The sequence below is a fragment of the Lytechinus variegatus genome, chromosome 8, assembly GCF_018143015.1.
Source record: "Lytechinus variegatus isolate NC3 chromosome 8, Lvar_3.0, whole genome shotgun sequence".
NCBI lineage: Eukaryota > Metazoa > Echinodermata > Echinoidea > Temnopleuroida > Toxopneustidae > Lytechinus > Lytechinus variegatus.
The window spans coordinates 39,714,329-39,781,393 of record NC_054747.1 but is presented as its reverse complement, the minus strand read 5'-3'; the positions used below and the strand labels follow the sequence as shown (position 1 = coordinate 39,781,393).

Sequence of the window (67,065 nt, the reverse complement as noted above, 5' to 3'; positions counted from 1 at the left end):
AGAACAAAACTGTTTGGAGAAAACTTTGTTCCACCGAATCTACATTTTCTTAGATTCAGAAACCTGGGAGATTTCGTAGACAGAGCGGCACATGGTAATGGTATGAGAAATAACTTTATCCTAATACACGAGAATAATGCCTCGCATGGCTCATCAGAATGACGGCCACTAAACGAAGGTCATATTAAGAATCGACAAAGAGGGCACTAAGATCCAAGAACTTGTAATCCGATCATAAATTATTTTTTTTTACCTAGTCAAATTTCCTGAAACGATCGATCATCATTCTGTTTCTTCAGAATATACACACGACGATATCCCAGATCTTGATATTTCGACATAATAATGACAATAGCTCGATCGTTTAATCTTCTGTAGCTTAGACATAAGAGACATGAGAGAAGTATTGAAATAGTAGATCTGAGGTCTCGTCACGTCTATATTAATGACAAGATTAAAACTACGACATCCAAGAACTTGATCAGGCGACATCGTCCATTAGGAAGGATGAATAGATGACAAGATGACGATGAGATCTGAGATTCTGTAATCTGGGACTTGTTTCATAAAGAACTTTCAACTGTTATAACTTTGCCATTATGGCAACTACCATGGAAACCTTGATTCTGATTGGCTGCTGAGCTCTGTTACCATGGTAGTTGCCATAATGGCAAAGTTTCAACAGTTGCAAATCCTTTATGACACGGGCCCCTGATCATCTTTTCTTAAGAATGTAGACAAAAGATCGGATCTTCTTATTTGGACATCTTGGTGGTAGTGCAATCATCTATACAACAGATCGAAGAGATGATAACATGACTAAGGCAGCATTTCATTGATATTTTTTTTTCTGGTCAGATCTGACAATTTTCCTTGATTCTGATTGGCGCACTGTTACTATGTTAACTGTCGGATAAACCATCTGACAAGTCCTTTCATGAAACACTCCCCTGACCTCGGCTCTCGTCAAGATGACGGGGGGGGGGGGGTGTTTCGTGAAAGGACTAGTCAGACGTTGTATCCGACAATATGGACAAGTTCCATTTTATCAGACGGTTACCATTGATACCAACAGTTCTTCTTAGCCAATGGAAATCAAGGAACAATGTACGTCAGGGGCCCGTTGCAGAAAGAGTTGCAATCAATCGCAACTCTAAAAATCCTGCGCAACTTGATTTTCAACCAATGAACAGCGCGCATTTTGGACTTACGATTGATTTTTTTGACTTGCGTTTAATCGGACAACTTGTCTGACAAAATTCTTGGATCTCGTAATGTTTACATTTTGCCATTGGATCATCTATTTGTGATTAAAGTTTAATTGGATGTTGTTTGAAGGTTTGCATGGTGGCATGTACAGTCGCTGATGTGGTTTACGGTACATCGTGTGGAGTGCTATCTTGACGAGAGCTCATCTCTACTCGCCGATTCAAGCCAGCATCTCCTCATCAGCTCTACTATACTCAGGCTGTTCTCACTCATCAATCTCTTCTGGTTTACAGTTCTTTTCAGGACTTCTTTCAAGAAAGAATACTCTACTTTCAAATCTCCATTTTCTCGCCTATCCATTTCTTCTATCCACTCTTTCTATAACACTTCACATGGTGTACCGTAAACCTTAATTGTTATTATCATGTTGATTCATCAATGCTTTACATTATAATATCAAACTTTTATTTTTTTACTGATATATCTTAAATGAAGAAATAACTGATTTCAAATTAATATATTTTCAATTCCAAAACGAATTCGCTGATTGGACGAAATCAATTGAATTGAACATTCTAAGAAAAAAATAAGGGTTCTTAAAGGGTTTCACGTAAATTGACCTTTAAATGTTCCATAATAGTTCTAATTAAGTTAGTTAAACAGCCACTTTGAATTCTTTTTGAAGTTTTTGAAAACGATAACTTTCTGCGAACCATCTGTCGAGGGTTTCATATACCAGACAAAATGGTTCCAGTTCACAGTTATCTTTTTCTAAGAGTAAATTAACACGACTAGATCCAAGATCGCAGCGTAAAGACATGAGAAGCAGTAAATAAACTCCAGGGACAAGCTAGATACGCTCCCAGAGAGAACAAATGCACTAACACAGTTTACTTTCAGCCAATCACACTGGGAGGATTTCAGTAGCTTTCAACAGTCATTGCGAATTTTTATGAAATTGGTCCAACATGAACTGAAATTCGACACTGTATTTTTTTTTTTTTACATCGGCCTAGCTATATATGTATGTATGTATGTATGCGTGTGAGGGCGTTAGTGGGTGTGTGTGTGTGTGTATCAATTCGTCTGTAGTTTAAGTTATTGTAACCTGTATCAATAAATTTTACGTTTTCTGTATATTGACCATTGGCGGCGGAAGCCAAAAAAATTTAGGGGGGGGGGAGGCCCACCTGAAGTTTTTGGATGAACACAGGGAAAAAAATTGACAAGCAAAAAAAAAAGAAAAGGTAAGCAACAAAAAAAATTATGGGGGGGGGGGGGAACCGTCCCCCCAACCTCAAATTTATGGGGGGGGACAGGTCTCCCCGATTCCGCCGCCTATGATATTGTCTCAAGAGTCCCAATGTTTGTAAACCAGTTAACTTGCTCCCATCAGAGCACCATGTTAAAAAAAATGAATTAAATATGAAAACAAATCCAAGTTCAATGTTTCACGTTTGCTCATTAGTGGCTTCAAGGGGGTACTCCAGGCTGAAGATATGATTTGAACAGATTATTATTGAAAAAAAAACCGGACAAATAAAGTACTGAAAATGTGATAAAAATCGGACAAGGAATAACAAAAGCATTTAAAAGATTTGCATTATTCCGGTGAAACAGTTCTAGGCATGTCTTCATGAATATTCAGTGAGCAAACTGATGTCATATCCCTACTTGTTCTTTTGTATTTTAATATATGAAATTAGGTTTATTTACTTTTCCTCCAATAACCATCACGAATGATTAATGCTTAGATATTCATTGCTGCAATTTATTTCATTACAAGGGAAATATATCATTCACATATGTATGGAAAATGAAACAATTACTATTTCATGTACTAACATAAGAAAATGCTAATGGGGCTGTGACATCTTCAGCTCACTAAACGAATAATCATGACGACATGGCTATAACTTTGTACACAATATATTGCTTAAAGTGATTGGTTAACATTGGTTTGACTTTAGAAAATCTGAGCTAGAAGGTCACACTTGTCACCTGTGTCTGTGATATGTTACAAAAATGAAGCCCAGAAAAAATTGCATTCGAAAATGATTATTTAGTGCTTCAAAAATTGAAATATAAAGTGACCGGAAACACCATCTTAATTTCATCCTATACACTTATGTGTACTATTTAGGTGTCTATAAGACGCCTATTTACAAAATCGGGGTTTGCCTTGTAGTTTTAGCTTTTCATTCTCAATAATGGTTGTTTTCAGGGTTTATTAGTTCTAATACATGCACTTGTACACATGTTTCATCTTGATTTGAGAATTTTTTAAATCGGCTGCTCACAAAGTTAAACAATACCTTTAAAGGAGAATGATATTTAAAACAAGATAGCATGTGTAAAGACAGAAAAATCAAAGAAACAGACCAACGAAAGTTTGAGAAAAATCGGACAAATAATGAGGTTATGAGCATTTGAATATTGCGATCACTAATGCTATGGAGATCCTCACATTGGCAATGCGACAAAGATGTGTGATGTCACTTGTGAACTTCACTCCCCATTACTTTTGTATCTATTTCACTTAAATTGCCTATTTTATCACATCTATCAGTAAATCATGTGTTCTTTCTATGGAAAGGGTGTAATACAGATTTTTAAAGAATACATCATGGATAGAGGGTTTGAATCACCATCAGAAAAAAGAGACATATTGGGGGTATTTTATTGTCCATCAAAGGGAAAGTTGTTCACATGTGACATCACACATCCTTGTCGTATTGCCAATGGGAGGATCTCCATAGCATTAGTGATTGCAATATTCAAATGCTCATAACTTTCTCATTGTTTGTCCGATTTTTCTCAAACTTTTATTGATCTGTTTCCTTGATTTTTCTGTTTCGACACAAGCGTACTTATTCCAAAGATTTCATTCCACTTTAAGTTTGAAATTCAATAACTTCGCATTTCTTATCAGATTTTGATGAATTTTGCAGCACTTTATTCTGTGAATTTTACTAATTTTATTTAAAATATAAAACAAAAATATCCGGAAGGTCCCTTTAAAGTATTTTATATTCATAGATCGACGGTTGCAATTACAGTTAATACTGTCATGAACACAAACCTCTATCATGTAACTGTTATTAAAGGTCAAGTCCACCACAGGAAAATGTTGATTTGAATAGAGAAAATCAAACTAGCATAACGCTGAAAACTTCATCAAAATCGGATGTAAAATAAGGTTATGACATTTTAAAGTTTCGCTTATTTTTCAAATCAGTGATGTGCACAACTCAGTGACATGCAAATGAGTCGATGATGTCTCTCACTCACTATTTCTTTTGATTTTTGTTGCTCACTGATGCAATCTAACAACCACTGACCGATGCAATCAATATACAATTCAACAACCACCATGACCACTGACTGATGTAATAAATCTACAATTGATCAACAACTCAATGATGCAATCAATCTACAATTCAACAACCACTCAATGATGCAATCAATCTAACAATTCAACAATCACTCACTGATGCAATTAATCTACAATTCATCAACCACTCAATCATGTAATAAATCTAACAATTCAACAACCACTCAATGATGCAAGCAACTAAATGATGATTCAATAATGATAATTTTATTAATATTTTAAATTGAATTCACAAATAATTTATATGAAAGACACTAAAGAAACATTTCTGGACGGATAATAATTTACAATCCTCTTCTCATAAAGACATCAAAAATATAGAGACGATGACTTGTATTCAGATCTCTGGTTAAGTTCTATTCAACTTCAAAATCAATTTACACATTCTATTTTAGACACTAGAAATTATTCTGGACGGATAACAATATCAACTCGTTTTCACAAATTATGAGGACATCAAATGTAGAAAATAAATAATCTGTAGAGAATACATGGCTTGGAGTGGACATAATGGCAACTTTGCCATCAAATGGTAATACTGATCACCAAGTAATCAAAATCAAGGATGCCATACAAATTGCCATAATGGTAACGTTATTTTATGCACCAGGACCCTGGATGGAAACAATTTACAATTCTCTTCATAAAAAATGAGTATCACATGCAAAGGCTAGATGTTTATTGCCTGTCTTCACATCTCTGGTTGAAGTTCATGCATGTCTTAATGCTCTCTTAATTCTGTAGTTTGAAAGACAATAGATTGTCATCTAGGACTAGATGTTTTATCAGAAGTTGGATCAAAGTTTCAACTAAATAAAATTGAATTCTAAATTTACATTCAAGAAATTAAATCCAACTTAGGATTGGTCCATCATCACAATCTCTTTCAATCTAAGGAATTTAGAGTGGTCCTGACTTTGAAAAGGGGTTTGATCAATGATAGCTAATGCGGTGCAAAACAGAATGCAACTACGTTCAATCCATCAGCACATTCGACACTTAAAAAAAATGATCATAAACCTTCTTCATATCATCTTTTTCACAAACATCAAATATTAAAGGAAACATTCAAGTAAAAGGAACACAACATGTAAGCAAATCTTCATTATTTACTTAGGCTATCATTATTTGTCTAAAGCTCAAACTTGAAACATGATCAAATTCAAACCAGAGTTCAGATTCCTCTATCTTGGAATGAAAAACAAAAATGATAAACGCAGGATTATAATGCTACTCTAGGCCCAGTAATAATAATATTACAACATAGACTTAAAACAAATGTTTGCCTACTATTAACCCTTTTTCACAAACATCAAATGTTGAAGGAAACATTCAAGTAAAAGGAACACAACATGTAAGAAAATCTTTGTTATTTACTTTGGCTATCATTATTTGTCTAAAGCTTAAACCTGAAACATGATCAAATTCAAACCAGAGTTCAGATTCCTCTTTCGTGGAATGAAAAACAAAAAATGAAAAACGCAGGATTATAATGCTACTCTAGGCCCAGTAATAATAATAATATTGAAACATTTACATATGACTTAAAACAAATGTTTGCCTACTATTACCCCAGCTTAAAGCACTGCTACCCTGATTGGGTGCTCGAGCATTCAAGGAATACCTTCTTACTGGGTAACCATTTACTACACCTGGGTAGAGAGTGGCAAATATAAATGCCGTGGCAAATATAAATGCCTGGCCAAAGGATGCAAGTACACTGTAAAAACTGTGGTGTTAAAACTGACACCAATTGGTGTTAATAGAGGACCACACCCTGTGGTATTAAAATAACACCCTAGAGATTGAACATAACACCAAAGAGTGTAAATAACACCTATAGGTGAAAAACTAACGCCACTAATTTAAAACCAGTGTACAATAACTGGTTTTGGTCCTCTATGTACACCGGTTAACACCACAGTTTTTGCTGTGTACTGTGGTGGGATTTGAACCCCGGACATGGGGTTCAAAGTCCGGAGAATTATCCACTGGGCCACAATACCTCTCCATGACAAAGTCAACCAATTGGGTAAATCTATTGATTGACCATAAACAAACAATATGCAGTCACACTGGTGATCAATGGTTTCGATGTCACATGGCCTAGGTTACTGGGCAACATGAAATCTTGGGCATCAGTGCATGCAGATATCATCCTTTGCTCATGGGGGTGGGGGACCAGCTATTGTTGCCGCCCACCCCCCAACCCCCCAAAAAATAATCCTCTGCACTGACAACCATGCATGAAATCAAGCTTTCATTATGAATATGAATACAGATATTTTTTTTTACATTTAAAGAAAACGGAGGGTAAGGGGGGGGGGCACATCATGTGTCCCCCCTTTAAACACCTGCTTTTGAAAAATGTAACAACCATTGAAATTGCATTGTAATAAGGAGTCACAAAAATATAACATTGGAATGATTTTCAGAACCCAACCAAACTTTTGGCACAACAAATATCTTTATTACTAAGTTTATCTCCTGTAAAGGAAAGCTACTAGATGATAAAAGCCTGCTGGAATTCAATATCAGTGACCTGAAGTGTTCATGCAGTTTCATGAAGCTTACTTGTTGAATTGCCTAATTATTGTATGAAAGAAAACCGTGTAGATTGCAACCTACTTAATCAACTTTGGGTATAATAGAGTCTCATTTTTGGTAGATTCCATGCTTTGGAATATTTATGCCTTTTGCATCTTTTTGACATGAAAATAATAGTTTTCTTGATTGATAGTGATTCACATCATAACAATATATAAACCAGTGGTAAACTACATGTATGAACGAACATCTTTTATTTTTTGATGAGTGTAATACAAAGCTTCAATGTTTCTTTATGTGCAATACTCATTTTTTTATGATGATAATGTGAATAATAAAATGATAATTGAATATGATATCAATCTTGGATTAATTATGATAATGAATCAAATAGTAAATGGTTATAAAATGATTGTATTATGATGATGATGGCAAAAACGATGATGGCCTTTGGGCTGGAATGTTTTTTTTTGTTTAAATCAACCATTTCTATTCTATTCGATTCCTCAAGGAGTACCAAACGGGGAACATGAACAAACATTTAACCCGACACATCCTTTACAATTGAAATAAAAAAATTGAAAAGCAAAAAACCTTGTAATTTTCCTTTTGTTCATGCATCTTCTAAGTCAAGTTCAATAGAGTACTGAAGTGTGACTTCAGTTGCCATGGTGACAGTCATGTAGGCTGGTGCTAAACAGAGTCGCACCTGATGATCGTCTGCACACATTTTGACTAGTCTGAAAAATAGGTTTCAAGCAGTCGTTCGGTCATCGCTTAGGTACTCTATTGTGTCAAGGACATCTGCAGATATGTTTCACGTTTGAAAAAAAATATATATATCAATTTAAAAAAAAAATAATATATTTTTGATGAAGAATCATTTCACTTGTTACATTTTAATTTTGAGAGCAAACAAATCCTTTCACTTTTGTTAGATAACACATGCGGCTGCCGTATTAGACCGTGACTAAGTAAATTTCATTCCTCAAGGAAATATCCATTCCTCTTGCTACGAAAAACATTTCACTTCTGTTGCAAATTCATTTCACTCAATTGCAAAAGTGCGTTCCTCTTTTTGTTCGGCCGAACAGGGCGCTGTCGAACAAGCTGGCAAGTTTTTCCCATGTGGTTTCGCCTCTATACTAAAACTAATATAGCAAAAGTTTAAAACCACTACCACGCGACTAGTACTTGTCCGGAGACCTCGACATTTCTTCAGTAGTCCGTGTTCGGGCTGCCGTAGTAACTGCACGACCAGAGTTGTCAACATTATGGCCGGCCAAGTGAACGATACAAGATCCCAGCTCTTTCAGGGGCTGATGGAGGGCATTACGAACCTACATTGTAAGTGATGCCCTGTTGCAGCAACCAGTACAGCTCCCTGGAATTCAACCAGTTATTTGGATTGAGAGGTTCAACTTCAAGCGGCAAAGCCAGGCCCAGAAGCCTCAATTGCAAAAATATGTGTTCGGGCTGCCATAGTAACTGCGCGACCAGAGTCGTCAACATTATGGCCGGGCAAGATATCAGCTCTTTCAGAGGCTGATAGAGGGCATAACGAACCTAAGTAATGCCTTTGCCAACTGGCAACCAGCACATTCAGCCTCTGCGACTGCGAGGGCGGCCCCGGCAGGAGGCTCAGGTTCTGATTCACGCAACAGGTCCAACTTAGACCTTCACCGCAGGTGCAGCAACCAGTAGAGCTCCCTGGAGAAGCCAGCCTGCGCCGGGAATTTAACCATAATCATCTCATTATTCAATAAAAATGTCAATGTCTACATTCAATCTTTGGCTCAAATGAAGATTCAAGTGTGGTTACATTTTAAAAGGGAATACTACTGGATACCTAATTGTTCTTTACTATCAAGCTTATCTTTGTAGGGAGTATTACATGGGAGCTGCAATTCCATGAACTGTGACCAGGCATGGCAAACACCACAAAAATCTGCACTATGATTTTCAGTAGAAAGACTTGTTTTGGCCAGAGTGGTGAAATTTCAGTTTTTAGCATAAACCCAATTTATGAGATTAATTTTTAGTAACATACCTGCACCTCCCGGCATCTATTCCTTAGAATTTGGAATTCTTCTGATATTAAAATGCATTTATGTCAACTCGGGTCTATTGGCTTGTCAGTGTCATAGATTGTTAGGCCCAACAAGATCAGAACCAAAAGACAAGATCTTCACTTGCAATTACTGTAGGCCTACATGTACATTTTGATCATGAGTTTTAAGAGATCAAGTGAATCGTATTTCACCAGAGACGCTATAAAAAAAGTTTTAAAGTACTTGAAATCTCTAGAAGATGAAGAAGGAGACAATTTCAAATTGGCCTGACTCTAACAAACATAAGTTCTAATCACTCGCCTTCATGCTCTGTACCAGAAATTGAATGTCTGCTCCCCCACAGACCATCCCAAGGTATCAATCAGAGTCAAAGGCAATGTGATTCTCAGTCTTGCAGTGCTGTTGGGGAGGCCAATGTCAATTTTAATGAACTTGACCCTGAGCTCCATCAACAGCCAGGTTGCTCCAATATTTCAACTTTGAGTAATGACAATGAGCATAGGGTTGATGATCATGTATAGAAGAGAACCAGTAGTGGGGGTGAAATTGTTGAGCATGATTCAGACCAGCCGGAAACAACACTCCCAGCATATTGACATTTCATCTTCAAGTAAAAATTATGATCATAAGGTTGATGATTATTTATCCGTGAGGAGTGTTGGTGAACATGATTTAGACCAGCCGGATGGCTTTCAACACTCCCAGCGTATTGACATTTCATCTTAAAGTAAAGATTATGATCATAAGGTTGATGATTATTTTTCAGAGAGTAGTGTTGGTGAACATGATTCAGACCAGCCGGATGGCTCTCAAGTTTCAACACTCCCAGCGTATTGACATTTCATCTTCAAGTAAAGATTATGATCATAAGGTTGATGATTATTTATCAGAGAGTAGTGTTGGTGAACATGATTTAAACCAGTATTATTTTACTGATCATGTGGAAGGAACAAATGACTCAATAGATTTGTCAGGATACAATATAAGCCAGGAGCATACCTTGGGTACATTCCATTCGTGCATTCCAGAATCGGTCTCATAAGCTACTTGCATAACTTTTTGAATATCCTGTAGGTCTTAAAATGGTTGTATTTGTTCCTGTGCAAGAGAGTGTGCCAAATCGTACAAACTAGCAAGAACACTATTTGATGATTTTCAGTAATGAACACTGATAAAGGAAGTTTGCTTTTGATGTAATACCTAAAAACTTAATTGCTTGAACGGTTTTTATGTGTCCATTTCAAACTAAACAAAAGAAGCACACATGAGTACATTTATTTTGATAACTACATGTATTTTGAAGTTGTTGATTGACTGAACTGATTACTAAGGGTGGTCATTCACTTGTATGATTTTTTCAAAATTGTCAGATTCAAATTTATTAGCACAAGTTAGGCAATTCATCAAACTCATTTTATTCTTTTATGTCTAACTTGATACATGTACACTGTAATAGTTCATAGTCAAGTCATGGACAGTGACTCCAGCATATCAGAGAAGTATTCTATCGCCGAATTCGATAATAATGGGGTGGTAGAGGTGGCCGTAGTGCCACATGAATGGATTCAATATCAAGATGGGGCTCCATTTTGCGCTTGGCCACCAGAGCAAGAACCGCACATATTGCACAATCTTGTAATGCACTGGCAAATTCCAGAAAATACATGGGCTCTATTGGAAATCAAAGATTTCTTGTATCAGACAGGCAAGTTCAAATTCAATAATTTTTTTTTAAACGATCACAATGCTTCAGTATACTCTAGATTCTTGGGCCCATATTCTGAAGTCGGGTTTAACTTAAACTCTGGTTTAAAGTTGTGGTTTAAGTATGGATAAGTATGGATAGCCAATTGTTACATAAATCTATTACAGTAGAGATATTATATTTTGGCTTATTTGGCTCTCAAATCATTCATAATTGTCTAGGAAGTATAAAAAGATCATTGTCTACACCATCGTTGAATCGGGAAAGAGCACAGCAAACATAAGAAACAAACAACTTAATAAAACATTTTGACACTTTTGGCTTTCCATAATTCATCACAAAGTTTGACCATGTTTAAAGTTAAACCTGACTTCAGAATACTGGTCTATGTGTCTAAACTTGATTTATGGGCCATAACAATTCTTGGGAGTTGAACATATCAAAAGAATGCCTAGTTGGACAGCTGTGAATATGCTGATTAAAGGAAAATCATCACTTATTTGATAAAGGTAATTCGTTTATATGGAAGTGATACCTAAAAAATTAAACTACCGGGTATTGCTTAACTATTTTTCATCTGTATTCGTTTAAGCTATCGGTATCGTTTAAGATCATTCGACACTCGTGCGTGTTTCCCATAGGGGTATGTAGTATAGAGTTGTGAGTCTTGATAGTGCGTCTTGGCGAGAGCATAAATAGCGGTGCAACGCAGAGCGAGATATCATTTTGGTTCTAGCTCTGTAACCGGGTGGAACGTTTTGCTCTATGCCTCACCAGCTTGTGCTCGAGTTTGTTAATTATCCCTTTGGCTTTGTATTGTGGCGGATGTTTCCACATAGTGTTGTACTGTACCGTGTGATACGTCAGCGTGTAATAAATTATTGGAGTAGAGGTGTAAATGCTCGGATTGGATTTAGCTTTGGATATTATTGGTTTTTTCTGTATATGCTAATTGGTAAGTCAAAAATTTAAAAATTATTTTTTGAGCGAGTGTCTGTTGAATTATGGGATTAAAAGAAGTTGCTAATTTTGATAGTGAAATTCATTTTGTAGACAATCTCATGTGGAAAAGCGAGACGCTTGTAGAATATGAATTATGTGAAGATGAATCTTATTGCATTCGTAGGGTTATACTTCGATTAATAGAAGATTGGAGTGATGATTATTATCACATCTATTATGATCGTGAAAAAGCTTTTGGTTATTTTTGGGAACCTTATGGCATATGCAGTTATGTTCAAAAAGGAGAAGATGATAAGGTGATTGTTTGTGAGCAATTAATGTTTACTGTTGGTCCTTGCGTTGAAGAATAAATCTATGTTATTTATTATTTTGTGTTTTAGCTTTGAGCAATCAACACCGTCTTTAATCTAAATCCAACAATTAAATTTTTGGCTTTATATTTTGGCATTATATTTGCGAGATCTTTGTGCCGCGATGGACCGTGCTCGTTTGGATTTGTTACCCCCTTCCGTAAATCGGATAGTTGCACGCCCTTGTGCAAGTTGTGTAGAGGCTAGAGAGATGTACAACCGGTGGGAGTGCGTGGACCACGCTAACGGTCTTGTGAGCAATGAAGAGTGTACCCCAGGACCGTCTGGGGCCCCTGGGCGAAAACTTTGTGTGAGAAACCCTAGTGGTCAAATTGTGAGTCTGGCCGAGGCTTTAAAGAACCCCGGTTTAAATGATGATGATGCGAGTTCTCCTGAGAGCCCTACCCCCAGCACCAGTAGCGGTGCCAGCAGTTTTTTGTTTGAGAGGGAGTCACCCTTCAAGCATGGTGATGATAGTGTAAAGAAACTCGTAGAGGAGATGTTTCTTGATAATGTTCCTAAAGAGGATGATGTCATGATTGATAATAGTGGGGTTGACCATGAGAGAAGCAGTGGTGATGAGGTACGGTCGAACGACCCGTATGGAGAAGATGATTATGTGACATTGCAGCAAGCTCAAGATATGAACGAAGAGTGTTTATGGAGTAAGCTACCTTGGGTTGTTTGAAAAGCTTTCTGAAAAACCAGGTTTCATGTCATGGGACAAGTATGTAGCAGGTCAGATGGCGCATTTAAAGGCCCATCCCGAGAAGATGAACGAGTGTAAGGAGATTGAAGATGAAGTGGTGGAAAAGATTGAAAGTATGTTTCAAGGGATGAAAGACTGGAGCTGGTGGGAGGCCACGTACGGCACTGTGTATGACGTAGATGACCATCTCAGCAAACGTGCTGAATTTGTAAAAGAGGCGCAAGAAGTGATGGGACATATTGTAAGACGTGGGGGCAATCTCCAATTGTTGCATGGGTACTTAAAATACAATCCAAGGGCAGAGTCCATGGCGAAAAAGATCAACGCATTGAATGTAAAAAATCCTGCAGAAAGAGATCTGTTGGTGGCAAACATTGCCAAGGAAAGAGAGGTTTCGTACTTAAAAGGTGTGGTGGAAGAGCTCAGCGGGAAATACCGCACAATGAGCACCCTACTTATTCCCACCCTCTTGAATGCCTTAAACATGTTGGATGATAAAGATCGGAAGCTCCAACTGAGCCGCCAAGATGACGTATGGCTAATGCTAGCAGTAATGTTGGAGGCAACGAGGCGTCACCACATGATCGCCATGAGGGAAAGAGATGAGTACCAAGCCAAGCTTACTGCTCAAGAGAAGGTAATAGACGATCTTGAACGCATCGTGTACCGCAGAGATCATGACAACAACCCTCCAGAATCAAGACCCTTGGTGGAAAGGTGCGATGACTGCAACCTGTTGAAACTCATCGAGAACCCAGACATTGTTAACTTCTGGATACCCCTTGCTGAACGTGGTGGGTAAAAGTTAATTTTTAATTATTTTTTGTTTAATTATTTTGTTTTAAAAAAACAGACACAGAGGTGATTTTTGTTTGTTTATTTATGTGTTTTATTACAGAAGCCTCGAGGACCGAAGCCCCTCAGCCACCCCAGCCTCGTCCGAGGGCAACCACTCCAGAAGCGTCAGCTCCTCAGCCACCCCAGCCTTGCCCGAGGGCATCTACTCCAGAAGCACCAGCCTCTCAGCCACCCCAACCTTGCCCAAGACCAGCCACTTTTGAAGACGGAAACAACACCCCGGAGCTTCATTATGTTGAGCCTGATGTTCCCGCCGCACCCATCATGCTAGAGTGCCCTGAAACTTACGAAGAGTGGAACTTCGAAGAGCCTGCCTTTGAAGGAATTTCAGCTCTGAACCCTGAAGAAGTTGGCATGAGTTTGGACGTCGACAGCGAAAACATCGTGAGTTCATCCACATCTCCCCCCCGCTCATCTACCAACTGCCCTCTTGTTGTACCTTGGTCTCCTTGCTACAATCGACAGGACATCCCCGAAACTCCGACCCGAGGAGAAGGTTATCTGCTTCCCACACCCATGCTTGAAAGTGACGACGACGTCATCTGCCTTGAAGGGTCTACTCCTCCATTTCAACGTAAGTAAACTTTGTATTAAATTGTGTGTTTGATCGAATGTTAAAAATGATGATTATTTTGAGAGTTAAAAAATGTATTTAAAACAAGCGTGATGATTTAAAATTTTTTATTTTGATCTTTTTCATCTGCAGAACCAACGTATACCCTTTCTCGAGAAGAGGTAAATCACTCTCCTGCACGAGCAAGACGAGATTTGCTGGCTGATTTTCGTCCAGACACTCCCTATCGGAGACGATCGACCCGCCTGTTGAGGAGGAGGAAGTCCCCCATTTATCCCCGCTAAGGTAACTATCGATTTTTTGTGTTTTCTTTTTTTAAAAAAATACTTTGTTATTTTTTATCATGTATGTGTTGTTATTTTAGAAATAAATAATTAATGATTGTTTTTTACTTTATTTATTTGCAGAAATTCATCTTGAAAGATGTCCAGATCATCACCACCACCACCCGTTTCTCCTACCCAACGGAGATTACAAGCTCTCCAGTTTATTGAAGATGTAAACGGCCTCATCACACAGTTAAATGAATTTGCTTTACAGTCCGCCGGCACAACGCAAGATAAGGAGACGGTCAAGGCTGTGAAAATTATGTTTTAATTTAGATTGAGTTAAACTATTAAATATTAAAAAAAAATTGAAAGTCTCTAATCAATCAAATAACTTGTGGGAGGTAGCATTCTGGCATCAGCAAAGCAACGAAAGTGTGCAGCGTCACTGGTGTCAAAGGCAACAGGTAAGAAGAGAGACACAAGGATCTGCATACATGGAGCATGTTTTCATTGCTGGGAAGGTACCATGGACGGATTATCGCCGACACTTTGACGCCTGCAGAAGACTGAATCATTGGGATGATGTCGAGGCTGCAAGGCGCTGCACTGAAGGTCTTGAATAATATTCCATATGGACAAGAACTCAACTTCTCAAATCTCACTTCCCATTTGGAGAAACGATTTGGCCCAAGAGAAATTGCGGAAAATTTTCTCCTCGAGTTGAGGACTAGGCGTCGATAGCCGAAGGAGAGTCTACAAGAACTAGCTCAGGCAATTAGGAATTTGACTTGCCTGGCGTACCCAGAGCTGAAGAATGATGCAAGAGAGAGGCTGGCTCGTGGACACTTTTCTGAAGCAATTGACGATGGCGAAATCAGGGCCGCTATTTTTCGAGCTCATCCAAGGACGCTTGAAGAGGCGATTACAGCTGCGTTGATAATAGAGTCTTTTCTTCAGACGGAGAACGCAGTATGAGGAAAATCATAGGGAACATCTCAAAGGAGTTGACACCCTATAAAGAACTTAGCGTTCCAGGTCCAAGGATATGGAAAAGAGTAGGAGAGAAGTTGATGAGGTAAGGGAGAAGGAAAAACGGGGACGGAAGGAGCAAAGACAGAAGAGAGAAAAGGAACGGAGGCGGTTGGAAGAAGACAGGAGGAAGAGGGAGGACAGCCAGGATGGGAGAGGGATAGGAGAGACAGAGCTAGATGAGGAGATCCTGGAGGAGCGAAGGAAACTAGAAGAGAGTATGTTTGTGTTGGAAGGAGGGAATTTCAAACTATGAAGAAGTGCATAGTACTTCCCGGTGAACTGCTTAGCAGTTCGCAGCGTAATGGTCTTGAATAATATTCCATATGGACAAGAACTCACCTACTCAAATCTCACTTCCCATTTGGAGAAACGATTTGGCCCAAGAGAAAATGCGGAAAATTTTCTCCTCAAGTTGAGGACTAGGCGTCGACAACCGAAGGAGAGTCTGCAGGAACTAGGACAAGCAATTTACGGATTTGACTTGCCTGGCGTACCCAGAGCTGAACAATGATGTACGAGAGAGGCTCCCTCGTGGGCACTTTTCTGAAGCAATTGACGAGGGATAGGACAGACAGGATGGAAACAGAGCTGGATAAGGAGATCCTGGAGGAGCAAAGAAAACTAGAGGAGAGTAGGAAGAGAGAAGAGGAGAAATGCTTAGATGAAGAGGGAAAGAAGCTGTTAGAAAAAAAGAAAATAGAAGAGGAGGAGAGACGATTAGAGGATAACCAGTAAGATAATCTATTATGGGACCGGTATGGTCTTTCATAAATTCTATGAGCGTTTTAGTAGCTCTAAGTCGAAATTAGAATCTTACCTTTTGTGTCAATTCTCTGGAAGTTGAATACAACGTTAATTTATTGCTGGAATTTTGTTCATTCATGTTTGGATGTTATTTTCATTAATTCCGAGCCGATGACCGGCAGAATTTTGGATGTCAAGTGCTGAACGTGCATAGAACGTGCGCTTGCACAGGAAATTTTAAAGCACAAGACTTGCAATAGCACCTCACGGCGAACTGCTTATGTTGGAAAGAGGGAATTTCAAACCATTAAGAAGTGCACAGCACTTTTAGGCGTAATGCTAATGAGCTAAAAATTGCCAAAATCGAAGGGGGCTCCAAAGTCTATAAATAGGGGAGGGTTTTGAGTTTGTCAAATCGTCTGCAAGCTCTTTAGAGTAGGATAGTTGAAACTGATCATTAACTCACTCACTCTCTCTCTTGAACCACTGTTCATTGTTCATTATCAACTTGTGCATTCTTCTGTGAGTACATTACGTCATAATATGACACTTACTTTCAATCAGGGAATTCAACAAGATTAATGATGAATTTTGGCATACAAACTTGAAATTATTTGTCACCTTTTGGGATTAGTGACGATATTTGGCAGAGGAGGCAGAGAAACAGAAGAAGAAGCTAGAGGAGAGGGGGAAGAGACTGAAGGAGGAAATAAAGAAGATGGAAGAGGAGAAAGAAGAAATGTCAAAATTGTCAATAAAAACAAATGTATAACTCTTAGTTTACCAGCATGTCCAGATGAACAGATCCAAGTTGCGACAAAGGTCACAATCGCTAAGTACATCATATTATGTTAAAACGAAAGACGGCTACTCACTGAAACAAAGATTAATAGACTCTCATTATCCAGAAAAATGACCCACCAAGATGTCCACATAATTTGATCCGTTGTTAAAGAATTAAAAAAAAAATCTTTATGTATTTTATGATATTAATGCATATCAATGTATTAACTAATGTATATATTGATTTTGTTTTTCTCTTTATTAGTCACTGGGACGGTGACTTATTTGGCAGGGGGGAATTTGAAGGAACCCCCTCCTTGTGAAGAGAAAATCTAATCTTCAAAACAAAGATTTAGATTTCCCCCAATTCCATTTTTTTTATATTGAGCTTCGTTTGTTTTACATCACGTAACTGAACGACACTCCAGGCAAAAGGATCAGGTGGCGTCAAGATGCAGACAGACATCGTGAGATCTCCCGCCCCACAGCCATCTCGACTTACAATAAGCACATGGGTCGTGTTGACAAAGCGGATCAACTGATCCAATACTACGTGCACCAGCACAGAAGCTTGAAGTGGTGGAAAAGGATTTTTTTTCCATCTTTTGGAGACAACACTTGTGAACGCACACGTCATCTACAAATCATATCACCACCTAAAGCTGGACTTCCTACAATTACGCGTGAATGTCATCGAAGGCCTTCTCTAAGGCTGGCATCAATTGATACAATTTTGTGGAAGTGATATTTAGACTTTTGTTTAGTGAAATGAAAGGTAGTGCAGCAAAATCTTGTTACTTGTAAAAACTGACCTGAATCCAAAAAGAAAACTTCATTTATTTGTGTGTAAAAAAAAAGAAAATAAAATGAAGGTAACTAGGAAGCTGCCCAAGTGTAGAAATTCTTTTGCATACAAGATTCTCCTGTTGATTGTTGAGGCATAAGCCAATTTAGGAAAGAGTGTGAGAGATAAAAAAAAAAAGAAATCTAGCAAGATAAAGGGATTGATTTGTGAATGTGTTAGATGTGCAGGAGAAATATATAACAACAGGAAAAAGATAGAAGTTTGGGGGGGGGGGTGAATGTACAAGAGGTACATGTGTAGGACATTTTTTTGATAGAGAGAAGGGAATGGTTACACTTCGTAATTCCGAAGGTTTATAATTCCGAAACACACGTAAATTGCCTGTACCTTGATGCTCGTTAATCCGAAAACGAAAAAGAATTCATTAATCTGAAAATTTGTGGCGTAATTCCAAAGCTTTGTTAATCCAAAAAGGAAATGAGAGTCGTAATTCTGTAGGTTCATTAGTCTGAAAACGAAATGAGGTTTGTAATTCCGAAGGTTCGTTTATCCGAAAACGCAATGAGGTTCGTAATTCCCAGGGTTCGTTAGTCCGAAAACGAAATGAGCAATGAACCTCATTTCGTTTCCGGATAAACGAACCCTTGGAACAACGAACCTTATTTCGTTTTTCGGATTGTCAAACCTTCGGAACAATGGACCTTATTTCGCTTTCGGATTAACGAACCTTCGGCATATCCAAACCTGTGGAATAACGAAACTTCAGAATTTCGAATGTATACGGAAGGGAACAGTGAGGAAGTCAGATTAAGATAAACTAAATAAAAACAAGAAGTGATGAGTTTAGGTGGAGAAGGTAGTAAAGAGAGGGGGAAAGCAGGCAAAGCATAATTAGTAATAGATCATGGAAATCAGAGGGTCGTTTTGCACGTGTGACACAGAAAATTGCTTGGTAAGCCAGGGTGAGGCTTCCACAGAGCGGCCGGTCACAACAGGGTTAAATCTTACTAAATCACTGTGAGTAAACTCACCAGTTAATTTCTGCTGTGATGGTCAGGACACTGGAGTATAACAGAAGTCTTTTGATGGGAGAAAACAGGGTTTTTCTTCAGGCTGTGGCGGAACCGAGTGGAAGTTGGCGGTCAATGCAGGAAGATGCACCAATAAAAAAAAAAAAAATCACACCATGGACTAATTAAATGTAGCATGGGCTAAATTTTAGTCTATGGTTTAAACCTTGGTGGTATTCACCAACGCTGACTAACTAAACCATGGTTTCCATGGACTAAAATTTAAACCATGGTCACTAAGCATTCTCAGTTAGAGGATGATTTCTGAGCATGCTCAGTACAAACTTTTGTTGCGTATTAATTAATTAATCAATAATCATGGAGGATACAGGAATTAAGAGGGACAGGAAACCAAATTGGCAGAATTGCAAGAATTATTTGATTGAATTAATTGCAGATAGAATCCACATAATCAACAAGGCTACAAATCACATTACAAATTCAAGGAAAATCAATGCATGGAAAAAGATTTATCAACAATTTGTTAATAAGTATGGACAGAAGTGGAGCTTGGCTCAAATGAAAGATCAATGGAAGAGATGCAGAGTTGCTGCAAAACAGGAGTAAGGCCTTTACACTAGAGAAATAAGGAAAACTGGAGGTGGGTCTCCACCAAAGACCCCCCCCATGACTCAATTGATAAAGGACATTTGTCCACATGATTTCACTCAATTATCCATTCCCTTTGATGATGCAATATCGGTGTTGGAGTTTATCGTCGGTCGTCATCGCGGGTGAGCAGATGATCGATAATTAAATTTCTCATTTACTCAAGTTCACTTACCGAAAAGTGTCACTTTTCCTGCCTTAAATCTATGAAGCATAATAAGGTGTTACAACAACCCCCGCCAAAAAAACTCTACCCAATATTAAAAAAGTACAGGGTAGACAGTAAATAACACAGAAGCATTGAGAAGTCTTATCCAAAATCATGTTTCCGAGTTCAAACAGATCCGCAGTGCTGAAGTGAATAGTCCCGTACAAGCAAACTTGTGTCCTGACGATTACGTTGCCAAAACTTGAAGTTAGTTGAACTTGACAAAAATGGTAATCTGGATCTACATCAAAGTTTAAAGATTTTCAGTGCCTTACAATTGGTACAAACTCAATCGTATCTCAGCCCACGAATTTGTGGCATTGATCAACGTTTGGGTCGCGATAAGATATCATTGGAATCTTAACCGATTCATAATAGAATGTTATTTCGACGAGGATACGAATTCTGATCGAGGGTATTATTAGATTAAGACATGGAACTGAATATTTACTGCACAATACATGTAGCTACCATCATCATCTCAAACGGGAGCAAGTTAAATGACTGATAGTTTGTATGCCACAATCCCAGCAGGCTTTCATTACATAACAGAAACGATCACAAATAGGAAAGAGTGGATAAAAATTGACATCTAAAACATGTCTAAATTTTCCTCATTGATCCAGCTACATGTAATCACTGTATTTAGCAGCTATTAAGCATATATTATTTCAACAATTCCTGTAGTCATTATTGATTTATAACCCTTGAGTACACCTCAATCTTTTAAGCATGTTAATGTAATCCTACATTTATTTCTGACAATTAAACATTGATATGAAGAACTGCTACCTAAATAATATTATAATTACGTAATACAATGGCTCGTTAGAACGTGCAGGGTGCCGTAACACAAAGGATTGTGCTTACTTGTACACTTGATTTTAAATGATTGAAAATAATTGTCTATGCGATCAATAACAAAAAGTTCTATGATGAAAATCTTACTAAGCTTTATGTTATGGGCCACAGGTGCGAAAGCCCTTTAGAGGAAGGCATGACATTTGATACTCTCTGAATCGATGATAAACATACGCGCACACCTGTTATCTTTGTGGGTTCCGTTAGCGACGGTCTTCTCGACGTGTCAACCATCTCTGCTGCATTAGATGTACACTTGACAGCCTCAAGCAGTCTTGGCTCTTAACTCACCCGTGAAAGCCTCCTCATATGATGTCATCTCTGGTTCTGGGTTGGTAATGTGACCAACAGCACTGAAGATTTCTTGTAAAACTTGGCCTTTGCGTCAGACTCGGAGATCAGTTCTGGAAAACGTAGATGGAGGTCGTACTTCCCCTCGACAAACAGGCTGACTTCATCCTGAAAAATGAGACATAGAAAACATCTGAATTATCATGATCAAGATCAACATCACCACTATCACCATCACCACCATCGTCATCATCACAATCATCATCACCACCATCAGAAATTCTTCTGACAAGATTGAAAATCCACAATTACTATATGCATTGACAGGTGAAAACAATACTTTTAACCTTACCGATTCACGCAAATTTTTCTCCGCGCAATATTCTACTGCAACGCTCACTGACGGTTTACTTTTAAGTCTTGCCCAACTTTTGAGACCAATTTCACAATGCCTGGGTACACGGTCCCGAAATTCTGCAACATTTTGAAGTGCAAGTCAGACAAAAAACTGCTCAAAAATGTGATTTCACGTATAAACTGGATGCAAATTGTGTTTTCAGCAAAAAAAATCATAAATGTATGATTATTTTAACCCTATCTAGGCCGGGGGGGGGGGGGGCCTCGGAGGCCCCCCTCAACGAATCGCGCGATATTTTCGCCGTGCGAAATTTTTTGACCGCGCCGCTTGCTGACTTTTTACTTTCAAGTCTTGCGCAACTTTTGAGACCAATTTTGCGTCACCCGGGTACGTGGTTCCGAAATTACGCAACATTATGTAAGTGCATGTCAGACCGAAAATTGCTCAAAAACGTGATTTCGTGTACAAAGTCAATGCAAATTGTGTTTCCAACCAAAATTCATAAATGTATGATTATTTTTAGTTTTGCAAGTCTATATGTATTAATTTTATGCTTTTTATGATCACAGAAGAGTCCCCAACAAATTTCATTGAAAAAACAATGAAAAACAAAAGGTCCAAAAAACAAAGAAATACATAAGAAATTGCAAAAAACAATATAATACATAAAAAAATGATTTGATATCACAATTTTTTTCATGTACACTTGCTAAGGACACCACAAAGATTTTCTATACCAAAAATTAGTACATTTGGAGCTTTATTTAGGGAGTTAGAGGAAAAAGTATGATTTCGCATACTAATTACGCATAAATTAGCATAATCACTTAATAGTGATTTGCATGAAATAAATTTCTATACAATCTTGTAGATTATGCCCCAGGCAACCCGCGTGCCAATTTTCGGCGCGATCGCGCGCTCGACGGCCGAGATCTTTGGGGGGGGGGGCCTGGGAGGCCCCCCCCCCGGCCATATGAACTCCCAAAATACCCCGGCCTAGATAGGGTTAAGTTTTGGTGGCCTCAATGGATTGGTTTTATGCTGTTTATGATCTCAAAAGAGTCCCATATACAATTTATTGAAAAAAGTATGAAAAACAAAAGTAGAAAAAACACAGAAATTGTAACACATAAATCATAAATGTGAATAGAACACCTAAAAGAGTTTATATACCAAATATTAGAACATTTGGAACTTTATTTTGGGAGTTAGAGGAAAAACCATTTTGCATACTATGCCAATTTTAATATTTGAACAAATTATCTGTCGCTAACTTGTGGCAAATATTCTAAAGATCATTAAGCAAGAACAAAATATCACAAAACTCACTAATACGAAAATCCCGCCGTGTTTTCCGAACACCTCTTGAATTCGCCGCCCGATGTTAGAAGGGGTCCTAAAGCTACGCACTCGATTTATCATGCAGAAAAATAGAATTTCCTGTGCCTCAATTTCTAAAATATGTTCATACTATTATAGGATAATATGAAATTAAAGAGAATATAGCTCAAAAATTCAAAACAGTTGTGGGTGTTCTCTGCATTTAGAGATTTACTACAGCCTATGTAGAAAAAATTGAATAGGAATCGTTCGTCACTCTGCAGTCACAATTCCACACAAAGTGCGCATTTGCCACTAAAAACTGCATGCGCGATGAGTGGTGCGTAGCTTTAGGACCCGCGCAGCTTTAGGACCCGCGCAGCTTTAGGACCCCCTACCATACAACACATTTAAACTTTTAAGAAATGGGGTTGATATATCTATTGTATATGATGCAGTATTTGGTACCCTGGGGTACCAAATAATAATCCACCATTTTGTTGAATTATTTATTTTATTTTTTGCGCTGTACCCTGGGTTACCAAAAAATGTGTACAAGTATATTTTAATGTTTTGTACAGATTTTTGTTTCTTTTTAGTGATCTCATGTAACAATTAATGCGTGAAAATGATAACTTTATTCTAATTTTCATGTTCTGTTCTAATCTTCACTGTTCAATAATGATACCTGTATAATTTGTTTACTATTATTGGCATTAGATTGTATCAAAGAAAGGAAATAGGCATTGTGATCATTGTCCCCATTCATTGTCATGATTGTCGCACCGATCGTACCACGACCGTGATCACCATGACAACAATGTAACTGTACACTATTACAACACGAGATGGCGCTGCACAACGCCGTACCCCGGGGTACTACGGTACCCCGGTGTACAGCGTGGTGCATCATATATAGATCATCAAACTGTTAATTTTCAGTGAACAGTTGACCAGTGGAGAATAACGAGTCAGTGATTTTCAATGTCATGGGCCACTGAAAGTCCTGTGAGTGGTTCGAAGCAAAATCAAAATAACCGACAAAACTTTTCGTGAATCAGTTCTCTGGTATGCCAATAATATGTTACCTCTGAGATGTCCAGTTCACACTGAGAGACGGATTGTACACCATGAAGCTCCAATCTCAACTCAAGTCTCCTGGGACCCTTCTCATCACCCTCCTGGAGATCAAGACTGTACTCCGGCTCTGGTAGCTCCAACTTGGTGCTAGAGATCTCCTGGATCAGTCCACCTTTTCTGTCTCCACCTGGATCTTTGGTGGATCCTACAGCAAGATCCTTCAGCTTGTCCTCCAGTTCTGACTGCCCTAGGTCCTGGTTTGACAGTTCATGGATCTTCCCCAGGAGCGTGTCCGGGCTGAGTCCCGCAAGGTTCTCCTCCAAGATTTCTGCTTCCGTCTTCTCCCGCTTCCCGAAGAACCGCTTTGCCGATGTCAACGTGGAGATGTCTCCTTTGAACTTGAGGCCTTGGCACTCTTTGTACGACCTGGAGAGTTTAACTTTGTGTTGATTCTCCACATAGTCCATTCCGAGGTTGATCAGAAGGTCACGATCGACATCATTTTGAAAACTTTCTTCTAGAACGTAAGGATTGAAAGCCAATCGGACAACACTGTATTTACCTGGAAATGATAAAATGAAAATACAGGATATTTTAATCAAGAAAGCAGTAACAGATCCAGCCAGGTTGAACACAATACTATTTTAGGGGCTGCATTGCTTTTGTTTAATATTCAGCGCCAAATAACGATGTTGTCTAATCTGGCTTGACATACGCTTGGAAGGAACAGCTAATTGTTAATAGGTGTTTGTCCTGCTCCAATTAGGCTCCCTGAACATTTTCCTTTTCTCTTGATATAACAAATACTCAGTATTAGCCGGGGGTAATACTACATGTATGCAGCATTTAGATAAATTGTATTATCATGAAAATAAGGAAAATGTGAAAACTACATACATGTATTGTAAACAAAGTCATTGTCCTGTGTGAATTCTCTAATTATATAATTAATTTAAATTCATATATTCCATTGCATTGTGTTTAGCTTGAAGGGTTATAAGAGCAAACTACCGGTACACAATTTATTTAAAACACCAGTATGTTTTTATTTGGTGATCATGAGTGCCTTGTGTAGGCCTTTTGGGCATGTCATCAAATCTAGAACTAAAATCTTGAAGATTCATCTTTTTTTCTTTGTTCAACCATCAATACACAACAGATTTTCACTGATTCCTTTATAAAAAAAAATGTCCTGACCGTTGCAAATAAATGAAGTACACTGTAATTACTCTAAGTAATTCTGCTCAGATTCATACAAAGTCAGTATGAAGCATGCAATTAATTATCCATTTTATCATTTTCAAGGTTTACTTTTCTTTTCACAACTTTTTACTGGCTTTATAAACCTTTTTACATTGGTGAAGCTTTAACATTGCAATGAATGGGGATTTCCCAGGACTCTATATTTGATTTTCTGGGGCATTTTTTTTTTTAGCATTTTGGGGCGAAAGGATTACACTTCGTAATTCCGAAGGTTCGTAATTCTGTAACATGTTAATTGCCTATACCTCGATGTTCGTTAATCCGAAAACGTAAAAGGGTTCGTTAATCCGAACATTTGTGGCGTTATTCCGAAGGTTCGATAATCCGAAAACGATATAAGGTATGTTGTTCCAAAGGTTCTTTGTTCCGAAAACGAAATAAGGTTTGTTGTTCCGAAGGTTCGTTGTTCCGAAAACGAAATAAGGTTCATTAGTCTGAAAACGAAATAAGGTTCGTTAATCATTTCGTTTTCGGACTTCCGAACCTCTTGAATTGAATTATGAACCTCATTTCGTTTTCGGATTAACGAACCTTCAGAATTACGAGCCTCACCTCGTTTTCGGACTAACGAACCTTCGGAATTACGAACCTCATTTCGTTTTCGGACTAACGAACCGTTAGAATTAGGAACCTTCGGAAATACGAACCTTCGGAATAACGAACCTTCGGAATATCCAAACCTTCGGAATGACGAAGCTTCGGAATTACAAATGTATCTGGGTGAAAGTAGCCCCCAGCCCTCATGTATCTTTTTCTCTGGTATGAAGGAGGTATGATTTCCTTTCTTACCTGTAGCATCTTTGCTATCTTCAAGAGGTCCTGTAGCCACTGCAATGGGGTCAGAATCAGTAGAAGGTTTAGGGATCTTCTTCCAGCTACACAGGTTGATATACAACACAGACTTTGATGGGGTCTGAATGAAGTAGAAATATCAATGATGAATTCATATATGGGAGATTTGGGGACATAAAGAGATCATTTTGAAGATAATATGAAAGAACCCCCCCCCCCACAGCGATGGAAAACATGTCTATTGCATCTGGGTCTGAACATGTAACAGGTGCAGGTGATCTTGTTCTCGTTACAAAACTTGATGTACCTATACAACACAGACATTGATGGGGTCTGAATGAAATAGAAATATCAATGATGAATTTATACATGGGAGATTTTGAAAAAATAACATTTGATCTCAGAGAGCTCCCAAAAGGGCTGGAAAACATGGCTACTGCGTCTAAGTTTGAACCTTTAGAAGCTGCAGGGGATCTAGCTACAAACTTTGATGTACAACCAAAACATAGACGGGATCTATGTAGATGAAATATAACAGCAGATATGTTTATGCACTTTAAATTAAATGAATCATTAATTACATAAGAATTCAAACAAATCATTGATATGAGACTCTTTAAATTACAATATCCTATATAAATACTGATTATGATATATCATACTTTACACTAAATGGACATTGCTGTGCATGAATTCTGCCACATGAAATTAATGATTCACAATACCCTTCAATAGTAAAAAGAAAGTATGTATAGATGCTTGTAATTTGCTATTGAGTGGGCTTCATGTACTTGGGGAGGTAGAGAGTTCCAATAATGTGATGTTAGGGTGGTGAAAGTATAAAGAAATACTTGAAAAGTCCATGTACTCTTATTGGAAGAAAAATAATGAATGAAAAAGAGGGAGGCTGCAGAAAACAAACTCAAACTGAAGTCAGGTTTAACTTACCGGTAGACCATGGTCTTACTCTGTGCTAAAATTATGGGAAGCCAAAAGTCTCAAAGTTTTTAATAGTTGTATGTTTCTTATGTTTAGTGTGCTATTTCCCGATTCATCAATGGTGAAGACAATCACTCAATTAGTACTTCCGAGACATTTATGAATGATTTGAGAGCCAATTGAGCTGAATACTGTTAGAGATTTATGTAACAATTGGCAGTTCATACTTAATCCACAACTTTAAACCTGAGTTTAAGTTAAACCCGACTTCAGAATAAGGGCCATTGACTTTTGATAGAAATAAATAAGCCATTATTTCGTAGTTCCTTTCTGCGCATGATCAAAAGATTCTACGCATGATCAGAAGAAGGTCATTTGTACTAAAGTGACATGGTGCTTTAAAATCTAATGAGATAAGCACCAACTTTGATATCTTGATTATTCATATATTCTTTTGAATTGTCGTTTTCATTTACATCCACAAAAAACACAATGCTTCCACGAACGACTGGTATTTCACAGTTTGTCAAGTATATTGTGCAACATGCTAAGATATGCATTCAAAGTAGGAATGCAACAAACACCTTCATTAAGTGTTCATTGGTGTGCTATTCTAGTCACCTGGTCTATTCAATTTCTTCATCCTGCTATGTAAGGCAAGCTTACGTAATATCTTGCTTTGAAATCTGCCTATCATGATGAAAGAAATGAAAGGTCATTTGACCAAAATTGCCCATGAAGTAACTACGAACTGGTCTATACATACAATGATAGATGTCTTCATGCAGGCGAATGGCTTGGGAAGATCCATGTTTTCTTTTCCTTCCTCCATGGTTTTCTTGATGAATCTCTGGTATGCCGCAGGATCAGAACTGGCCATCTCATCAAGCATAGCCCAGACATGAGAGGCTTGCTTCAGTGTCCCACCATCTTCACCTAGTCCCATATCCATCATAACCGTGCGGTGTTTGGACAATTTCGAAGGCCTGTGTTAAAATAAAAGACAGGCAGGCAATAAAACTACATGTACATGTATGTACAACTGTAGCACATTATTGAATTCTTATACAATCAGGGGGACATTTCACAAGAGGTACAACCATGCCACATGTATGGACCAACTGTAGCAGCCATTAGGACAACTACCATACTAAAATAGAGTTCAGCTACTAATATGCAATCAAGCTTTCCATGGAAGTAATACAATGGCAAAGTTACTATAGTAGCAATTCTTCTTGAAATGTCCCGGAATATGGAACTCACTCGCAAGTGACAATCCATGGACCCTCCATAAGGTGTAACAAAGGATGCTTTTAGTATAGCCTCGACTGAAAAAAGCTGCTCATTTTCCACTGGTCAAGACTTTCAGTGGCAATATACACGTACATCTGTACTGACCGCACTGAAGCGTTGTTAGCGCTGACAATGCGCTAACAGGAGCCCTGTTACAACAGGTCATATGGCAGCCATGCCTAATGTTACAACAGTGCATTGCTTTCAAATTCAAATAACTGTTTTGACTTCACAATCCGAAAAATGTGACTGAGCTAACAAGCGCTAGCCTCTGTTAGGCTAACAACGTTTCTTTGTGGTCGGCACAGGTCAGCACTGACTTTACCTTCTGAAATAACATGTGCCAATGCACTCACATTTTATCAACTCAACCAATCAAATACAAAGGAAAGTGGTATGGTCCACAAAATGAACTAACCTTATTGAAAAATAGGAACCAATTAAAGGCATAGAAGGGTGATCATGAGGTGGAACTGAATACTAATGAGAACTAGAAAATGAGGCCATGTGGACTGGAACTAAGGAATTGAAAACTATGAAGCATGACAGAGGGAAATGAGAGAATGGAATGCAGTGAAAAGGTCTGGTGAAGTGCTGTTGCCATGACAGATGAACAATGTATGAAGATAGACCTTGGGTCTTTAAAGGACAAGTCCACCCCAAAAAAAATTGATTTGAATAAAAAGAGAAAATCCAACAAGCATATTGAAAATTTCCTCAAAATTGGATGGAATAAAAGAAAGATTTGACATTGAAAAATCTTTGTTTAATTTCACAAAGCAGTTTGATAATAATATGCACATCCTGGTCAGTATGCAAATGAGGGGACTGATGACTTCACTTATTGTTTCTTTATTTAATTATATGAAATATTCTGATTTTCCACTCATTCTCATGTGAAACAAAGTTTTCTTCTTCCTTGAACATATGGAATTACCATTGTTTCAACACATTTTTTTGCAAGATGGTCCTTAATGTCCAATCAATAAAAATCAAAATATTGTAATTCAAACAATAAAAAACAGAAGAAATGGTGAGGGACACTGACACTCTCATTTGCATAATATCACTAAAGGCCCTATCTCACCAACGGAGATGTCGCCGTGACAGTCTCCAACTTATCAGTCGCTGCAGTCGCGGAGACGTCTCAGAGACAAAAATGGCTTGCGCTCTCACCAAGGAGACGTCTCGATGGAACGTTTGAAAGATCATTGTACCTGACTTGGAGCAGGAGGAGGGATATCAGCACGCGTTCAGTCACATGGTTTCTGAAGTGGGTCAAACAGTGTGAAGAAGTGTCGCGGAGACGTCTCTGCAATGTATCATAATTTTTTTTGGTCTCCAGCAGGTCTTCGCGATGTCTCTGAGACATCGCAAAGACGTCTCAGCAGTCGCGGATATCATTAGTCTCCGAGACGTCGCAGCAACTGATAGAGACTTCTCGGAGACGTCGCGGAGACTAGAAACAGTCTCCAAAAATATTAAACATGTTTAATCTTCTTGCGACTCCTCGGAGACTCTGTAATTTTCATGAGACGTGTCAGAGATGTCGCGGAGACGTCTCTGCAACTAGCAAAATTTGTAGTCGCGAACTAGTTTCAATCCCAGTGAGATACCCCCTTTACTTAGTCTTTCATACAACTAATTTGCAAAGAATATAATTTACAATATAACTTTGTTTTACATCCAATTTTCATGAAACTTTCAGCACTATTCTTGTTTGATTTTTCTTTGATTAAAATCAACATTTTTCTGGACTGTCTAGACTTGACCTTTAATACGGCAGACAGAAAAATATACAGTAGTTGAGGAAACACAAGTGACCTTATCACAAATTTTACCAAGAAAGATTTCTATTTTTTTTGTAAACTTTTTCAATTCATTTCAACTTTTTGAAACCATTATTAACATAGGAAATTCTAGTCTTGACACACGTTTCGATTGATAGTGCACCACCTACAGTCACAGTCAGTAGTGTGGGGTTATACTAGTCATGGTAGTAAACCTCGCACAAACAAACTTGTTACAAACTTGTTACAAAGTAAGAAACGCGAACTTGGCAAAGCCAATGGATTTCGAGTCATATCTCTAGTCAACTTTTGTCAGACATTTATCAACCAGATAAGATATGAAACATGTGACCGGGGCTCGAACCTCTGCATCTATTTGTAACTTTCCAACATAGCTTCTCCACAACACACAACTTCTTATTCTATGGCTTGATTTTTCTGTGTGCGGTGAAGCTCCAAGCTACGAGGCCGAGGAGACTCAGTCACATCACATCCAGCGGGCGACAATGGCTGCTCTCCCCAGACTCCTGCGGCGAGTGCCATCGCCATTTTTGGTTTGCATGCGATTGCGACACGTCACACCCGGTTTCATTACCATCCCTCCCCTTCATTTTCTACAGATTTAGAGCATTTAACACAATCAATGGACGATCTGTCACAATAAAATAAATAAAATTATTGAAATACAAAAACGGAAGATTAAATAAAATAGAAATATTTTTAGTTTAAATTTACCTCTATAAACATGATAAACGCCGTGTATCACGTTGCCGTGTTACCTTGTTCTTGATGCGGCACTAGGGGGCGCTCTTTCTTTTTCTTCTAACCTGTTTTTCTTTTTTTCCCCTTCTGTTTGTCGATTTTTATGGTTCCATGACAATATTTGAAATTCACCCTCCTTTATCCCTGAATATAATGCTCATCTTTGTTTAAATTCAACATCAGTTTATACACATACGTTTGGAAACGTTTTGATACTGTTACCGATCGTTCGCGATCCATCGATTTTCAAGGAAACAGCACATTGAAAATGTCCGTTCTTTTAAAGTCATATACAAACTGATTATTCATCCTCGTATCTTGATTATTGTACCGTCAATTGGATGGATGAAACAATTACAGAATATCATGATTATACATCCTCAAAAAGCTTCAAATACTTCAAAACAGAGTACTTATCACTGTTTCGATGGATTTTTTAGATTTTTATGGCGTAAAGATAAATGAAAAGCAGTTTATTCACATATTTAGATTAATAAACAACCCCCCCCCCTGAAAGCAAAAAAAGAATTGAGAGAAATACTGTAACCAATCATCCCTTCTGGGGGGGGCAACGCCCGGCACATTTCGAAGCATTAATGTGTCCACAAACAATGCAAACACTCACGTTTAGTGCCCTTTCCATCATCCATTAGAATTATGAATTAACAAGTGCGGCACAGCAAAAACTGTGGTGTTAACCAATAGAGGACCACATCAGTTATTTTACACCGGTGTTAAATTGGTGGTGTTAGTTTTACACCTATAGGTGTTATTACAACACCTATGGTTATTACACTGGCACATCTTTGGTGTTATGTTCAATCTCTAGGGTGTTTAACCCCTCAGCGAGTCAGGGTGTCATAACACCACCGTTTCATACAGTGTACCCGTAGGGATAAGCCGTCCTTCTTATTTTGCTCTTTTTATATGCACCGTTTTCCTTTCTAGCGTTCTGTTCCATTGAGAAGCGCTATCAGTTAGATAATCGCTTTCACAATGTTTTTATTGCCCCTGTAGCTCCTATTTTCATAGTTTTCATGAGTTATTGGTCGAAAATATGATGAAGATTTTGCTCAGAATTGTGATTGCCATGTCTTTAGATAATCATGAATACTTTGGGTCAAAATATGGCCAAATAATGATCACGGCAATTGTGATTTGGCAAATGAACAACTTTAACTAGAATCTGAGTATATATATATCCTTTTTTAAACTAAAAATAGACCTTTTAATTGGATGTGGTTACAAAAGCATTCTGTGACTAAGTGACCCCTTCCCCAATGCCAAACTGGACATAAAAAATCACCAAAATGACCAAAATGTCCGATTATGCACTGTCAATAAGACTCACATAATTATTATAAGAATCAGAGCAGAATTTTTAAGGAAGATATAAGGGGTGGGGATAAAAAATTAAGATGGAGAGAACAATGAGAGAGGAAGAGCGGGGCCGGGGGGGGGGGGGGGTACGGAAAGGGAACAAATGAAAATATAAAGAGGTTATAAAGGGGAATACTATAGTGATCACACGATTTGTTTGATATTGTCATTTATCCATCTCTGTTCTATTTTCCTCCTAAATCTTCTTAATACAGTATTCTTCTCCCCCTCTTCTCTTTTCTCTCCTTCTCCAAATTTTCTCGCACTAGCTAGTACTAGTAGGCCTTCTCATTTTCTTACTTCATATAACATTTGCAGTAAGCCTTGGATGGTTACCAAGAAAGAAACATCCTACCATATTAACCATCTGAAAATCAACATTCATAAGAATTTTCTTGCTCCGCTTCCTAAATTTGGTTATTTTTAAAATTCATTATGTGTAAATTCAGAGAAGCATGTGTAAATTCAAAGCCTTGTGTAAATTTGATGAGCGCCAGCTACGAACACCGGGCCAAAAGGTCAAATTCAGGACAAAAGCTTTCTCCTTGGGGCGAATCACCAAAATGGTAAGATAGATCGAGTACTAGTATTCTTTAGAAATAAAGTCATATGCCATTTTAAGGTATTTATTTCGATTTTACGGTTAGTGATGAATGTTTACTGAGGTATTGACCAGATATTGTGCACTATAATCTATATTTTCCATGTTCTATTTGATGACCATTTCTGTAAGCCTTATCTGTAGCCCCATGTATTGACTTATTTGCCGGATAAATAAATGTCGATGCACGTCACAGCTGTTATGATTAATGATGGTGGGCCCCCAAGTCTGCGCATCTAACAATTTGAATTAAGATTTGACATGAATTTCTTCTTAATTCATAAAATCTTTTGGTTAATAACATGCCTTATACTATTAAGAGTAAGTGTATGAAATTTCTCATTAAAGAATGAAAGAAAATATAGGATTCTCTTGTCTTGAAAAAATGTACTGTCCATAGGCATAGGCAGTCAATTTCAGATTGAAAAAAAATGGTACCCCATGTCTGTGCACTCATTTACTTTGCACACGATTCTGGGATTTTGATGAAAAGGCTGCATTTTGAGGCCGTCACATGAAATGCCCTGAATTCATTATTTTTTCACCATTTTGAGTCAGATTATTTTTATGAATACCTGTCTATGTATTGCATGTGCAGTGTTCGTGCTCGTTGCATATCTTCTTTTACTAGAATCGTGCAAATCAAGAATGCAGACAAAGTATGAAAATACTCTACCCAGAGGTCTGTACTACACCCGGAAGAAGATACGTGGGTTGGCAGACTTGGTGGGAGACCGCCCACTCATTCAATGAACCACAACGAACAATTGTCCATAGACTGTACAACGGATAGATCATCTCCGCACAGCAATTTGAAGATTGGTCAATCGCGCAGATCGCGTCATGATCACGTGGTCCGACAAATAATTCCTTCGGACTGCGTGCGGAAGTATCGATAGCGATAACGATATCCGGTCACGATGTGTACGCGGTAAATGGTCTTGGTTCGTGATCGGATCACTCCGGTATCGATCGAAAATTATTGAAACTCTGCAATTTCATGCATATTCACGCGATGCTCCGAAACCCGGAAGCCAGTTGACTTTGTGCACGCTGCGATATACTTTACAAATTCCAACGAACATGATGACATATAGACGCTAATTTGTAAGATTTTGACGGAAAAGCAAAAAGTAATCGAAATTCTCTTACCTGTGCGGTATCGGTGAGAAAATAGATCCTCCGAGAATACCTTTCATAATTCATGTAAAATACGCGAAAATGAAATTCTAGGTCGATTTTGGTACGAGGTGATAGAGAATTGCACACTTGTTTTGGTGGAATTCTGTGTGGGGAAATAAAAGGCTTGCACTGTGCATGCTTACTATATTTTCATTCATAAATTGGTTCTCGGCAGTGGCTGGAAGACGTCATGTAATAAGCAAAAATGTACACGACCACTACGTTCACGCTCCGCTATCCGTTGTACACAACTTGTCACTGTGTGAACAAGGTTATGATATTACCTTGTTCTCAGTTATATCTCCATGTGTGGCAAAAGAAGGGTGGCAATGTTTGGCTTATTTTCTCTTTTTCTTTAGGGCAAATGCCTGATTTTTTTACACTGACAGTTTCCAATACACTTATTATTCATACAACTTGACTCTTATTTAAATTTTATTCTTTAAATCATTTTTTTCTTAATTAAAAACAGAGATCAAAAAATGAAAATTTTCTTGCCATATTACTTTCCACCAATAGAGGGCGTACACAAAAATATGCCCAAAATTCAAGTTTTTGAGCGCGCTGGTGAATACCAAAATTATTCCCAAGTTACTTATGAAAAATAAATTGCAACTGTATGGAATTAGTAATTTTGGTCACAAAAGTGATATTTCAATGATTTTTTAAAGTGTGTGCTCTGTACAACATTGGCATGTATAGTCCTACCTGTAGATTCCCCACAGGCAGGGTGGTAGCAGTGAACAAGTGAGACCGCCCAGACATGGGGAACTGACCATACTACTAGTGTTGGTCTAAAAACTCTAACTTTTATTGCTGCTAGCAATTTGCTTTCCAGAACCAAAACTAACACTGTACTCAAGGATCCAAAATGATAATGCATGCCAATAGCAATAGGCAATAACACCATATAGGCAATTCTCTGCTGGGGTGTTATTGATTGGAAATTTGGAATAGTGCATCCAAAAGTTATTAAAAAAAAGTAGGCGTAGCCTAAGCTACAGTAGTAATGTTTGTCTAATGTCATCTTCGAAATAGGCTGCAGAGGTTTTGGAAGATTATAGCCGATGATGATGAATGAAACTCAAATACACACACACGTTTTCTGTTACTACATGTATGACCTGTGTGGTGAAATAAGGTTTGCAATGTCTAGCTTAACTTCTCTTGTTCTTGTTGACAAATGTTTGAGTTTTTTAACACTGTCAATGACTCAGTTTCGATTACAGCTATTCATTACTGTTTATAACTTTGATCTTAAGTAAATTGAATTCTTTCAATTATTTTTTTCTATAGATATTAGAAATAGAGATTGAAAAATGACAATTTTCTTGCAATTCTACTTTCTACCAATATAGGGCATACACACAAATATGCCAAAAATTTTTTTGAGTGCTCCGGTGAATACAAAAATGATTCCTAAAGGACAAGTCCACCCCAGAAAAATGTTGATTTGAGTAAATAGAGAAAAAAATCAAAGTAGCATCGCTGAAAATTTCATCAAAATCAGATGTAAAGTAAGAAAGTTTTGACATTTTAAAATTTTTCATATTTTTCACAAACAGTGATATGCACAATTTCTGGACATGCAAATGAGAAAATCGATGATGTTCTTCACTCACTATTTCTTTTGTTTTTTATTGTTTGAATTATACAATATTTCATTTGTTTACATATTTGACGATTATAAGGACCAACTTCACTGAACCATATAGTATTACACAATGCTTACTTCACATGTTCAGGGAGAAATTAATCATTGTTTCACTTGACAATGAGGAGAAAATTAGAATATTTCATTTTTCTTATGATAAAATACAAACATTTTTTGTCAATATTTATATGGCCAATATATCAAGTAAATAGAACAAAAAAGACATAAAGCCTTTTTTGATGTAAATTTTAAATTCTCAGCAGAGACATTTTAGGCAGTAATCACAATAAGACATATATGATATAATAGTATGACTTGTGTTTTGTCATAAAAACATTATTTTGTGATACATACATGATGGATCAAGAGTAAAGAATAATAGAATTATATTTTTTATGATACCATGATTTATAGGTAGTAGTAAGACATCATCTTCGAGTATAATATTATTAGATCATGAAACTTTACTATAGTGCATCATTATGTTATACCTTTTATTTTTAGGACAGAGATGTTAGTCATGGTAGGTCTTCCATTCACTGGTGCCCTTGGGCTTGAATTGAAGAATAACATTGGTATCCTTGACAAATATCTTGGTTGATAGATTTTTTTGTTTTCTCAAACCATATGCTACCGTAGCGAGTTTAGCTCTACGAGCTTTCATGATTGGTGGAAGATCGGTTCTCACCAAAATTCTGCTAAGATTATTTGCATCGCTGTGAGGTACGCGTTGCTGATGCTCGGAGGCTTCTAGGATATGGCATTTGCATCCTCCACTGATAGACCAAGATTAACGAAGACGTTGCGGAGCTTCTCATATACGTTTTCATCTCTGTTATGGGGGACCCCATAAAAGAGGAGATTAGCCTTTCTCTGGTAGAGCTTGAGGAGAATCAGTTTCTTCTCTATGACTGACATGTCGGTTTGTGGTCCTCACGTAGGTTTGGAAGTTGGACGGTCCGTTCACTCGTAGCCGTCATAGCGGTTTTTTAGGTCAGATATTTTGTGGTGCATGGTTGCAGTGTCGTTGCGTAACTCATCTATCTTCTGACATAACACCTCGGATAGCGTTTTTTATGTCGGCCTTCAGTTCGGCGTTGGCTCGGGTTGAGCGACCTTGTCCGAGGGGCTAGTACTGGCACGTGTAGTACTGTACGCGTTGACATGGAGGCGAAGGGAGTAAATGTCAAGCCAAAAGTAGCAAAATAATGAATTTCTTCACAAAGTATTAATGAAGAGGTAGTATAACAACGTTCCACTTATCAAATGTCGCAAATCAAAGAAGTAAATGGTATATGGTATGGCTGTAAAACTTAGTTAAAAGTGGTACCGCGGAGCTGACCAAAACATGTCTTTGCACCATGGCGTCCAATTGTACATGGGGTACTGTACTGAGTGGACTTGTCCTTTAATTAAGTTACTTATAAAATATGAATTGCAAAATGGAAATTAGTACTTTCAGTCACAAAAGCGATATTTTTAATGATTTTTTAAAAGTGTGTGCTGTTTACTGCATTGGCATACCATAAAGATCCACATGTTCATGTAGATTCCCCACAGGCAGGGTGGTTGCAGAACAATTTTCTCAAGTTGTATATCATTTTCAAGCTTTAGGAAGTGGTTTTCAGACTCAATAAAAATCATAAAATTCATTTTGGGCAAGGTATTGTTGGTTTTGGGGTATCTGGTCACCAATTGATGTATTTACATTCCTATTCTGAAAAGTGAAATTTAAGCACTTTTTTTCCTAATTTACTTGAATGATTAATCGTTGAATTTTTATTATTTATTTTTAGGATGGCTTATCATGATGCAGTACCAAAGGAACAACTTGAAACTCCAAACAACTCAACACACCATCATAACACCCAGCTTGCTAACATGGAACCAAAGCAAGAATTGAAAGAATGGGACGGGGCTGCAGGTGCTCTTGACCTGAGCATCAAGAAACCAACTAGTCCCAGGTTAAAATATTCTGGAGAGGATGGGGACACCACTGCTGGAGAGGAGAAACCTTTACTGGGCGAGCTTTCATCTGGCAGAGAAAAATCGGTTTCACCTGAAAACGTTGAAGTAGACTTGAAGGTGAAATTCTTGCCAAAGGTGAATAACTTTACAGCACATAAAGGACAAAGTGGTGATTCTAGTATCCTCGGGTTGTGATGGAGGAAGTGCGGTTGATGTAGCTGCCTGTCCGTTACCTGAATTGCCTCTGGAGGATAACGTGGAAGGCACACTCAAGGATGGCACGGAGTGTGCAGAAAGGGACAACAATCTATCAAGTGCAATGTCTGTGGGCCCAGATATACTTCGCCATCATCATGCCGATTCTCCTTGTCCGCCTCAAGTGACAGAGTCAACTCCTCCTGCCTTGCCAGTGGAAGATTCCACCTCGCCTTGTAACCTCAAGGTAGAACCTGGTAGTCCGTCACCGCAAGCAATGGACCATGCCAGTCACGACACGCCTATCCAGGATTCCGCATTTCCTGAAGTGGTGCCAAAGACAGATCCCGGCAGTCCCACGCCACCCACAGACAGGACTTCAAGTAGCACCAGTAGCACAGATCATAGCCCTGGTCCTTCATGCACCAGTAGCACCAATGCTAGCCCTGTTCCTTCGAGACCGTACAGCTCCATGCTTCCCATTCTGTCAATACCCAAGGTTAGACTGAGACAGAATAGGAGTGAGGGTCAATTATCCTGGACTCATGTGCCGTCGGACTCGCCTTCTCTGAACGTAGGGGGATACTTCCTAGATGGACGTGGAGGGTCAACGTCCGGAGAACAGAGCGGCTTGGATCCCATGGATTACAGCAGTAAGGTAATTATATGATGGGAAGACCTTGGTCCAAGATTATGTAAAATGTTCCAATACTAGCAAAAGTTAAGACCTACATGTACAGTGTACGTGAAAGTTTGAGGGTATCACACATATTTATAAAATATTTGTAATATGCTGTAATAAAATGTAGTTTCATTAATAAATAGCCTGTATGTAATTTGATTCTGGGTTTTGATTTGAATAAATATGGGAAATAAGTAAAAAAAATGTCCAATAGATTGACTAATCCTGTTGGTAAATATCAATCTGTATCTCTATTTTCTGCCTTGCCATATTCAATGCTGTGCATACTTCATTAAAGGACATGACCACCCCAGTAGAATTTTGATTTTGATTAGAATAATAGTTAGAAGAAAAAAAAATCAAACAAGCATAATGCTGAAAATTTCATGAATATCGGATGTGAACTAAGAATGTTATGACATTGTAAAGTTTTGCTTAATTTTAAAATACAGTTACAGTATCAGTGAAACATGTATGCAAATGAGAGAGTCAATGATGTTTCTCACTCTATAGACTTGGGACAATCAGCATTACCCCTTACCCTCACTTTGCCATGTTAAAGGCATACATGTAGATCTTATCAAAACTCTCTAAGCTTCCTACTGAATCTTTAAATATTCTTCCATGCAGTCTTTGTCAATGTCAGCGGAAAGTGGAACCGATGACCCGATGTTGAGACCCTCCCTTCTTCAGATGGCTCTACAGCATGGCTCAACTCAAGTCAACATGCCAGCCACTTCACAGGTATGTGTAGGATAGTTCACTGACCCTTGGCCGGTCACACCGCCCGGGCGTTGTTGGAGCGGTCGTGGAGCGGTGGGGAGAGGGGGTTGAATTTCGCTCACAAAATCAGGGAAAAAAAAAAAACCCAATCGAAATTGAAAATGGTGAACAGTAGCGAGCGGTGATGATTTTTTCTCTCTGCTCCACGACCGCTCCAACAACGCTCGGGCAGTGTGACCGTGCCTTTACAAGTCAAGTCCATCCCAGAATAATAATGATTTGAATCAGTAGAGAAAAACTGAACGCTGAAAATTGGAAAGTGGATGTAAAAAATGAAAGTTACGATATTTCAGATTCTCGCTTATTTTTCACAAAAGTTATATGCACAACTCACTGATATGCAGATGAGAGTTTCACGATGTCCATCACTCAGTACATGTATTTCCTTTTTTTTGTTTGAATTATACAATATTTCAATATTTACAGATTTGAAAAGAAGGACCAACTTGACTGAACCATAAATGTCAAAACAATGGTAACTCCACTTGTTCAGGGAGGAACATATCTTGATTGACATGACAATGAGAAGAAAATAAAAATATTTAATGTTTCATATCACAAAATACAAAAGAAATAGAGTGAGTGATGTAATCAGTCACCTCATTTGCATACAACTCACGATGTGCATAGAATTTTTTGTAAAATTAAAGCGAAAACTTTAAAATGTCATAACTTTCTTATTTTACCTCCGCTTCTTGAATTTTTCTCTTTATTTAAAGTAACTTTTTGTTGGGATTGACTTGAGAAAGAAACTCTTACAGCAAGTTAGCTTCTGTGAAAGCACAAAAATCAGAGCGTAAGAAATTTCGAGATCAATAATGCTATTTTTTTAAAAGAGATTTATAACTAAACTTTCAAAATCATGCAATATTTCAATTTTTACAGATTTGACATTCAGGACCAACTTGACTGAACCATAAAATGTTCAAACAATTCAATGCATTAGGGTTGTGAAATTAAGCGAAATCTTAGAAATATCAAATTTCTTATTTTGCATTTCTAAGGTTTCAATTTTTTTTTTCACTGTTATGCTTGTTGGATTTTTCTCTTTTAATTCAAATCAACTTTTTGTTTAGGTGAATTTTTCCTGAACATATTTTACGTAAATTTGGTTTAATGAAGAAAAATATATAAATAGGAGATGGATGGCCTTGGTTTACATGTATGGTGTAAAATACTTTCTTATAGTTTTCTTATTGGACAGTAGTGTCTTAACATGGCACAACAACAAACCATACATGTATTTGTGTTTATTAATTTTCACGAGTTGCATGGACATACTCTTGGCAATAATTTTGCACTCTTTGTGCCCGCAGCTTTTGTTATTTTGCCAACAAAAGACTCCCGCCTCTTCAACATTTCAATTATTGCCTTAAATGTTGTACATGTATATGGTTGTGTTATGTAATTCATATTTATACTTGAATTGAGACTATCCTAATGTACATATCCCCACAGCATGAGATTTATTGCGTGAAGGCTTTATTATAATATGATATCCTTACAAGGAGGAGCCATGGTGTAGTGGTTCAGCCGCTTGCCTCTTTAAACCATGGGTTGAGGGCTCGAATACCATCCAGCGCCAATGTCCTTTTGCAAGGTACTTATCCATGTTTGCCACTCTCCGCCCAAGGTGTTAAATGGGTTCGCGGTAGGATGTGGACGTCATTGTGATTAGATTGGCATGTGTGCACTGATAAATGGTTGCCTGGCCAGGATACTCCCCAGGGAGTGGAGATGGTGCACTTTATGTGTGGAACATTGATGGATTCTGTGAACAGGGTAATAATATTTACGATGTAAAGCACTTACATGTACGTATGAAGTACTATATGAATGTAACTAATATTAATATTTTTATGTTGTGGTTATTTTTAGGCGCTGGAAGAGCAAATGGAACTGAGACGAACAGGAAGTAGTGTAGGGACATGCCCCACCTTGCCCATCAACCCCAAGAATTCTGGAAAAGCCAAACCTCGTACCAAGACTCGGGAGAAGCGGTACTACCAGTGTGAACATTGTAACATCATCTATGAGCAGCCCCGTAAGCTGGAACGGCACCTACAAGATCTGGTTGGCAAACCACCTTACGTGTGCTGTTACTGCGACATGGCATTTCCAACTCTTGGTTGCAAGAGGTTTCACTCTCGTCTACATGAGGACAAGACCATGCCATGTCCGTATTGCCCGAAGGTATTCCATGAAAGGCGCAGGTATGATGATCATGTCCGCTCGCACACAGGCGAAGCACCGTTTATGTGTCAGGAGTGTGGAAACGTTTACCGTACACGGAGTGCGCTCCGCATCCACAAACGCACGCACGGCAACGACAAGCCCTTGCAGTGTCGTTTCTGCCCCAAGCGTTTCATTCGGATCGGAGATGTTCAGGTGCATGAACGCACCCATACGGGAGAGAAGCCCTACAAATGCGGGATCTGTGAGAGTTCCTTTGCGACCAGCAGCCAAGTCAATCGCCACAGACGCACACATTCAGAAGAGCGCCCCCATCAATGTTCCTATTGCAATAAGACTTTCAAGAATCCAGACTATCTAATAACTCATGAAAAAATGCACCTTGGCCATAAGCCACACCACTGCAAGTACTGTCCTAAACAGTTCCGTACCCCAAGAGAATTGGTTCATCATGAGCGTGTGCATACAGGTGAGAAGCCCTTTGAGTGCAAGGAGTGTGGACATCGCTTTTCCAAAAAGACCAACCTCAAACAGCACGAATTGCAGCACACTGGTATCAAGTCCTTCAAGTGTTCCAAGTGTCCAAAGTCCTTCTACAGGAAAGCATCTCTTATGTGGCATGAGAAAATCCATGAGAATCGGGAACGCTTCCTCTGTAAGGAATGTGGCAAGCTGTTCTTCAAGGAGTCATCGCGCGACAAGCATGTCCGTAAAGCTCACGGTAAAGATGAGGGTTCTGAGAGTGGCAATGGGGACGGTGATGTGTTGGAGGAGGACGACGGAGAAGAAGGTGAATTACAGGATACTGAAGGTGGAGAATCATCCCGTGAAAAAACCCCTGATACGTATCCCAGGGCTGCATCGCGAGAAAAGCGTACTCCGAGTAAAGTCCAAAATGATGGAACTGATAGCACATGCGAGGAATGTGGTAAGACATTTCTGGCCCGCAGATCACTCCTGCGACATTACAGAGCGATTCACAACCGCTACATCTCCAGAAATGGTGAGGGTGACTCTCCTGGGACAAAACCGAAGAAATCCTTTTCTTGTAGAATATGCTCCGAGACATTCCTGACTGATCATCTACGGCATGTCCATGAAGGTACGCACACCAACGCATCCTTCACCTGTGAAACGTGCAGCAAAACGTTCTCCACTCGCCAGCTCCTTGTGAAGCACCAGAAGATCCACTCCGATGTCAAGCCTCACGTCTGTGAAACCTGCGGGAGTGCCTTCACCATCAAGTGGTACTTGAACAGACACATCAACATCGTGCATTCTGACGTGTACAGCCATACCTGCTCCATCTGCGACAAGAAATTCAAATCCAAGACGGCGCTCAGCGTCCACATGCAACTCCACAACGTCGAAGGTAAGGTGTACAGATGTGATCAATGCGATGCAGAGTTTCACGTGAAGCGTTACCTTGCCAGACACAAGCGAAAGTACCACCGTGGCAAAGACAGTGCCAAGACTGCTCGCCGTGCCAACACTAAACACAAGGAAGATTATGATGACGATGATGACGATGACCCTATGTATGACTTCGATGATAACATGGATGATGATGGCTTTGATGTCATGAATGATGATTCCCAAGCGGTGTCTGGGGTGTTCCTGCGTCAGATGCTCTCCAAGGGCAGTGACCTGGATGATTTCAACAAATCTTCTAAGGCACTTAACAACCATGACCATTCAGATCTAGAAGACACTACAAATACTTTAAATAATCATGAATCCGACAGTAATAGTGTTCCTAAGGTTGATAGTGACCATGATGGTTCTTCATTTAAAAAGGTACCCAGCAAAGATCAGGACATTGATCAAGAACACCAATTAATGCAATCTTCTGCTGACATTGCAAGTACCTCTAAAGATATCAGTTTTAACTTTACCCCAGAAGATGATGATGCTGAACCTTTTGTTGACAGGGAGGATAATCATGATGACGATGGAGGTGATGATGATGAATACGACGGTGCTTTTTCCCTTGATGATGATGAAATGTCAGATTATGTTTAACGACTAGATTATTCTTATGCAGCAGTCAAACTACATGTAACAAAACCGACTCCAGACAGATCAAAGCTGCCGCGTTATTTAGAATGGCATATTGTCGATTGGTGTGAAGTGGTTCTTGTTGGGTCAGTATAGTTTTAGAGTGCATTTATCTGTATTTTTGATAGAGAGAAGGGCAGGCAACAAAAGGCTTATTTATTATTCTCATACCCCATTTATCATATCAACTCTTTGCACACTGAGCCAATTTTTTTGGATAATAATGACAATTGTTTCCAAGTTATTTTCATCCATATTGCATCATTGATGCTTATATAGATGTCATCCAAGAACAATTGCCTTTTATTAGTTTATCTAATTTGAAGGTAGGGGAGAAAATTTCAATTTAGTTGTACGACTGTGCAAACTTGCAACATCAGCACGCAAAGGGTTAACCAACATATACAGGCTCTATCCATGTTACGTCCATTTTCCAAACCCACCTCCAGACGTTTCCCAGAAATCTCTCCGAGACTCTTCAAATAAAATCAATCTAACCCTGGGGAGTATTCCATGAAACAAATAAATTAGTGATTTTTTCACTAACAACTGTTATAAGCTACTGAAAAATTTTTGCATCTGATTGGCTCTGAACAAATTGTTCATTGAAAATCTCAGACAAGATACTTCATGAATTACTACCCCGTACAAGTTAATGCAGTTTTCAACTCAGACTGTAGTTTGTCAAAAATACTTTGTATTAGTTTCTAAATGGTATAGTAAACCAAGGAAGACAAATGATAATAACCACTTGATAATTTAATCTCTTGGCTTCACATCGTTAAAGGCTGATTTAAAGTGCCACTTAGCGCCTGTCTTCTCGTATTGTAAGAAATGCATAAGTTAACTCATCACCAATTCATAGCAGTTGTTTGGACCAGTTATTTGGGACATACAGCGTTAGTCACTGAGGGGCTGATTATCAACTCCATAATTGATTGCATGGATTATTGTACAATTTGTCAATTCTTGGTCATGTGTGTGAACTAAATTATGACAAATCTTGGCTTTAATTAGTTATAAATCGATTTCTTTTTTACAGATTTATAACTAATTATGATATTGAAAGTTAAATTCACTGGAATTTCAAAATGAAATTAAACTTGTGTATGATCGATCATGAAATTAATAATTGATCATGAGGGCTTTAACCCTAAGAGGACTAGGGGGGAGGGCCATGATGGCCCCCTTGACGCTTCGCGCAAAATTTCTGAAATGCAAAAAGGTAGCGCCGCAAAATCTTATGACTTTTTCTATGAAGTCTTGCGCAACTTTTGAGACCAAATTCGAGACATATGGGAATAGAATCGCGATGTCACGTGACTTTGGCTCATTTTATGATTTGTGTACAAAGTCTATGGGAGATGAAATTCATATAAGGGTGATCATTTTTCTTTCTAATTGGTCTGCTTAATTAATTTAGATGTTTAACGGTCTGTGATATTTTCCATTGAAAAAAACAAAAGATTAAAAAACAAAGAAATAAGAAATTCTAAAAACAAAGAAATTCATATTAAGAAAATACTATCATTTAAAAAAAAGTAATACTTCGAGATATGCCTGCCTTGCCAGGGGATGTACTGAAACACATAGAAGTGCAGAAATTTCTTACCCAATCAAATTGATTGAGTGTCGAACAAGAAATGCAAGAACTCAGTATATACTAGCGGCTAATTGTATAGTGATTGTTGTAGCTTAATTATGCAACCTGGTAAGGTCAATGATTTCATTTCTTTTAGTCTGCACATACTTGTACAGCTCCTAATATTTTATTATTTTTTTTTGGGGGGGGGTGGAGATGGGTAAAATTTGTTTAGTGTTGTTTATTTTGTATCTGTTTCTGATCTAAATATATATTTTCTGTTGCAGAACCATATACTTTCACCATACTATTGTCCCACCAACACAAAATATGTTACTGTTCATTTATTGTTCAACACTATTTGAATTTAGGATAAAGTCACTAGGTCATATGATGTGTCTCGATGTTTAAAATAGAATAAAGTTGTGTATCATGTCATTTTCATTGAAATGATGAGGACTGCATCGACTAAATTGTTAATAGCAGAAACAATTTTTTAAATTTTATATTTCAACATGGCAATGGGTGATTGCAAATTCAGTTTTTACCCTATTGATGTTGGTTTTGGGTCAAGTTTTACTTGAGCATAGCAAACATAAAATGCAGTTGGTCCTGAAAAGTCAATCACTTGGTGTTAAGCTACCAATGTTGTGAATGAATGTAAATTCTGAATAGGTTTTAGAGCTTGGGAAGCAATCTAAATTGTACTTTCAACACCATCTCTAACACTGGAATTGAAATCACCCAATGAAGCTGGCAGGTATGATCTTTTCAGCACCGCTAACTGATATTATCTCTTGCAACCAAGACATTTGATGTGGATTGATAACAAGATACACAAATGAAATGATTACAAGACAAGAAATTTGAAGGGAAATATTGGTCAGAAGAGAAGAGTATATGAATGAAAGTGATGATTTCACTGTTGATAATTATGTTAACAAAATTTGTGATTCTAATGAGAATTAATATTTTACAATTTAAAGCTTTTCTTATATGATTGTATTGTAATTATTTCATTATTCTCGGGAAAATTTCCCAATTTTAATTATAAATTGTTTTGAATTTTGTGTTTTGGAAGTGATTTTTTGCACCAGATCAAAGCATTCATTGGCAATTAATGTGTAAAAATCAAACATATTTATATTCCATTGACTTGTTGACCATTCTACATGTACTTCTAATTTCCTTGTCATTTTTCCTTTAAAAGGAACAATGTTAATGCTTAAGAAAACAATGTCATGATCTAATAGATTGAAAGTTTCTTCTTAATCTATCTCAATTATGAAGTGGCTTAAAAGTTACTTTGATAACTTTTCCATCTTACGTATATTTGGTAACTTTGATGGAATCCTTAAATGTTATTGGTTGTCTTGCATTGTTACCATTATACTGTATGGCAAATCTATCAAATAGATCTGATGAAACAGACATATGATATTATCTGTTTACTTTTTTCTCTGCTATGATACTGGTCCCATTGGCCCCTATTCTGAAGTCGGGTTTGATTTGAACTCTGGTCCAAAGTTGTGGTTTAACTATGGATAGCCAATTATGACACAAATCTTAAGGATTAGAGGTTCAGTGATTCAGGTCATTTGATTCTAAAATCATCTTACACTGTATGGGAAGGATAAAAAGATGGTTCATTTCACTATTAAAGGATTAGGAAAGAGTCCGGCAATCATAAGAAGTGTACAATGCAAATAAAATTTTGATATTTGGCTTTCCATAAGTTAAACAAAGGGTCTAAGTTAAACCTGACTTCATACAGACCATTCTGTCACTCTGTGGTCTTGTTATCTTCTAGGTCGAGTAAGTAACATCCATGGAATACTTTATTCTGATTGGCTGTCGAACAGTGTTACCATGGCAGCTCCCATTAGATGTCGAATTTAGTTTGAAGTAACAGATCCTATATGCTTAACTTGTCTACTATGAATCCGGTCCCTTTCTGTCAGCCTGTGGTCTTATTACGTTCTAGGTCTACGTGACTAAAATATATGCCAAGAGAAGTTTCAACTCATTTTCCTTTTGCCATGTCATACTTTTTAATATAGAGCACCTGTTTCGTGCTCATGACCCTGTTTCATTGCCTTCATGTGAATCAACTTTTTATGAAGCTATTTTAAAATCTGTGTATGATTTGACAATGGACTTGAATATTAAAGGGCCAAATTAGATGATGAGATGTGGCAATTTTTTCTTGCAGCATATTTTGGCCTGAACAGAAACAAAAATCATGAACTTACATTCAATTGTCTTTTATAGCCATTCAGTTGATTTAAAGATAAAAGATTATTCTGGTACAATTTAAGATTGATTTGATCTTTCCATCATTGTTCCCAAGCAATCTAATGTTCAAACCCTCAGCTTAGAAAAAAATGCTAGTTGGATTTGTGAATATTTTATCCATATACAGTTGTGCTCAAAAGTTAGCGAACCCCACCACAAATTCCACTCCCTCATGCTGAGTGTTGAATGTAGACAGCAAAACTTCAATGTTCAGCAAGCCAGGAGAAACATATTTTATTGAATGTAATAATTGTTTCATAACCTGAATTTCCAATTGAATATCAAAAACATGGCAGAACATGTACACTTTGAATCTATTCATTTTTTGTGGTTTACACTAACCTTTGATCACCACTGTATATATATCTTATTTCAACTTGTATGGTCTGAAATGATTGAAAGTCACACATGACTTGCAATATCTGATTTGTTCAGTTTGCAAAAAGCTTACTGAAAAATCTGTACATTGTGACACAAAACTTATACATTAATATTAGGGTAGACTTTTACATTTGTACATTGTGGTCATTGCAATCACTGAATTGTAAAGCCATATTCTAAGATTTGTGATATGTGCCCTGGACCTTGTTTCACAAAGTTCACTTATCAGTCTTAGGTAGATTTTACAATTAATAGCATTGATCATTATGCTCTATCAATTTTACTTGTCAACATGAAAATCAATTACAAATCTCTGTGTTAAGGGGCCAAGGTCTGATAAATAATCATCCTATATCTTAACAACTCTGTGCATTTATATTTTGTCATCAATATGTTACAATTTATATCATGAAAAAATTGATATAACGAATAGTAAGTACACGTGTGCACTTTTTAATATACTGTACATAATGCAATTAAAGATGGGATATTATGTTATATAACATGCATGTAATTATAACTGATGGTTATTCTTAGTATGTAATATTATGAAGCAAATCATTGTTGTTTGATAGTCATTGATGCGTATTGTGCAAACTGGTATGTGTTGTAAGTATATTTGTGGAATGAAAATATAGCCATATTGATAGATACTGGAGACATGTTTTTTGTATTTTTTTGTTTAAAGGGGAATCAAACCCAAATAAAACTTGTGCAACTTATTTCTAGAGGAAAAAGGAAAATCAGACAAGTTGACAGGTGAAAATTTGAACAGTATCGGACAAACAATGAGGAAGTTATTAATTTTTAAAAGTTGTACATATTGGTAATCACTATGCCCATGGAGACTTCAAATTGGCTTCATATGGGATGTCACATGTAAGGTAAGGACTACTCTTCCATGTACTCAATAACATGAAATGTCTAAAATGTCATATTTCAAAAGTTTTACTTCAAATTATATATTTTTTCATGAGAATATAAAAATATGCTGCCTTGGTTATATTTTGATTACTGCCCCAGGGTAATGGGTACATCGGAGAATACACAAATTCCTGATAATTAAGTACATGGCCTATGAGAAAGTCGTCCTTGCCATAGGCGGCGGAAGCGGGGGGGACGTGGGGGACGTGTCCCCCCTAAATTTTATGTGGGGGGGACGGTCCCCCCCTAAATTTTTTTTGGATAACCTTTTTTTTTTTTTTTTTTTTTTGCTTGTCAATTTTTTTTCCTGCGTCCCCCCCTAAATTCACGTGGCCCCCCCTGAAACGTGTGTTGTCCCCCCCTAAAATTTAGGTTGATGACCTTTTTTTTTTTTTTTTTTTTTTTTGCTTGTCAAAATTTTTTTTCCATTTTCCCATTTTTTACATGTGTCCATCCCAAAATTTCAGGTGGACACCCCCTAAATTTATTGGCTTCCGCCGCCAATGGTCCTTGCACCTTGTCATAATTTACTTACCCAGTTGCCAATTTGAAATCTACAAAGTCTTAGGGTTCTCAGTTTAAAGCAGCCGTAACCTTTTTATTGATTGTCTGATATCTTTCAAACTTTCACCATTCGATTTTATTCATTTTTCTCCGTTCCAACACAACATATCATGGCCAAGACTTGATTCCCCTGACTTTGTTCATTTTCAAGACAGTTATACTGATGTAACAAAAATATAAAAGTACAAACAAAAACCAGACCAGGGCTGGTTATTCAACTGAAAGTATTGATTAAGTATTTTATTTGATATTATACTCGGCTGAGCAAAATGTTTAACTCTTATTCAGATCACGCTTTATGAAGCCAAATTTAAGCAAAATACTTACAAATAACTATTATGACGTCATAAAGTTAAAAGCAAATAATGTGCAATGTACTGCATGCATGTTTGTAAACTGCATGCAAGCCAGACTTCAGACAGGTAGACTTCTGACTTTGATTAAAGAAAAAAAAATGACATCAAAGATAAATAAGTATCTTACTTAAAAAATACTGTCAGTAAGATGCTTGTATTATAGCTCAAGTATCGAATTAAATACTGGCCGAGGTATGTCATTTCATACCACCCCCAAATATTTGCATGGTTTATAAAACAAAACAATTAGATATTGTAGTATAACAGGATAATTATATAATACCTGGCATATTATAAATGCTGGTTGTTAGCTATTATTAACATCATGCTGAACAATAATATTTTTTTAAATATTGAGAGAATTTTATCAATAAATGCTATATATTCCAATAAGTTTTGTCTCACCTGCAAAGCAGAGTGAGACTGTAGGCGTCGCTTTTCCGACGGCGATGGCGTCGTCAACGCCAAATCTTAACCTAAGGTTAAGTTTTTGAAATCACAGTATAACTTAGAAAGTATAGTTCATGTAACTTGGCTCATTTCCGTTTTACCCTTTATCCCTCTTTTTTTTTGCCCTTTTGTCATCTCTTTCCCTTTCTTACCAATAATGCTAATGTATTAGAATATGGGAATGATTTGTTTTTTTCTCACATGCTCCTCTTTCCTTCAATTTTCCGCTTCCCCCCTTTCATTTTCACCTTCCCCCCTTATCTCTGTTTCCTCTCTTTCTTTCTTTTTTTCTTTCTTTCTTTCTTTTTCTTTCTCTCTCTTTCCTCCCTCCCTCCCTCCATCCCTTTCTTTCTTTCTTTCTTTCTCTCTCTCTTCCCTCCCTCCCTCCCTTTCTTTTTTTCTTTTTTCTTTCTTTCTTTTTCCCTTTTCTCTTTTCCCGATGAAATCCGACGATTTGTAGTCTAAAGGACAAGTCCACCCCCAAAGTTAATTTGAATAACAAGAGTAAAATCCAAAAAGCAGAACAATGAAAATTTCATCTAAAAAATAACATGTTAAGAAAGATATGACATATCACAAAACAGTTATATGCACATCATGGTCGGTGTGCAAATGAGGGACCTGATGACGTCATCCACTCACTATTTCTTTTGTACTTTATTATATGAAATATTTAATATTCTAAATTTCTCCTCATTGACAATCGAAAAAACAATTAATTCCCCCCTGAACATGTGGAATTACCATTTTTTAATACTATATGGTTCAGTCAAGTTGGTTCTTATTGTCATTTCTGTAATACATGAAATATTGTATAATTCAAACAATAAAATACAAAAGAAACAGTGAGTGAAGGACATCATCGACTGTCTCATTTGCATGCCACCGGAATGTGCATATCACTGTTTTGTGAAAAAGAAAGCGAAAATTTAAAATGTCCTTTCTTATTTTACATTCGACTTTGACGAAAATTACAGCCATGTGCTAGTTTGATTTTTCTCAAATCTTTATTCAAATCAACATTTTGCTGGAGTGGACTTGACCATTATAAATAAGTTACATTAGCTTTAATGAAATATGCCTTCCTTTCCATAAAGTCACCAGAGTTCAATCGAAAGGCCTCTTGTGAATTTCATTATTTTTCTACTAATATAAAGTTCCGTATGAAGTCTGACTGATAATCTACACTCAGCAAAAAAAGTTCTTGGACACTTATAAAAGTTAAAATATTCCATATAGATATTTGATTAAAGGCAAATTATTGTATGTCAACATGACCAGACAATATTCCTCTTCCAGTATGACATGACATTTTCATGTGAACAGTCATGCATGGGTGGTTAAATGCTTTAAACAATAGCAATGTCAGTAAAAGAAAATTGCAAAAAATGGACCAATCAAAATATGATAATGATCATGGCCATCCTGTAGGCATACATTTAACCATTTCAATAGGTGGTTATCATTCGAATAAAATGCTTAGGGATGCATCGTGAGATGCATAATGAGATGGATTATTTGGACACTCATTTTCAAGACGAAGCTGTCCAATCAAGAGCGTGCAAGGGCGATAGGAATGCATTCTGGGCAGTCATGTAGACTAGTGGCTCGATATTTCCAAGTTTCACCAACAACAATTTCAAATTTGAACCAGCGGTATTTGGCTACTGATGAAGTTAGAGACCGCCCTAGGAGTGGTCGACCTAGGGCCACCACCCCTGCAGAAGATGGGAGGTTATAAATGATGCTTGCGTTGAGGAGATTTGTCACTGTACCAACTATCGGATCTGAAATTCATTGACTAACTTTGACTTTGACTAACAAGAACTTTATTTGCTGAGTGTATATTTACATTGGTTTAAACAATATCATTCAAGGCTTACATTTTATGTACTAATTGATTACTCTGTGTTGATTTAATGATAACTCATTCTATATCTTTGTCGACAGGTTTCAAGGTTCCCATTGAACTTGAAACTTATACCCCTTACATTCATTTTAATTTCTGTTAAATGCGTATCCATCGAACCCACAACCACATATACATGTTTTCTGTAATATTGGTGAATTCAGCTTGAAAGGAAATTAACAACGCTGCTATTGATACATCAGAGTAAGTGCAGGCAAATTCCTTATTTATTCTTCAATGACCCTCATCTCTTTACCCTGAGCAAGCATTTCATCACTGTGAACACGGTGAAAGAAGAAATATTCTTCGATTGTTCAAAGAAAGGATGAATAAGAATGGCAAAAGAACTGAAACATTCGTGGCATCTTCATGTTCTACAACCCCTCCGGTTTTAGCAATTGTTTGAGTTGAATCACCAAATATATTTTGGGTTCAACCGCCCTTAATCAGGTGGGGTTTCGAGTTTTAGTGAACACTTATGACAGCAGCTTCGATCACGAGAGTTAAAATTTACATTATCAATAGTAATTTGATTTTGATATTGACACTGGCAGATCCGGGGGGGGGCAAAGCCGGTCCGTGCCCCCTTTTTAGAAGCACAATTAAAATTTTTAATGTAAAATGCCGTTAAAACAGAAGTGTGCCCCTCATTTGAAAATGAAGACCTTTATTTTGCTCGTAGATTGTTTCGTGGACGAAAGATCCTTATTTTTTGGTTAAAACCTTTTTGCTTGTTGATTTTTTTTCTTTGGGAAAATCTGCCCCCTTTTTTGAAAATCCTGGATCCGCCCCTGCACATCTCACAAGGTAAATAATTTGTCAGTTAATATTTTCTGATTTCATGCAAGTGAATTTTATAAGAAAATGAGAAGTAGTATGTTTTCTTTTTTATTTTTTTTCAGAAGCTGGTGAGCTTCCTCGAAAGATGTGACAATAGTACATCCAGATCTCAAGATAATAAGTTCCACCTTCACCAACAGAAACCATTTAATTGCTCAGGATTATACTTTATGACTCAATAATTCGATCTCTGAATATCTCTTTACTTCACGGTATTTCACCAAAAAAATCAAGGATTACCTGCAACAGTCTTCTCGGCCATAGGAATATTCTGAATTGATATCTCTTGAGCTGAAGTGAAGCATAACAAAAACCCATGACATATCTCCGGTTGATACTACAGAGCAGTAAACCAAGCCAACCCTCTAGACATCTGTGGACATCAAGACACATATTGGGAGAGACTTTCATCCATATGCTACATACGTTTCACTACGATTTAAATCATTTTGTGTGTAGACCGTTGTATTTTAGTTTGTTACGTGTCATTCCGATGCTATTTAAATCCTACATTTTGGTTATCTATATGTTTTATATGTTGATGAGTATTGTGTAATTCAATCCAAGATTACATTCTTTATCTTAAAGTCTGAATTGCTACAGCACCATGGTAAAACTCATTATTTTAATCACTTTACTTATTAATCATATAGTGTATGAATCTGAAGGAATATTCTTGAGGCAAGGTCAAGAGGCCAACTTGATTTTCCCGTATCCATGTGATAGTACGAAAGTTACATTACAACAATCTAACAGATTGCCACTTTATAGGTCAACAAACATGACAGAAGGGTCATCACTGTCTTTGCCTGCGAATCAGGCCCAGAGATTTGAGGTTAAGAATATGATTGTCAATAGTAGCTGCTCCCTGGATCTTACAATAAGAGATCTAATGAACGATGATCAAGGAACATACATTTTGTTTGTATATAAGAATGGTGACATAATAGGTGATGATACACATAGGATATACCTGAAGGTAGACTATCCTCCTGGTAAGGCCTCATGTGTTGTAGGTGACGATAAGGGTGGAGATTGGGTGGCAGTAGACTGTACAGCTAATGCTGGTAGTCTACCAGGAAAGATTGAATGCTATCAAGATGGTCTATGGATGCCTCCCCTGACAAAGCCTATTGAAACTGGCTCTCTTTTGAAACAGACTCTTCTCATTAGAAAATCACAGCCAGTATTTTGTTGCTCTTCTATTCGGCAGGAAGATAAATCAAGATGTGCATGTGATGATTGTGCATTGTTTCTACAGAATATCCATAGCACAGACCCATGCCCTACCGAACCAATCGTGACAAAAATACCAACAATAAGTACAATAATAAGTACAAAAAATAAGTACAAGCCAACAGACGTGGCAGCAATTATGATGTCTACTGTTTTCGTCTTGTCAACATCTACTAATGAAATGAAAAACACCAGAAAAGAACCAAAAGCAGTTATCATATATTCTTTGATAATACCTGCAGCCATAATTTCATTTATTTTAATCATCTACTTTGTCCGGAATAAAGCAAGTCGGGGCAATGTTGGTCAGAAGACCATCGAAACACCTATATACGGGCCTATACTGAAAAACGTGCCAAATGTGTAATGGAGAAACAGATTACAAATCATTGTTATCAGCCCCTTAAACATGTTAAACGGTCTGCTGAGATATCTGATGAATTTGGTATAAACAGAAATGAAAGTAGAGCCATGACGATGTGAGGAAACGTGAGCTTCATCTCCTGGTAAATTTATACAAAATGAAATTACCTATCCATTCCTTGAGATATGTGGGGCCCGTTCCATACAGGACTTGTAACTGTTGTAACTATGCCATTGTGGCAACTACCATGGTAACCTTGATTATGATTGGCTGGTGAGCCCTGTTACCATGGTAGTTGCCATAATGACAAAGTTACATGAGTTGCAAGTCCTTTATGAAACGGGACCCTTATCTAAATAAATGCATGCCAATGGCAGATTTGCACGTACTTGTATGCATTCAATTACTAAATGTATTTAACATTTTTAGATGAAAATACAATGATTAAAGAATTTCCATCCTCACCGCAGAGTTATCTTTGATTTTCAAAAAGTGCCAAGATTATGATGAAGTAAAAAAACACCATATGTTTGGTAATCAAATGGATTGAAATTGTTGATTCAATCATTTGTTTCTATTGTTCTGACTGTGTTCTAGAAGAGTATCCTCACAATAATGAACAGTGCAATCCAGGTGTGTATCGACAGGCAGGTACTATAGAATAATTTCTGGACATGCTTTTTTTCGATATCTCTTTATTACAAGTCGGATGCATCAGATGCAGACAACTTAAATGAAGATAAATGTTCCTTCATCAATAGATTTACAGTGAGAGTACGAAAAGTAAAGAGTCAATAAAAAATGTAAAAATGTGAATAAGGTCAAATAAGTTCTTTGTCATATAGTTGCGTCACATTTTTTCTTCTTTGTATCTGAGTGCAATATCATAATTTTTATCATTTAAAAAGAAATCAAAATATCTGACAAACTGATAGAGATATAAAAAGATAAGGAAAAAATATAATGCTACATAAACATCTATGTGCCTATATTGGGAATATCAGAATGATTTCCTCGTATATCTTGTTCTTTCATCAATTTACCTTTTACAATTTATGATGTTATTTCTAGATATTAAATGTTTTATTGTGCCTATGTTGGGAATATCAGAATGATTTCCTTTTGTGTCTTGTACTTTCTTCAATTTACCTTTTACAATTTATGATGATAATTATGATGTCTACTGCTTTCGTCTTGTCGACATCCACTTCAAATGCAACGAAAAAATCAGATATGAATCAAAAGCAGCTATCGTATATTCTTTTATAATACCTGTAGCCATTTTATCATTTCTCATGAACACTACTTTGTCTTCATTAAAATAAGTCAAGGTAATGTTGCGTGTAAAATTCCATCTACATCGAAAAACTTGCATATTGACAAAACTGAAAAATGTGTAATGGAGAAACCGAATACAGCACATCCCACAATCTGCAGAGATATCTGGCAAGTTTGATATAAACAGAAATGAAAGCTGTACCAGTAGAGACACGGCAATGTGATTCTCTAACAAGATTTTTTTTGGTTGTATTGTATATTTCAAACTTAAAGATTTATATTACATGTATTTCAATTATCATGATTATTACTACGCCTCACACACTGTAAATAGTTAAGGCACATAATATCTTTTTTCTTTAAGTAAGCGTTAGTTATGACTTTTCAGCATTTAAAAAAATATTTTTGTATGTATTTCATATATCCAAAGGTGTGACAACGGCTCAAGCATCTGCTTACATGTATATTGTCATACCACTGCATGTCTGCAACCTTGGTATAATCAGTTAAGTAAGATCATCAGTATACGTTATTATTATGTAGAATTTAATGCATTTGATTTTGTGATGGTCACACTATGTACATTGTCATGACATGCAGAAACGAATAAATGAATAAATAATTTTTGGTGTGACATGGTTTCACAATATGTTACGTAGCTAGCTTCAGAACTTTGTACCCCTGCATCAAATTTGGTATTAAACATTGTACGAGTCTTAGAGAAAAAAAAAACAATGAAATGTTACGGGGAGATTTTCTTTTGCGTTACAATCGTAAAAATGTCGGGGGGGGGGAACTGCTCCCCCCGGCTGGAGAGGGTTAAGAAGTTCAGAAAAGTCCATTGTCAAAATCTGTAGATTTTTAGTTTTTCCTAGGCAAACTACAGTCAGCTAACAAACAGTCGATAAAACAATTTGCAAGGCTACTTTGAAATATTGTCATTCTCTGTTTAGTTTTATATTCATTTTATAAATCGTTGATTATTGATGATCACATTGTTTATTAATGCTGCTTACAATGCATATTCATTTTCATTGATTTGTATGGTTAGCATTTTATATCTATGCTATCTAATTGAGTTGATAAATGAAATAAATCAAACGTGAAACTTGTCAAAGTCGTTTTTGGTGTCATAAATGACTTATCACAACCACGATATCTTGATGCAGATAAAACCTGTGAAACAAAACTTATAACAAAAAGTCTTCAAAAGCGTGGTAATGGAAAGTCTATTGAAAATTCACTCGCAGCCTATAATGATTATAGCCCCCTTTTTACAAAACAATTAAATACAAGAATATATAACAATAAATTGCACAATCAAACAAAACTCAAGAAATAAAAATGTTGTAATATTTCTAAAAAACAAACAAACTTGCCTAGTAAAATAGATACGTAGAGGGATTTGGCGTATAAAAAGAGAATATTAATTTTAGTACACACGTCACAATTTTCAGGTAAAACTACAAAAGCGTGAGAAACCTAAAAGCGGAAGTATCTACAGCAATTGGAAGAGAGACTAGAAAATAAAGAGAAAGGGAGAGAGGGGGATGAGAAGGAGGTGCGAAGAAGGGGAAAAATACATCACAGATATGACACATCATTCATCAATAAGCACACTGATTTTAAAGTGACAAACTTTTGAAATCATTATCTGTTATATCTGTACAATATATAAAAAAAATTATAATAATTTAAATACCTGGTCCCACTGGCCGACGGCCACAAGACGTATTCACAACGGAAACAGCGGACAAGCAAAATCTTCTGTTTCTGTTTGTGGTAACTCCCGTAGGAACTCGGCAGGACAGCATTTTGCTGGTAAATTCTTGAGGTGGTTCCATCTGTTTTCATCCGCTCCAGACAATGGACAAAATGGGCGAATAATGAAATCACAGTGGATTGATGCTCGATGGACATCGAGCGTATGAAACACGGATGCAAAGAGCACCCCACGTTTTCCAACGGATGGCAAGATTCCTTTTCATTTTACATCCTCTCTGCATCCGTAGGAACAAGCCTAAACAAATGGTTCAATTGTTGAGTTATAAAATACCTGATTGTCAAGGATCTTATATTTTGGAATGATATTCGATTATACATAAACCAGTAAGTTTTGATTAAGTATATAAAACAATATTCATTATGTAATTACGCAATATATAACCAAAATAATATCTGGCGATTGCATACCGGCAACTTAGATATTCGCCATTCTGCTTATGGTAGCTAATAAGCATGACTAAGACTTAGACCGGAGTTAAACGTGAAATTGGCAAGTGGGAAATAAGCTACATAATACAAAAATAAAGTTGTATTCAATCAGGCTATCACATCGTTTCCAAGAGTCACATAATTTCCAGAAAAAAAGTAAATATCTTGTAGCAATTCATTTCATCGTGCCTTCAGCTTTGAAATCGTGGCAGAATTACCGAAAGTAATTAACGATATTATGAAACAATGCATTTAATCATGCTGCCACCATATTTCCTTTAGTAACATATTCTCCTGAAAGTAAATACCCTGCATAACAATTCATTTCATCTTGCCTCCAGATTTGATATGTTACGTCTTACATCTGCTTTGCATCCGCAAGTGCAGTGGGACCGGGCCTTAATAAGGTCTTAACTGTTAAAAAACCCTGATTTGACATAAAAAAAAAATTTTGCAGAAAGCAATAACAGAATCATTCTGTAAATTCATTAAACAGGAATTTTTCTACAATTTAACAGAATAGGTCTGTTTAAAAAGGGGGAAATTGTGTTTTATTTAAGGAAATTTGTAAGGTTCCATACGCCAAATACAAATACCCTGTAATTTTACATGGTATAATGTAAGATTACAGGTGTTCTCGAGACTCTGCTCCAAAAACCTCTTTATTTTAAAGATGAATTTTCTAACAGTGTAGTCCCTCTGAATTTACGGATGCAAAGCGGATGTAAAACGTAAAAAAAATCTTGTCATCAGTTGGAAAACGCTATGCACCCGCATCGTTTGCTAATTGCATACGTGCTACATACGCTCTTTCCATCGATCATCCGCCCCCCTGTGATTTCATCCCGGAAAACAGTTTTGAGATGAACGAAACATATAGAACAGATAAACGATGTGAATCCATAACATACGAGCGACAAACATTCCATGTCCGATTTCATCCGTCAAATTTGATCTTTATCCTGTCTGCATCACTAGCGTACCTAAGGAGGGGGGGGGGGGCGACTGCCCCCCTGACGAGTCACAACTGATGCAGGGGACGTACCCCTGCCCCCTGACGAGCTTTGAGAAGCAAAATTAATAATTTGTAATGTAAAAATGCAATGAAAACAGACGTGCCCCCTCATTTTTACTTGAAGACCTTTTTTTTGCTTGACAATTTTTTCCGCGGACGAAATATCCTCAAAAATTTTTTGCCCCCTTTTGAAAAATCATGGGTACGCCGCTGCTCTGCATCCTCGCAACTCAGATCCACTGAAGCTGAACTACGGAAAGAGGGAGGAAAGATTGTACATGGAACGTCTAGAAAGGATGTAAGCGTATGAAGCTCGTACAGTAAATAAAGCCTTAAACCCGAATTAACCCAGTCGGAACCGTCATACACCTCCTTCCGTTTTCATCTGCAAGGTTTCCGATGAACAAAACTTTAACATCTGCGCTACATTCTACCATATTCGTTCCTTTCCGTCATGTTTTCGTCATTTTTGTCCATTTCTTGAGAGGATAATTTTGCTCGTTCGCCGTGTCCCTTATGAATGTATTTTGTATCCGTCGGGCAGTGGGACCAGTGAGGGCGCCGTTTCATAAAACTGTTCGTAAGTTAAGAGCTACTTTAAAAAACGACTGGTGAAGCTTTCTTACGCGCTAAACTATCACCAATTCAATATATAATTTACCACAAGAAAGGATCACCAGTCGTTCTTAAAGTCGCTCTTAACTTATGGACAGTTTTTTTTAAACACCCACCAGTACTGACCGCACAGAAACGTTGTTAGCGCTAACAATTCGCTAACAGAGGCCCTGTTACAACTGGTAATGTGGCAGGGATGCCAAATATTACAACAATGCATTACAGACACACTGAAATCAATGTTTTGACTTCACAATCCGGTACAGGCCTTTAGATTAAAGTCCCCAATGCTGGTGATGACGAAAGCGATGTTGAAAGGCGATGGATAATTACAGTTATTGTAGTGAGTTGAAATGTCTGCAAAGACGAAGTTGATGATGATAAACAGTTGATTTCAGCAATCCATGTGTTGAAGAATATTCTTTTTAACAGGTTCGTGATTTTGATGAGAACTGAAAATTCCTTTCTCTAAATAATTGCAAACATTTCATTCATAGTGTGCAAATAATTCCACATGAGTTCTGATCTGATGCAAGAAACTACCAGCTTTTATGAATAAATTTGTACTATAGTGCGTATCAAAAAAAGTTTACACTTAGAATAAGCCCTAGGAATTAAAAAATACAACATGTGGGCATTTTTTCACTTATAAATCTTGGGTTTTGGTCTCATCTATCCAATGAAAGTAAAAGTTTTGACAGAATGTTACACTTGAGTGAGCACTGTCCATTTTTGTAAAGCTCGCAGAAATATGTTTGCGCAGAAATGCTTGTTTTCACGCTGTGTCAAAGGGAAAGGGCGAAATCAAACTTACCCTGTGAAACATTTCTTGTTCATTTCCCTTGCACTTTTATTCAATTAAAATTAAACGGATACATTCAAGCATTTTGTAACAATTTTGCCACCCAAATTAAAATTTTAACATTTAGTAAGCACAATCATTACCGTTTTTGAGCCAGCTGGACCTGAGGACATAACCGAATCTGAACAAAAGTTTAAATCAGACATCTCCAGCATTTTTTTCACCAAGTTTTTATCATTGAAAGTGGTTTACATTTCATTTTCCATCTAAAACTTGTCTCTCTACACTTTTTCCCAAGTTCGACAATGACTAACTAAATGAAAATCAAGACTAAGCCTTTTCATGTAAATCACAGCTCAGAGTAAAGCAAATAACGTCTCGATGACCTCGGTGTGTGGAGGAGTGGGATGGGGCGAAATGCACTCGTCGAAGTGTTTTGAGCAAGGAAACAAAAGTTAAAAGGTAAAAGATATCTTCAAATCAATTTTACTAACTAAATTCCATGTGTTCTTCATGATTAAGGTGTTCTTTTATTTGCATAACTATTTCAAAGTTCTGCGCAAATAATTTTTCACTAAATTTTCACAAGTGAGTTGTTATCACTCAAGCGGAAATATTTTTTGACAGTTATATCGTCATTTGCTTAAATGGATCTGTACCAATGTTTAAATGTGGAAAAATCTTCAGGATATTACAAATGTGTCAATTTACAGGATGTTTTCAATGTGTAAACTTTTTTTGATACGCACTGTATACTTGAAGCTTCTAGTATTGTCTTTGATACGAACATTCTGCTTCTTTCTGGAATAGTGCAACTTTACATCTCTTAGGGCCTTTTTCACACGTGATTTTTTTAAGTGTAAACAAAGTATCTTTTGTCTGGTGAAAACGATTATTTTGAAGCATATTTTGCATCAAAAGTTCCACCTACATCACATTTTTTAATACATTCAAACACATGTCTTAAAAGAATGATTCTTCTTGTTTACAATGATGCCAAAATTGTGAAATTTGATATATATTTAGAGCATTTTCACACGTAAATCTTGAATAATCATTGTAATGATGATTGCAATTCGTCTTTAGAATCGTCGGACATTTCACACGCTCACTTGAAAATTGTGATTTGAATTCGAATTCCCGAGCGAAGGCGGTATTTGTCCTTGATGACTTATATTTCACTGGAATCATGATTCAAATTACGATTTGTTTTTTACCATGTGAAAGGGCGGAAAGAAGGCTCAAGAATGACCTCAGTGAAATTCCCTGCCACTAGACTCTATTGTCTGCTAATTTTACATTACAAAGATACCAAAGAATCTGCGTCATGTAATATGCGAATAAATCAAAGTGTTGTGTTGTCTCTGGAAGTTGATTTGAAAAAAGGAGAAAATCCAACAAGTAAAACACCGAAGATTTCATCAAAATCGGATGTAGAATAAGAAAGTTATGACATTTTAAAGTTTCGCTTAATTTCACAAAACAGTTATATGCACATCCTGGTCGGTATGCAAATTGGCAGACTGCTGACGTCACCCACTCACTATTTCTTTTGTATTTTATTATATGAAATATGAAATATTCTAATTGTCTCCTCCTTGTCAAGTAAAACAAAGTATTATTTCTCCCTGAACATGTGTAATTACCATTATTTGAATAGTTTATGGTTAAATTAGGTTGGTCCTTATTGTCAAATCTGTAAAAATTGAAATATTGTATTATTCAAACAATAAAAAAAAGAAATAGTGAGTGATGGACATCATTGCCTCTCTCATTTGAATATCGCTGAGTTGTGCATTTAACTGTTTTGTGAAAAATAAACTTGAAAATGTCGTAACTGTCTTATTTTACATCCAATTTCGATGAAATTTGCAGCGTTATGTTTGTTTGATTTTTCTCTATCATGTCTATTAGTCCAGGATAGGCCACATAGAAACTTGACCAAACCTTGTTTTTTATATATACAATATTTTTTGATGGTTTCTTGTCAATTCGAGGGTGCTGATTACGAATCTGAATGAATCCACTCGTGTAACCTTGAGCATTTTCCGCAAATTGGCAAAATCCAATATGGGCGTCAAAATACGCAAATTACCCATGAAAATCCTAAAATTGTCCGCACATTGGCTATGAAATGCATGGAAGCGTGTGGCAGGAGTAAAATACACTCTGAAAAAATAATTTTTGACAAAATATTTATTTTCCTGATATTCAAAATGGCCGCCATAGTCTGTTGTATACTCTATTATGAACAATATGAATAGGGAAAACTAATTTTCAATAAAATGAGCACTGCACAGCAAAAAATCGCGATGTATGAACGAAGTAATATATGCAAATCATTAGCACTAACGAGATATACCATTTATTATGTCACAAATGGGAAGATTTCGGTATTTTGATATCTAAAATGGCCGTCACTAGCTCAAACAGTATTGCGTACGATGGCAATGGGGGCCAAAAAAAATCACAAGAGCGATCACTGAAATGCATATTATTAAGATTAAACGAGTGGAATACTGACTAAAAACATAATTGTTAACGAAATATATTATTAATATGCCATGTATGTGATGAATGTTGTATTTTGATATTCAAAATGGCTGCCAAAGACCCTAAAAGTATTATCCACAATGAGGAAGTGGGGCAAAGAAATCACAAGAGTGATCAATAAAATGCATATATATGTGATAAATTAATGGGATACCGTTTAAAAACATATTTTCTAACGAAATATATCATTCAGGTTTAAAGTTTGTGTTAAATACTGTATTTTTACTTTCAAAATGGCCGCCAGAGACATTAACAGTATTATGCACAATGCAAAGTGGGAAACCAATATTCACAGGAGTGAGCACCATAAGTACAGGTATTAGTGATATATGAGTAAAATGTTGTCTGAAAGCATAATTTCTATTAAGAGATATAATTTATTCTGCCAGTTGATAAATACTGTTATTGGAAAGTCAAAATGGCCGCTACAGGCCCTTACGATATTATGCACAATGTGAATGGGAACAAACTTTTTCAGCAGAATTTGGCTTTGCTTGGCCAAATGGTGATTTATGAGTGAAATGTCGTCTGAAAACATGTTTTATAACAAAATATATCATATCTTATGTAATTTAGGTGATAGATGCTCTATTTCAGCATTCAAAATGGGCACCAGTGGCATAAAGAGTATTATAATACACGAAATAGATGCAAATTTCATCCTCCTCTGTGTCGAACTGAGCTAGCCAAATCAACCATTTTTTATCAGTGCCCTATACTGTGGAACAATCTACCTGTTAAACTTCAGACAGCAAAGACATGTAAACTTTTCAACTTTAATTACAAACGACACTTACTTTACACTGAGCAACCCCTTTCTCTTGACAAATAATCATAGCCTCTCCCTCTCTGTTTCTTTCCTCCTTCTTTCCTCTCCTGTCTTATGCTATATGGATGTATTTTTATGATTATGTGTATGTATTATGTTTTATGTATTATGTATTACGTACTATGTGCACTTATGAATGTTATATTGGGCCATCCAAACAAGCCTGATGAGCTTTCATTTGGTCCACCACTACTTTTAAAATGTATTTGTATATTGCTTTGTACATAATTAAATTTTGTGGAAATAAATGAAATGAATTTTTTTTTATGTACAATGGCAATGGCCGGGGCAAAAAAGGTGACAAAAGTGAGCACTAAAATGCATATTATTAAGATAAACGAGTGGAATACTGACTAAAAACATCATTGTTAATATGCCATTTATGTGATAAATGCTGTATTTTGACATTAAAATTGGCCGCTATAATCCCTATATTTATCATGTACAATGCGAATGGAGAAACTAATTTTCACAAGAGTGAGAATCATAAATTACATATGACTGTGATATACGAGTAAAATATTGACTTTATAGTCGATTTGACAGTCTCATAGGCTCAATACACCAACCTAGAAATGTTCTTTCCGATGAAGTTTTTTTTCTTGATTCGTGTTCGTATGGGGTCCTAGAACAAATTCAGCTTGGTTGCCCAAAGTTGCCGTTTGGGCAATTTTGCTAATTTGCATAAATCCAAAATGGCCGCCAGATGCAATCTTGAAAACCTAACTTTTGAACCCCTGTCCACAAAATGATGAGTAATGACTCGTTTTAGGGGTTTAGAGATGTGAAGAACCGATTTCTGTAATCATTTTTGCAATATAATGTCATCTTCAGGTCAAATCCAAGATGGCCGCCATATGACGCCATCTTGAAATATCAATTGTTGAACCTTTTGCCCCAGAATCATGAATAATAACTCTATTCATGAGTCATTTGGTATGTTGATTCAATTCATGCAGTTATTTTGCACAAAGGATAATCTTCAGATCAAATCCAAGATGGCCGCCAACCGCCATCTTGAAAAATTATAGTCCGAGGCTGATACGTGTTAGAACTAATGTAAATGGATTTCAGTAAGAATACTAATTTCTTTTATTAATTCTCAAGTTCAAGGTCAAGGTGAAGTTACATCTTAGATGTCAGATTTCAACATTAATTGCTCAACTTAGAATGAATCCTCTTTAGGTTTGGGCTATGATCCATTTCGAGTCTATTTTTATTTTTTAAGGTCTATACCTTTGTACTGAATAGGCTTTTAGGGTCTTATTTGAATTTGAAAGTGTTTTATCAATATTTTTTTTTCTAAATCAATGTGTCCAATGATTGGTAGGCATCAGTTTGCATTAAAAGACGATGGTGTAGCGCTAGGCCTTACATTTTCGAGAGTGACTATAGAGCTCCACTCTAGAGTGGCAGTCTCTAGAGCAAATTTTTACAGATGAAGGAGGATGGCGCTGAGACACGTTTATATAGAGATGCTGTCCTAGCCTTCCTCCTAGGCCTTTGGTCTGGCAATTTAGCATTCCAATTATTTTCTGACGTCTTGACCCCTGTACTAAGTAGCTCTCCATAGAATGGAGACTATCATCTACACCTTCATAAGTGTTAGTGTCTATGCCGGCAAGTTATATGGGCTTATTTCGAAAGGGTGGGTGCTGTCGCGTTAGGGTGCGTCAACGCGAACGCGAAGATTCGTCCAAAGCCCCCCCGGTTTGGCCGAAAGGGTGCGTTGGGAGCGCCACGTCGCGTCGCGTTCACTGGAACGCGCCCTTTCGTCCAAAGCCCCCCCCCGGTTTGGACGAAAGGGTGTGTTTGATAATAATGAATAAATAACTACAAATATTTATAAGAAAGCTGAACAAACAAAAAAGACGAGTGATATGTGAAATTTGCATAGGAACATAAATCATCATATGGCACAAACATTCTTTTTAAGGTAAAAAAAAAAACAACGACGGCATGCTGCATGAGGATTTTTCGGTGGAAATGTTTTATGGTGTAATATTGATACATGTAAAAATTATGACTGATTTCAAGGTACTTTCAAATAAAAAAAAGTAACTTACCTTCAATTTTATACTTTGCAGGTGTGTATTTATTACAAAGGAAAACATTCGTATACCTGGAGATATTTGGTGTCCCCCAAATTATAAAACTTACGGCAGATGTGTCCTGGAAGGGCAAGGCACAAAATTGATGTCGGGTCAGCTTTCACAACGGTTAACTCTTCAGACCCGACCTTACTATATTTTACACTTGAGACCCTGCCTCAGTATATTTTGTGAGATGTATCTGTTGTGTATGTGTGCGTGTTGTGTGTATAATGATAATAATAATACTTATAATATTAAAAATAATAACAATAATAATAATAATACTTATAATAATGATAATAATAATAATTTTCACCCCAAAGAGTGAATTTATGGAAATGAATTTGGAGTGAAAAATTGGCGCCAAGTGGCGTATTGCAAGGGTGGGTATCTGATTTTATTATCATTATTATTATTATTATTAATATTATTATTATTATTATTGTCATTATTATTATTATCATAATTATTATTATCATTATTATTATTATCATTATTATTCTTAGTTGAACTTTTCTTTCTTTTCCTCAAATTGTCAATGCTTTAAATGATTGAAAATCCACTATTTTACGTGCAAATTGGCAATGTTTGACAAAATACCTTATATTCAGCTTTCTTATAAATATTTGTATTTATTTATTCATTATTATTAAACACACCCTTTCGTCCAAACCGGGGGGGGCTTTGGACGAAAGGGCGCGTTCCAGTGAACGCGACGCGACGTGGCGCTCCCAACGCACCCTTTCGGCCAAACCGGGGGGGGGGGGGGGGCTTTGGACGAATCTTCGCGTTCGCGTTGACGCACCCTAACGCGACAGCACCCACCCATTCGACATAAGCCAGTTATATGTCACGTTTACAGGTGTCTTTGTAACGGAGGTGTGATCTACCGATGGGGTGAGACCAATCACACAGCTCACCTTACCTTGGCGAATCCAAGAAGGGATTTGCCAAGGTTTCATGCGGCAAACATGCCCCAACCACCTGAGGCGCCTTTGACTATTAAAGGAGCGATAATAAGCTTTTGATGCCAGCACGTACGCTGAAGGGCCTCTGTATTTTTCACTTTGTCCTGCCATTTAACGTGCATGATACATCCGAGGCAGCTGACATGGAAGGTGTTTTCATAGCCACTTTTCTTGGTCGGCGTACGTTTTCAAGGACTTACTTCCGTGCAGGAGCTTGGCCATGACTGTGACAGATTTTACAATCCCGATGCTTATCTGCTTGTCCTGTGAAAGGGGGCAAGAGACATATAGTCGGTCCAAAGTAGATGAGGAGTTCACTACAACCAGACGAAATCTTCCCATTTATGATAAAAATGATATATCTCGTTAGTGATAATGATTTGCTTTTATCACTTCGTTAGTACATCGCGTTTTTTGCAGTTTAGTGCTCACTTTTGTGAGAGCTAGTTTT

General features: G+C 37.2%; 3 protein-coding genes across 3 annotated transcripts; 2 read left to right on the top strand and 1 right to left on the bottom strand.

The window, feature by feature from the left end:
• Positions 1 to 19,352: 19,352 nt before the first annotated feature.
• Positions 19,353 to 27,787, bottom strand: LOC121420487 (PIH1 domain-containing protein 2-like). Its single transcript, XM_041615141.1, has 4 exons — positions 27,572 to 27,787; positions 25,864 to 25,987; positions 23,820 to 24,373; positions 19,353 to 21,221 (listed from the first exon to the last, which is right to left on the bottom strand). Exons 1-4 carry the CDS (start codon positions 27,758 to 27,760, stop codon positions 21,078 to 21,080), a joined length of 1,011 nt encoding a protein of 336 aa, XP_041471075.1. The 5' UTR covers positions 27,761 to 27,787; the 3' UTR covers positions 19,353 to 21,077.
• An 8,946-nt stretch (positions 27,788 to 36,733) lies between these two features.
• LOC121419733 lies at positions 36,734 to 43,920 on the top strand. Its single transcript, XM_041614191.1, has 5 exons — positions 36,734 to 36,765; positions 37,264 to 37,552; positions 37,587 to 38,288; positions 38,943 to 39,056; positions 40,974 to 43,920. The coding sequence occupies exons 1-5, from the start codon at positions 36,734 to 36,736 to the stop codon at positions 43,308 to 43,310; spliced, it is 3,474 nt and encodes a 1,157-aa protein (XP_041470125.1). The 3' UTR covers positions 43,311 to 43,920.
• Positions 43,921 to 53,254: 9,334 nt separating this feature from the next.
• LOC121419732 lies at positions 53,255 to 54,250 on the top strand. The gene has a single exon (XM_041614190.1). The coding sequence runs from the start codon at positions 53,255 to 53,257 to the stop codon at positions 54,248 to 54,250; it is 996 nt and encodes a 331-aa protein (XP_041470124.1).
• Positions 54,251 to 67,065: the final 12,815 nt, after the last annotated feature.

What these genes read in the sequence shown, in the direction of transcription:
- LOC121420487 (XM_041615141.1), bottom strand. Translation starts at nt 27,760, where the DNA reads ATGATGGATATGGGACTAGGTGAAGATGGTGGGACACTGAAGCAAGCC. An exon ending in AGATAGCAAAGATGCTACAG is followed by an intron (nt 24,374 to 25,863) that starts GTAAGAAAGGAA and finishes TATCATTTCCAG; the next exon opens with GTAAATACAGTGTTGTCCGA. An exon ending in GTGAACTGGACATCTCAGAG is followed by an intron (nt 21,222 to 23,819) that starts GTAACATATTAT and finishes CTCATTTTTCAG; the next exon opens with GATGAAGTCAGCCTGTTTGT.
- LOC121419733 (XM_041614191.1), top strand. Translation starts at nt 36,734, where the DNA reads ATGTCGCAAATCAAAGAAGTAAATGGTATATG. An exon ending in AAAGAAGTAAATGGTATATG is followed by an intron (nt 36,766 to 37,263) that starts GTATGGCTGTAA and finishes ATTTATTTTTAG; the next exon opens with GATGGCTTATCATGATGCAG. An exon ending in CCATGGATTACAGCAGTAAG is followed by an intron (nt 38,289 to 38,942) that starts GTAATTATATGA and finishes TCTTCCATGCAG; the next exon opens with TCTTTGTCAATGTCAGCGGA.
- LOC121419732 (XM_041614190.1), top strand. Translation starts at nt 53,255, where the DNA reads ATGGTAAAACTCATTATTTTAATCACTTTACTTATTAATCATATAGTG.